The sequence below is a fragment of the Chenopodium album genome, chromosome 3 (genome assembly GCF_948465745.1).
Source record: "Chenopodium album chromosome 3, dcCheAlbu1.1, whole genome shotgun sequence".
NCBI lineage: Eukaryota > Viridiplantae > Streptophyta > Magnoliopsida > Caryophyllales > Amaranthaceae > Chenopodium > Chenopodium album.
The window spans coordinates 14,556,072-14,619,613 of record NC_137836.1 but is presented as its reverse complement, the minus strand read 5'-3'; the positions used below and the strand labels follow the sequence as shown (position 1 = coordinate 14,619,613).

The 63,542-nt window shown below is 36.1% G+C and overlaps 2 protein-coding genes and 1 long non-coding RNA gene across 4 annotated transcripts; 2 read left to right on the top strand and 1 right to left on the bottom strand.

Moving 5' to 3' along the window:
• Nucleotides 1-13,124: 13,124 nt before the first annotated feature.
• Nucleotides 13,125-17,071, top strand: LOC145611869 (uncharacterized). Of its 2 annotated transcripts, none has more exons than XR_014106480.1 (5): nt 13,125-13,561; nt 14,926-15,048; nt 15,179-15,751; nt 15,855-15,979; nt 16,669-17,071. It is a non-coding gene; the product is annotated as an uncharacterized LOC145611869 (long non-coding RNA). The 2 variants fall into 2 exon arrangements; XR_014106481.1 differs by having other exon boundaries at nt 13,133-13,561; nt 15,685-15,751; nt 16,669-17,070.
• Nucleotides 17,072-26,000: 8,929 nt separating this feature from the next.
• On the bottom strand, nt 26,001-29,138 carry LOC145624871 (uncharacterized). The gene is made up of 4 exons (XM_081677957.1): nt 28,607-29,138; nt 27,827-28,503; nt 27,551-27,721; nt 26,001-26,903 (listed from the first exon to the last, which is right to left on the bottom strand). Exons 1-4 carry the CDS (start codon nt 29,136-29,138, stop codon nt 26,001-26,003), a joined length of 2,283 nt encoding a protein of 760 aa, XP_081534083.1.
• Nucleotides 29,139-37,470: 8,332 nt separating this feature from the next.
• Nucleotides 37,471-40,771, top strand: LOC145611858 (pectin acetylesterase 9-like). Its single transcript, XM_081667242.1, has 11 exons — nt 37,471-37,790; nt 37,874-37,956; nt 38,460-38,589; nt 38,913-38,992; nt 39,104-39,190; nt 39,307-39,431; nt 39,532-39,649; nt 39,751-39,828; nt 39,944-40,049; nt 40,176-40,324; nt 40,547-40,771. The coding sequence occupies exons 1-11, from the start codon at nt 37,652-37,654 to the stop codon at nt 40,640-40,642; spliced, it is 1,191 nt and encodes a 396-aa protein (XP_081523368.1). The 5' UTR covers nt 37,471-37,651; the 3' UTR covers nt 40,643-40,771.
• Nucleotides 40,772-63,542: the final 22,771 nt, after the last annotated feature.

The window sequence follows — 63,542 nt, the reverse complement described above, 5'->3', positions numbered from 1 at the left end:
AAAGTAAAACACACGTTTAAGAGAATATTTTTCCAAAACAGATTTTCCAAAGAATAAGATAAAATCAAAACAGAAAATCTTTTCACAAAAGATATTTTAACTTAAAAGATATTTTAGAAAATTAACAAGTTAAAATATGGAAAATAAAATATTTATCATAAATAAATTTAAATCCACTTGAATCCTAAATTATCATAGTACTTAGCATAAATACAAGAAGCCTAAAATAAAGATAAAATACATTAGACTCCTTGAAACTCTGAGAAGCTTCGACTCTGAAGCTTCAGTTCCTCACTCAAGGAACTTGTCTTCGAAGCTTCAACTCTGGAGCTTCAGTTCCTCACTAAAGGAACACGACTTGTGATTGACTTCTTTATCCTCCCATAGCTGACTTTGATCTTATTCCATGAGCCCTTCTTACTCAAGAATTTCATAGCATAAACCTGTCATTAATCAAAGCTAAAAACGAAGGTTAAACTTATATAGGTTTGCTTAGGTTCTTTGAGTCATCATCAAAACTTAAGGTCAACAATATTCTCCCTTTTTGATGAATGACAAACCTAAGCAAACTCAGTAAAATAAAGAAGTGACAATCAGAAAAAAAAAAAAAAAAAAAAAAAAAAAAAAAAAAACAGAACTAAAGTTAGAAAAAAATGTACTAGAAATATCTACAACAAGGAACTAAGACTGATGATATACCTCAGCATGAAGATGGATGGAGAGCTTGTCAACAATTGAGTTTGCCTTTCTTTTCCCCCTTTTGGCTTTCATCAAAATTAATGCACATATATATCTAAACACAGCACCATTATAATGGTTTGTGTCCAAAGCACATAACAAAGCACATATAGGCAGAAGTAGTATGCAAATAGTCACAAAGCAAGCAAGCAACATCCATATAAACAAACTGATGTTCCTCCAGAACACCAACAAAAGAAAATACCCTGTTTAATTGTTTACAGACCAAAAGAAGCAAAATAAAACAAGTTCAATCCAGACCAAGTTCAAAAGATAGTTTTATAGATGAGACAGAAAGAAAATAGGATTAGGATTCAGGGGCTGAGGACTGGTGCTCTTCTCTTGTATCCTCAGCTGATACTTCTTCAATGACCAGATCCTCCAGCTTCTTCAACAATTCAGCTTGGCCTTGAGAGAGTTGAGGTGCTCTGCTGCATGGCTGTAGTTAACTCCTTGGAATCTTGAACCAGATCTCCTACCACCTTCTCAAGAGCTTCAATCCTCAAAACCAGGGAAGGATGAGCATCAAGAAGTAGCTTGACAGAGTCTTTGAGGGATTTCAATCCCAAGGTGGAACTGACAGAACTGAAGCCTGCAAATCCAGAACCTGCACCTGTTGGAATAGTACGGGTTACAATCTCTTGCACAAATGTGTCGTGTTCCCCCTGAACAAATGCTTTCTCCTCACTGAGATCAACAAAAGCTACTGGAGCCTCAACCTTCATCTTTGGCTTTATAGCCAACCTAGTACTCTTCCTCTTCCTTGTACTTGGAGCACTACTTTTCTTGCCCTTCTTTTCAGAACTTTCTTCTTTGCCTTTCATTTTTTCTTTCTTTTCTTCTTCTCCATCACTGTCCTCTCCTTCCATCCATTTATCCAACTCCTCCTCCTCAGTCATGATCTTAACTTCTTCCTTAGCTTTGTTAGGGGTTCGTTTTAGAAGAAATTGGGTAACACCATCAACAACATGAAGATTTATGCTTTCAAGGGTTTTAGGTTGAACAAAGTGGTTAGTTTGTAGTTTGAGATGTTCACAGTTCTCCATTGAAATACCAAAACTCTCTATGAGAGTGATGATCAGATTTGCATATCCCACTTTCAAATGGTTTGCAAGACAATGGGTGAGGTATTTTATTATGACGGAAGGAAAATTAATTTGTATCTTGTTTTCAAGGCAGTACATCAGCATAGCATCAAGGTGATTAGCCTCGTGCCTGTGCTAAGTTCTAGGAACAATGACTAAATGAACGAAAATAAACAGCAATTTCTGAATGGGTGAAAACAGGTTATGATTGGTTTGAACCTTAGACACCTTTCCACCAATTGATTCCACAATTTCTTTTATAGACACATCACCAACACTTAAATCAGTAACACCTTTAAAATACTCATCAAACCCCTCATTTGGAGTTCCAAAGATAGCACATAGATAATCAGCATCAAAACTAATTTTCTTATTTTTTACTCTAGACACACATACAACATCAATATTCTTGAAATTTGCACAGAATTCTTTCAAAGGAGCATGAGCAAGCACGTTATTGTAACTTTCACTAAACAATTGCACCCAATTTTGAGCCTCTAAAATTTCAAGTAATTCAGAGTACTTACTTACTTCACACCAAGGTAAATTGATGCAAAATCCATGAATGAAGCGATCAGAGCTTGCTTCGATTTTCTTAATTGATGGAGTCTTTTCCAATTGAATCTTTTCACCCAATTCCTCCCAGCCTTGATCCTCATGTTCCTCCAACTTTCATTTCTTTGATTCACTACGAGCTGCTGGCAAGTTCTTTGGTTTTTCAATAGAGGCTTTTGCTTGAGTTTCTTGCTCGATTTCCATGGGTGAATCCTTTTGTGGGGTAATTTGGGTTTTTGGTGAAATATCGATGGGTGAATAGGCTGAATCAGTAAAATGTGAGGTATATTTTACGGAGTGAGGAGGTGAGGAACAGTGTGTAGGGTTTGGCGTCATTTTATAGGGATGGGAATTTCAAGGGGTAAAAGAGTCGGTGGAAGAGTGTGGAAGGTTAATTGAATGGAGTAGGTGTCGATTGATGAAGGATAGAGAAATAAATTACTTTTATTTAGGTCAGATTATAATCTAATGTGATTTGACATGAAGGGTCTAGGTTAAGTGAAGATAACATTTGATCAGAAACTTTGAATTGAATTTGAAGAGTCTTGGGTATTTGAATAAAAAATTTTGATTTGAATTTTAAGGATAACTACTTGAAAATAATTCAAAATCAAAATAAGAAGATAAGATTTTTAAATGGATAAAATTAATTAACTTGCTAGCTAATTAATTCATACAAGGATAAAACAAAATATGATAGAATATTTCGGAGGAAATTGGAACAAATCAACATAGTTTGTTATCACATAGACATGCCTAATGCAATTTGATTTCTTCACATACAGCCACAATCCCATATGCAATGCCATACATTCTAATGCTCAAGAATATGTTTTCACATATTCAGATTGTGTAAGACATACATTGCATCCATGATTGACTTATACCTTGGGGGGGAACTTGAGGTCTTCTTAACTCAATTGTATCATACCAAGTTCCATGCGCATCTTTTCAAATTTATCCATGTTCAAAGGCTTAGTAAGAATGTCAGCAATGTGATTTTCAGTATCGCAAAAATCCAATTTAATTAAGCCTTTTTCAACATTATCCTTAAGAAAATGATGCCTTATGTGAATATGATTCACACGAGAATGATGAACTGGATCTTTTGAAATGCATATGGCACTTGTAATATCACAGTAAATAGGAATGCAATTATACTTCATACCATAATCTCTTAATTGTTGTTTTATCCAAAGTACTTGGGAACAACAAACTGCAGCAGCCACGTACTCAGCTTCAGCAGTTGATAAGGCCACTGTATTTTGTTTCTTGGAACCCCAAGAAACTAGACATGGTCCGAGGAACTGGACCATTCCGGAAGTACTTTTTCTGTTCACCAAATCTCCTGCATAGTCAGCTTATGCAAAACCTTTTAAATCAAAAGTATCACTTTTAGGATAGAAGAGACAAAGATAGTCAGTTCCTTTGAGGTATCTTAGAATCCTCTTAACTGCTGTAAGGTGAGACTCTTTAGGATTTGATTGAAACCTAGCACACAAGCCAACACTAAAAGCAATATCAGGTTTACTAGCAGTTAAATAAAGAAGGGATTCGATCATACCTTTATACTTGGTTTAATCTACACTAGTTCCTTGCAGATCTTCATCCAATCTTGTGCCAGTTCTCATTGGTGTATGGTTGGTTTTTGCTTGATCAAGGTTGTATTTTTTCAGAAGTTCCTTAACATATTTTTGTTGGTGAATTGCAATTCATTTTTCAGTTTGTTTGATTTGAAGTCCAAGGAAGAAGTTGAGTTCTCCTATCATACTCATCTCAAATTCACCACTCATTAAATTAGCAAAATACTTGCACAAGATTTCGTTTGTTGCTCCAAAGATAATATCATCAACATATATTTGAACAACTAATAAGTCAGTTCCTTCAGATTTCAAAAACAAGGTTTTATTAATTTTTCCTCTTTTAAAATCATTTTGAAGAAAGAACTTGGAGAGCCTTTCATACCAGGCTCTAGGTGCCTGCTTCAGCCCATAAAGAGCTTTACCAAGCTTAAAGATGGGATTAGGAAATTTGTTTCAAAACCAGGTGGCTGTTCCACAAAAACATTTTCTTCAAGAAAACCATTTAAGAAAGCACACTTGACATCCATTTGGTATAACTTAAAACCCATAAATGAAGCAAAAGCAATTAACATTCTAATAGCTTCTAATCTAGCAACAGGAGAAAAAGTTTCTCTAAAATCAATACCTTCTTGCTGATTATACCATTTCACAACAAGTTTGGCCCTGTTCCTCACAATGGTTCCATACTCATCCAGCTTGTTTCTGAAAACCCACTTGAGCCCTATTACCTTTTTGTTCTTGGGTTTCTCTTCAAGATGCCATACCCTGTTCCTTTCAAATTCATTGAGTTCATATTGCATGGAAATTATCCAGTCAGCATCTTTGAGAGCTTCTTCATGATTTCTTGGCTCAATTATGGATAGAAAGGCTTGGAAGGCACAGAAGTTCCTCATTTGTGATCTGGTTTGAGTTCCTATGCCAATGTCACTTATGATGAGATCAGTAGGATGAGAGCCTTGATATTTGAAGGGCTTTGGATGAAACTCTATGGCTGGAACTCCTATTTGAGGCACTTCTTCTTCTGCTTCCTCTAGTTCCTCTTCGTTGCCTGTTTCTTCATGACCTTGTTCCTCCTGAATTTTAGGTGGAGGAACTTCAGCATTTTCTTGATGATTTTGTTCAGGTTCAATTTTCTTTTCCTTGGGATGACTAGTTTCCTCTTCACCATCCTCCCTGTCTCTAACCATTTCAATTTCATAATCATTAGAGTCTTGTTCCTGCACATTCATAAACATATTAGATTCATCAAATATCACATGAATGCTTTCTTCGACACACATATTATTTTTATTGTAAACTCTGTAAGCCTTGCTATTTGATGCATAGCCAAGGAACACAGCTTCATCACTTCTTTCATCAAATTTTCCAATGTTCCTTTTACCATTATTATGGACAAAGCACCTGCATCCAAAAGCTCTAAAGTGAGAAATATTGGATTTTCTGCCCTTAAACAGTTCATATGGAGTTTTATTGATGATTAGTCTCATCATAACTCGATTTATAATATAGCATGTAGTATTGATAGCTTCAGCCCAGAAGTTCCTTGGAAGTCCACTAGCTATGAGCATTGTTCTTGCCATGTCTTCTAGGGTTCTGTTCTTCCTTTCCACAACCCCTTTTTGTTGAGGGGTTCTTGGGGCTGAGAAGTTATGATCCATGCCATTCTCTTTGCAGAACTCATCAAATCTTGTGTTTTCGAACTCAGTTCCATGATTTGACCGAATGTGGATAATTTGATTTCCACTAGTTTTCTGCACTTTCTAAGCGAATGACACAAATTCATAAAAGGTTTCATCCTTGCTAGACAGAAAAATCATCCAGATAAATCTAGAAAAATCATCAATTATAACTAGAACATATTTCTTTCCACTTCTACTTTGAACACGTATGGGACCACACAAATCCATGTGAATGAGTTCCAATGGTTTTGTGGTGCTCACCATGTTTTTACTTTTAAAAGATGACCTGACTTGCTTGCCTCTCACACATGCATCACATATATGTTGTATGAGGAACTTGACTGAGGGAAGCCCTATGACCAAGTTCCTCGCTCTAAGTTTATCCATGAGTGAGAAACTAGCATGTCCAAAACGCTTATTCCATAATAAAGGATCATCATTAATGGCACTCAGGCATGTAAGGTTGTTCCTTGGGACATAATTGAGATACACAGTATATGTGTTCCCTTTCTAGTTCCTTCAAGAACAACCCTTCTTGTTTTGTCATTAATGATGTTGCATGAATCAGAATTAAAACTCACAGAGTTTCCTTAATCACAAAATTGTGATATGCTCAGCAAATTATGCATCAGACCCTCGACCAAAAGTACATTTTCAATTGAATGGGAACTTGACCTTCCTACTTTTCCTTTTGCAATAACTTCACCTTTCTTGTTGTCTCCAAAGGTCACAGTTCCTTCAGAATAGGCCTCAAGTGAGAGAAATTCTGATTTGTCTCCTGTCATATGCTTTGAACAACCGTTGTCGAGGTACCACGTGTTGTTCCCCCTCACTAGGACCTGCAAAAGAACTCATTGATTAGTTTCAGGAACCCAGGTTTCCTTGGGTTCCTTGGACGTTGAAGCAATGTCAAATTTCCTAACCCAAACTTGCTTAACATTCTTACTAACAGATTGTTCCTTCTTATAACAAGTATTCACTAAGTGACCTGTTTTTCCACAAAAGGAACAAACTTTATAGCTAGGTAAATCAGCATATTTCTTTTTACCTTTATGCTCAGATTGAATGTATCCTAGTCCTTCAGTTCTTTTGGTTTGAGCATTCTCAATCCACTTAGGTATGCCAAGCTGACCAGTGCTTCTCTCTTTTTTGATTGCAAGTTCCTTTTCTAAATTTGCCTTTTCAATTCTTAACTCATCAAGATTGTGTTTTAATTTTTCAAAATCTTCATTAAATTTAGGCAATGATTCAGAAGAGGAACTTGACGATTTAAAGTCAGCACTGGCAAGCTTGTATTAAGTCAGTTCTACATTAACCATAATATTTTCATACTTGAGTTTTTCATTCATTTCTTTTAGAAGAAGATTCTTATCAAAAAGGTCAAAGAATCTGCCTTGAACATCAGTGCGCTGGTTTTCAATCCAGGTACTATGTTCCTTGCAGAATTTAAGAGCTTTTTCACACTCATTAAGCTTTTTAATATCAATTCTCCAATAATCTTCCATTTCTAAAATGAAATCAATAAGTACTTCTTTAGGAAGAGTTCTAAGGTGATTAGGATCAACAAATACCTCTTTAGCCAGTTCTTCATTGTAAGCCTTTTCATCACGTTTGGCCATTAGACAGAGATTGACTGTTTCTTCTTCAGGTTGTTCCTCCACATCTTCACTCTCAGAATCTCCCCAAGCAGCAATCATAGCTTTCCTAATGTCTGCTTTGTTGTAAGGAGTTTTGTTGCTCTTGTTTTGTTCCTTAGCCTTCCCTTTTCCTTTCTCAGTTTTCCACAGAGGGCATTCACGAATGAAATGATCTAGGGACCCACATTTGTGACATCCAGAATCAGCTTTTGAGGTAGAGGACTTTTTGGTGAAGTTCCTTGTTCTATTGTTTCGATTGAACATTCTTTTGAACCTCCTCACCAACATGGCATCCTCTTCTTCATCCACCTCAGATTCTTCTAGATCACCAGCTTTGAGAGCCAACCCTTTTCCTTTGGTTCCTTCACTACTGCTTGTTCCTAAGTGTAACTCATGAGTCATGAGGGAACCAACAAGTTGCTCAATGTTGAATTTTGTGAAGTCCTTAGTTTCCTGTAAAGTAGTCACCTTGGCTCTCCATCTTTCATCTTGAGGGAGGCTTCTTAGAACTTTACTAACTTGCTCATCAATAGGGATTTGCTTTCCAAGAGAAACAAGCTCATTAATAATGTTAGTAAACCTGATTAACATTTCCTAGATTGTTTCTTTAGATTGCATTTCAAAACGTTCATATTTAGACATAAGCAGATCAATTTTAGAGTGTTTCACCTCGTTAGTTCCTTCATGTGTTACTTGAAGTAAATCCCAAATTTCTTTAGCATTTTTGCAGCCCATAACACAATTGTGTTCATGGGGACCAAGACCACAATGAAGTAATTTAACAGCAAGTACATTAATTTCCATTTTTTCAAAATCTTCCTTATCAAATTCAGACATGGGTTTAGGTACTACCTCATTTTCACCAACGGTTTTGGTGATTTCGAAATCACCAACTTCAATAACTCTCCAAACTTGGTAGTTGTCAGCTTTGATAAAAATTTCCATCCTGTTTTTCTAATAGGTGTAGAACTTCCCATTGAACATATAAGGACGCTGCGTAGAGTAACCTTCTTCCAGTTTCTCGTGATTGTTCATGTTGCTTCCAGGAACTTAACTCGTCAGGGTTTCCTGATTTCTTCGAGGAACTAGCTCTAATACCAATTGTTGACTCGAATGAACAATACAAGAGGGGGGTGAATTGTATTGTAGAGGAACTAGGATAATTTTTGCGGAATTTATAAAGGAACTCAAACAAAAACTAAAAGTGCAAAGAGAGATTTTACGTGGAAAACTTCTTGGCCCTAATCAAGAAGAAAAACCACGAGCACAAGGGATTTTAAACTCAACTCTTAATAATAATAGGGCAAACAACCTATTACAAATTAAGACTCTAAACTCAAGTTCCTCAACGAACTTAAGCTCCCTTCAACTGATCCCTCAATCAGTCAATCTCTCTAACTCTCTCTTTCTCCTTGCATTGCTTCACTCAAATCAATAAAACACTCTTAGAGTTTCCCTAAACTCTATCCCAATACAACTCAAGATTAAACTCTAAATTGCTAAGTACAAAGACACTCAAGGACTCAAGTGGATTATGACTCTTTTTAAAGCTAAAAGACTGTAATGCTCAAGTATATTTTTCTCAATAGAAAACCGAAGCTATATATTTATAGGAAAATTAGGAAGTTGAAATAATCGTTGCCTCAATCACCACTCAACCACAACTCCCTTAAAACTAGGAAGTGTAAGGAGTGGGATCTTGGGCAGCAAGTAAATCGAAATACTAGGAAGTGGTTTTACTGCTTCCTAAATTATCTCAACTTATTTTGACAAAGTAAAACACACGTTTAAGAGAATATTATTCCTAAACAGATTTTCCAAAGAATAAGATAAAATCAAAACAGAAAATCTTTTCACAAAAGATATTTTAACTTAAAAGATATTTTCGAAAATTAACAAGTTAAAATATGGAAAATAAAATCTTTATCATAAATAAATTTAAATCCACTTGAATCCTAAATTATCATAGTACTTGGCATAAATACAAGAAGCCTAAAATAAAGATAAAATACATTAGATTCCTTGAAACTCTGAGAAGCTTCGACTCTGAAGCTTCAGTTCCTCACTCTAGGAACTTGTCTTCGAAGCTTCAACTCTGGAGCTTCAGTTCCTTACTAAAGGAACATGACTTGTGATTGACTTCTTTATCCTCCCATAGCTGACTTTGATCTTGTTCCATGCTCCCTTCTTACTCAAGAATTTCATAGCATAAAGCTGTCATTAATAATCAAAGCTAAAAACGAAGGTTAAACTTATATGGGTTTGCTTAGGTTCTTTGAGTCATCATCAAAACTTAAGGTCAACACTTTTCTATGGTCATAATTTATAGAATCGAAGATGGTGTGAACTGTGAAGAACTACCTTGATGTCCATATAAAAACTTCCTTTTATGAAAGTAAAAAAAAAAAAAAAAAAAAAAAAAAGAGGAAGTATAGTCTGTCAGTGTATTTTTGGTATGTATATTGGGAAGGAATTGAAATAAAACAAGGAGATTGAGTAATATAAAATGACATAATTTGTTATTTGATATACACGTAAGAAATGAATCCCTTGTACATGATTTGTCGATTTTCACTTAGAAGTGATTTATATGTTAATTTGTGTGCTTTAATTCACTAGATGAGTTAGCTACATATATCTTAATGAGGCAATAATTAATTGTAGCTACATATCATCGTAGAATATATTTTTAATTGGAACAGTGTTTATTCATATTCAACTCTTATAAAGTACAGATTACGCCAATGGCTTTACAGTTTTTTCTTCTTCCATACAAAAGTAAGAACAGAAAATAATGGCTTGAAATTGAAAGAACTTTATGAAAAAACTCAATGTGAATAGAAAGTTTGCTGGCTCCATGTGAACAGAAAATAATGGCTTGAAACTGAAAGAACTGTGTGAAAAACTCAATGTGAACTGTTTGACCTGATGAAAATATTATTATTATTTTTATTATTTTTGAAGCCGATAATAAAATAACCTGTGCCCATACTCCTTTAGCTATAACAAAGCTAATTTTAATAGTTGGGGTAGTTCATCCCAAGTCTCACATGGAAGAAATAAGGAAGAGAAGACTTCCTTACTCCCTCCGTTTTTAAATACTTGCTCCACTTTCCTTTTTCGGCCGTTTTTAAATACTTGCTTCATTTCCTTATTTGGAAAGCTTTTACAATATTTAATTCATTTCTACTACCTAGTGGACCCAACAAATATCATAGTTTATTCATTTCATATTCTCTCACCTCCAATTTCTCCACTACTTTTGCTTTTTACAATTTTTTTTTTATTTTTCCACCAACCCCACTACTTGCATATTTTATTACTTTCTCCAATTTCTCCTAAAACTCCGGACATGGAGAAATGGAGCAAATATTTAAAAACTGAGGGAGTATAAGTGAGTGCATACTCGAAATAGTATGAGGCCTTTTGGGAAGGTGCCCAAAACAAATCCGTGCGGGCTAGGCCCAAAGCAGACAATATAATATTAATGTGGGGTGAAGTGTGCGTGCGACCCGTTAAGATGGGTTACCCGGACCCAACAAGTGATATCAGAACCGGGACAATACGCGCGTGTGGGACGATTCCCTCAAATGTGTGATCTTGCGGTTGTGGTGCATTGCATCGAAAGTCCTTCTGATATTGTGGTCCTTGGTCTGAAGAAGAGGTTTGTTTGGGTAGTTCATCCCAAGTCCCATATGGAAGAAATAAGGAAGAGAGGACTTCCTTATAAGTAAGTGCATACTCCAAATAGTATGAGGCTTTTTGGGAAGGTGCCCAAAAACAAATCCGTGCGGGTTAGGCCCAAAGCGGACAATATCATACTAATATGGAGTGGAGTGTGCATGCGACCCGTTAATGAGGGTTACGCGGGCCCAACAAGGTGCAACACGTGGACTTCCCAGGAGGTCACCCATCCTAATACTACTCTCAAGCGGAAGCTCAACAAGATCTAGAAACTTGCCTTACGAACCATACCTGTAGAGTCCTCAACGATTGTCACACCCCAAAACCCAGAGTCTAGGATGATGACTATGACTCTAATGGAAACACTCTCAATTTTGTGGATTATTTTCTCTATGAAATTGTACGTATGTTGTCTACAACAGATGTCATATTTATAATATTAAGAGTCCTTATCACTTAAGATTTTAGGTGTAACCAACTCTCAACGGGATAAATATCATCTTATTTACTTGCCTAAAGTATAGATAATATCCCCTTAAGTGATATAGATCAAGTAAAAAATACTTGCTTAAAATAGGATAAACTTTGGAGGCCACTTAATCTCCAACATTAACAAAGATGTGGCCTGCCCCTCTAGCGCTCCGATATCCTGAGCTTATGAAAACTTATGTGTGCGCTTAATTAAATCAACGACATCTGTTTCTAATTCTTCAATGAAGAAAATGAGAAAGGAAGAAAACCATACCCAATCGCCACACTTAGCTTGATACTTTGCACTTTTGTGATGAGCTGCACCTATCACCACATGACCAAGTACAAAATCAGACATTGCAGACTGTGAGAAGGGCAATGACCCTATTAGGTAAACACACACATCTAGCCTTGTCTTGCCCATGAGTAGAGTAACATGTTTGCAGGACGAAGAGACTTGTCTTGCCCACCACATAGCCCAATATCAATCTCCTTACCTATAAAAATCCCAGACCGATAACTGATATTGACGACTGTGTCAGAACAATATTATGGATATGTTTAATGCCAACAATACCAGCACATAACACAACATGATCTTCATTGATATCTCCGACAAAAACAAGGGGACCCCCAACCGTAACATAGCACAGAATGATAAGTCTTATCGTTCATAGTCTGACGTAACCCTGAAATAACATACTATTGATTACGATCATTGTTATGTTATATTTATTCAATTTTGCAACTAGTTTAATTTCATTATAGAGAGTAATGGGTGAAACGCGAAACCTAGAACTATTTCTCATACTTGTCTCTTGTCTTTATTAGTATGCAACTTACTACCTCCGTTACATATTATTTGCAACGATTTGACATAAAGTAGAGAGGAAAAATGTCTAATCATTGCAAATAACATGTAACAGAGGTAGTATATTGTTTACAACTTAGTACTCCCTATGTTTTTTTTTTTTTTTTTTTTTTTTAATTTTTTTTTTATCATTTTCTCTCTTTTCCATGGTCCCCACTAAAATATTAAAAATATCTATCTTCTCTCATATACTTTCTCTTTCATGGTCCCCATCTTACTTTTACTATAATAATTTATTCACGCACTCACAATATTGTATCAATCAATAACTATATACTAAAAGACAGACCAACAATGACATGTGTCATCTCCTGGTGTGTCCTTAGTTTATTTTTTCTTTTTTTTTTGGAAAAAAAAAATATTTAAGAAACAAATTATATATAAAGTATTAATTTCCTATAAAGTGTAATAGAAGAATTTGATGGATCTTTCCGAAATAAAACATATAGACAAATATAAACTTAAGCCAAAAAAAATAAAAAAATATTTCTTAATATAATTTGTTATGGACAATTTTAAAAGTAAATACATATTATGTACTACAAAAGGAGTGTTTTTTCGACGCTACTATAAAAGGAGTGTTTTTTCGACGCTATAGCCTCGACGCTAGAGCAGGGGCGTCAGCAGGTAATTACAATATCCGCGTTTCCTCGACGCTTTTTACAGTCGAAAGTAACTTTAGACAACAAAAAGCGTCGAGAATACTAACATGTGGCCCGCACGTGAACTTAGTTAGCTGTACTGCACTCAAAAAACCGCCCAACATCACGAAAACCTACTTTCTTTTTTTTTTTCCTTCATTCGATTTGAATTCTTTACATTTTTACATAAATCTTTGTTAATTCTTAACTCTTAATAGATATAAATTGCTTCTTTTATTTTTTGTGTGATTTTAATTGATACTTGCAAGTTGCAATTACCCAATTTTACTCGTTGTAAACCCTAGGTTATAGATCTTGTTGAATTTCTATTTCTACAATCGTTTCTCTTAGTTTCTGGATATTTTCTTACACATTAGTGATTTATTTGATTGTTAATTTCATTTGTTAGATCTATTTCATTACGGCATGTAAAACTTGACATTGATTTTGTTATTCCATTCTTTCAGAGTTATTGGTTGGACCAAAGTAGAGTTTGGCCCTCAAATAGAAGAAGAAGGGGTTTTTGAAACCAAAGATCACCTTCTCATTATATTCAAGGAAAATGGTGGGCAGTAGAATCGCCAGGTCTATAACAACAGGGGCGAAAATCGCTGAATGTATGTCTCTTTGCAATTTGTGGTTTATAAAATTGATATGAAACTTTGATTTCTATTTTGTTTCTTTGATGTGAATTATTATTAGTGATTTCTCAACTTAGCTGAGATGAATTCATTTTTCAAGGTATGAAAAGTTCTTGGTGTTAGTTTTTTTTTTTTTTTTTTCAATTGCAGATTTATTTCAGATATAGTATTAGTTTCTAAAGGCTTCAAAAAAAAAATAGTATTAGTTTCTAAAATACTCAGCTTCATTATTTTGGTTATATTGATTTGCATTAATTTTGTTCAAATATTACTTTTGTTTTAACTGAACTAACACTTCATATAGCACTTGTTACCTCTGTTGTTGTGGTGCCTGGTTTAAGTAAGCTCTGCGTGTTTATCTATTTGATCCTAAAATGCCCCATAGTGCATAATCTCTCTCTATTTGATGCTAGTATGATATTAAATTGAAGACCTTGTATTACCAAATCCTACATATCTTACTTGACTTTCGTGCATCTCTTTACAAATTGAGGTATCACTTGTGAATATCTTATGAAGATAATGATTATTTAATCCTTAATGTTGTCTAAATTATATTGCTACTTTTGGTCAACTCAAGCTAAGTTTCTATATATCAGTCTCTAGATACAAGATATGATTGCATTTTTATATTTGTTTTCTTAGCATGTCTGAATATGACTACTATTAGTTGCTTAGTTATAGTCTAGTTGGACTTCTCTACCCTTAAACATGGATGATATATTTATTTAACTTTTCTTTTTTTTCCATGTCAATTATTTATTTCTTTTTTCTATGACAACTTACTTTCTATTGTTAACTTGCTATATATCTTTATTAAGGAGTATAAAAAAAAAAAGGGAGAACAAGATTGTTTTTGTTATGCTTATTCTAGAAAGTATGCTTGTGCTGCTAGCTAGCTTAGCTTCTTATAACCTTATAATAGTCACATTAGTTTGGAAGACCTCTGTACTTGGCTTTTGTCAGTCTCCCACTATTAGTGGTTGCCTAAAATTATTCATTACAATAATCCTGATGAAATTTACCATCCTGTTAGTACTTGCTTTGCTGTATTGTTTAGGTATTTGATACATAGACAATCGATATTTCAAGGTTTTTTCATGTATACAAAGTTTTAATATGTTTCACTGTGCTTCTATTTTATCTCAAACTTGAAAGTTTAGCTTTTTGTTCTGCATTTGAAGCATGATTATGATGAGTTTAGAGTTGTTTGATAGCCTCTTTTTGATAAATTTATAATTTTGTTTATTCCTTTTGGTTGCGTATGTAATATGGTTCTTTAGGTAAAAGTCAACATTCTTTGATCTTTTTCTCTTTTGTAAATTATATCTCTGGCTCAGGTGGCTCTCACACTATGGTCTATGGTCTTGACATGGACATGTGGCCAAACATTCATCGTCGAAAGAAATACCTTTAAGAAGCTTAAGGTGTAGTCATTGGTTGTACCACGCTAAAAGATACATGTAAGTTTTTTACCTGCCACTTTACAGAATACATGTCAGTTTTGTGTATTTACAAAAAATGAAAGTTCTAAACCCCCTACAAAATTATGTCAAAAATGAAAAAATATTTGACTTTTCCTATGCTTTCTAGCTTGTAGCATCTTTTACAATGGCAACGAGCTGCTATCAACAAGTTAATCAAATAAGCTGTTATCAAATGGATAAAAATTCAGATCAACTTGCACTTAAATAGTCTCTAAGTGCTAAGCACTGCACCAATTTTGGTGTATGGTGTTCAGTGGGGTGCTACAATGAACTATATATACTTTTGATTATATAGTTATCAACAACTACATTTTAGTGTTCATTTTTTTTATCTTCCTATGTAAATTTCAGCTCTTGGATATTTAGAGTGTATGCAATTGTGCTCTCATACCTTTTCTTTTAATACCTGGCTTATTTAAACTTTTGTGATGATTATTGTAAACCTTTATTGGTATCATATTGTTTGTGGTTCTGATTATATTTGTTTGAGCTTGCTTAATCTTCATCACTTGAATTACTTTTATTATTTCTTGTATATTGTCTTTTTTTCAATGGCTTGCTTATGCTGTAAACTGCCTTTTTCTTTTTCCTTGGGTGCTTCCTCTCTGCAAGGAGCCAGACAACTTTGTGATTAGATTTCCTAGTTCTTAATCATCTTATCATGGAGGTTTCAATGTTGGTAAGCAATTACGGTAGAATATACATGATTAAACTGTAGTTTTTTTTTATATATATATTATGTTGATTAAAGAACAAAAATATTGAGTCATTTGATATTTCAGGCTTGAACTGTGTTGAGGCTGTTAATTTTGCTCCTACTCATTGAGGGTTTGGATCAGAACTCTATCAACTGTATCATAAGCCTGCTGTACTTTCTCATGAGGAGCTGCTTTGCATGGCTGTTAAGGTTGGCTGACTTAAATGAACTCTATAAATTATTTTTCCCAATTAAGATTTTAGTGTGGTATGGTCTGTATAGTGGACCACTCACTAGGTTTATTTTTTATTTATTTTTATTTTAAATTTTTATTGTTTGGAACATCTTGTTACTTCAAGAGGGTCCTTTTGTTGACTATTTTGTTTTCAACAATATAGGAGTATATGAAGGCTGAGTTTTGTGTAATTAAGTCAGTATTTGTCTTTTTTTTTTTTCCCCTTTTGATAAGTTTTTTTCTTGTCAAGAGCAGTATACCTTTGCCACCTACAATCCATGTTTCGCTGTGTTTGTTTATTGGTTAATAATTGGCGGAATTTCTTTACAAACATATTTCTCATAGCTATATGGGGCCTGTCATTTCTGAGAACATGATTGCTGATAATTCTGTGTATATACTAAAGAATGTGACACTGGTGCTTGTGTTTGGCATAGAAGTGTTTAATTTTCCGACATGATGAGAGAAAATATGTTCTTGGTATTAAATAATATATGTCAGATTGTTGAGGATCTTATACACATCCTTGAGTTGAAATGAAGAGTCGGGGGTGATCTTAAGATGCCAATTTTTTCTTTCCACTTTTATTAACTTCTGCTTGTTAGCCCTGTTGTGTGTGGATGTGTTTTCCTGGTTCTTTTAATTATTTTGGTGATATGAACAGATTATTTGTGATGCTAAAGTAGCACCTTACATGAATAAGGAGTTACTGAGGGTCTTTACAAAAGAGAAGAATGGGATGGAGCAGCTTTGGAAAAAGGGCCTTGTCAAAACATCTGTTATGTACTAGTTGAAGAACCTGGATTGGTTGTTTGTCTTGCAGCACTGGGAACGCCTTTGTGAATGTAATCCAAGGAGAAGCCGCCTCCGATATCGCCACTCTCTTGCGGAATTAATTAAATGAACTGTTAGTCATAACAAAGAATGTAATATCATAATTCATAACTAATTTCTTAGAAACATTGTTGTGCTAGGTAGTTTTGCTCTTGTATGAATATTTGAGTCTTAGGGAAGATACTAATTAATTTATATACAATGAAATGAGATTTTTTTTAAAAAATTATTTTGGAATTTTTTTGTAGCACAATGATATTTATAAGATGTCTTCAACAACCTGCCCTAATATTCTATAAGGAATTGTCGAAGCATTTCATTATATAGAACATTTTTTAATGACAAGGTCGCTAAAAAGCGTCGCTAACTTGGAAAATATATACAAGTTGATAAATTATATACTAGGCGTTAAGGACAGTAAAAAGTGTCGACAACTCTATAATCAGAGACATGAAAAAGCGTCGCGAACTTTTAGAAGCTGTGCGAAATATCCAAATCTAGACGCTTAGTATAAAAATTTGGACACAAATAAGCGTCGAGATTCTCGACGCTTTTTGGTGTCCTACAAATTTCTCGACTCACGTTTTTTCGACGCTTTTTCAAAGAGTCGAGAAAAAATATTTCGACGCTTTTTTACGTCGAAAATAGGCCTTAAAAGCGTCGAAAATGCACGGAAATTCTAGTGATATATATATATATATATAGGGGAGGCTCTCGTGAGAATTTTTCTTATGTGAGAATTTTTTTTTTATGTGAGAACACTCTTTATGTTCTAAATTTTTACTTGTATGTTCTAAATTTTAAATATGATGTTCTAAACTTTTCCTTAGGTGTTCTAAATTAAATCAAATGTTCTAATTTAGTATTCACATGTTCTAAACCATAAATTAGTTAAGTTTAATATCATAAACTTTAAATAACCTGTTACAAAATTTTAACTTATATGTTCTAAATTTTAAAATGTGTGTTCTAAGATTTTTAATTATATGTTCCAGATTTTAAAGCGTATGTTCTATATTTTTACTCATATGTTCTAAATTTTTTACTCACACTTTCTATATTCTATATTTGTTTGTTCTAAATTTTTATTCACATGTTCATAATCTTAAATCAAATGTTCTAAATTTTACTCATATGTTTAAAATTTCATAAAGCAGATTTTATAAATTTTTAATCACTTGTTCTAATTCTTAAATCAAATGTTCTAAACATATTACTCACTTAGATGTTCTAAATTATTACTCAGATGTTCTAAATTTTAATTTCAGACGCATGTTCTAAATTTTTACTCGTATGTTCTAAATTTAAAATCAGTTCTCATATAAGTATGAATTCTCACATATGAACCTATTCTCACCGGATCCCTCCCCTATATATATATATATATATATATATATATATATATATATATATATATATATATATATAAAATGTAATAGAAGCTACATACAAACTTAAATAATGAAATGCGAATATCAAATCATCAAATGATGTTGTGTGTTTCGTTAAATAATTTATGATTAGAATTTCAATCAATTATTACTTTATGGATCGGATACTTCAATAATAATACTTGCCAAGAGTGACACATGTTGATTATTCTTAGTGTGTGTAATTTTTCCTTCCATTTTTTTTTTTGTTGATTTTCAACATTCAATTGATATGAATATAGCATATGAAAGTAAAAAATATAATAAAGGTTAATTTTAAAATTAACCATTGAAAATTATCGTACATGGCACGGGACCCAACCTAGTTACTATCCTAAAAGTTTGTGCAATCCAAAGTGATGAAAATAATAATAAAAAAGGAGGGAGTTGTACTTTTCAATTGTTTTCCATCGTTTGTATAATACTACCTCCATTACACATTATTTGCAACGATTAGACATTTTTTCCTCTCTACTCTATGTGAAATCGTTGCAAATAAGGTGTAACGGAGTTACTAATTTTATTTCTTAATTTGGTAATTGTTCAGTTCTCATTGTGGATACGATTAGTAATTGATAAGTACACCTGTGGTATATTTAGGCCTACCAGTAATTGGGCCCGCATTCAATTTTTGCCATTATCGTTGATTAATAATGGTAATAACCCTATTCTTTTTATTAAACAATTGTTAATGATGATGGTTTAATTAAATCATTTTCCAATCTAAAAAACACTCTTACTCCTTACCAAACATGCCCTTATATTCTTTTTACACAACTGCCAGTGTTTGTTGATACCCATTCAAATGCATGTGAGGTTTTCTTGAATTTGTTAATATACTCGTTGCTATTTGCAAGGTGAGTCTGGGTGCATAGCACTTATGGGCGAGTTATGTAAATAGGAGGGTAAGGAAGTAATTTCCCCTGATTCAATTTTTGCTTCTTGGAAAAAGTTGGCTCTTTAGTGGTACATTATAATGTACCATTATGTATGTATAATGTACCACTAAAGTATAATTTGTCTGAATAGTATGTTTTGTGGACTATTACAAGTGTAGTGGTACTTTTTACCATCATATAAGTTTCAACTTCTAGAAAAAACTGACTCTCTAATGGTACCATTATGCATGTATAATGTACCAATAAAGTATAAGTTATCTTAACAAAACTTTTTAATTGCAAAATTGCCATCATATATGCGCTAAAATCAATAGGCACTATGCGCCAAGACTTAACCATCACTCTTCTGCTAAGACAATATCATTATAATATTTACAATGTAATACGGAGTATAATAATTGAATATTTCCAGTTTATAAATACAAATTTGGATACTTGAGTCAAACATGTTCTATTCATTCTTTTAATATGCTGCTGTCGTTCTTTTTAAAATACAAACATTATTTTTTAAGGAAGATTGTTAAGCATCCTATGATCGTTAAGCTAAGGTTCTTTGTTTATTTAAACACAGTTGTAGAGCTCATATACATCTACCAACAGCCAAAAAAATTATAGAAAACCATACTTCTTTATCTTCATCTTTTAATTTCTCTGCTCTTTCTCATTCAAAACTCAATTGAAAAATTGATGTTGCTACTGCACTCACTGTTGCTCAAACGTTGTTTGCAACATTACAGTGTGCAGAAGTGCAAAACCTATGCTCTACCTGCAAGTATGAATCTGAGCTTGAGAAGTTGCTCAAAACTGTCAAAACGATCAAGAAATTCCTTGTGGATGCCGACTCCAAGTGCCAGGAGCTCACAAATGAAGGCCAAAACTGGGTCGAGAACCTCAAGGATGCCGTCTATGATGCTGATGATTTAATGGATGAATTCAATACTGTTAGGCCATATAATATGTATAGCTAATGGGCCGTTGTTATGTTACGAGCCCTAATCTCTCTAGGTTGTATATATATACTTGTGCATACGCTAATACGAAGACACTCTATTCTCTCTAATCTCTCTATTATTGACATGGTATCGGAGCCAATAACATTCTACTACCTAAACCTCTAAATTTTTTTTCCCTAATTTCTGAAATCAATTACTAATTCCTAAATTTGATTAAATCATCTGTCTGGTTCGAATTTAGGGTGAATTGCTCAATTTGATTTCTCTGGTTTTTGGTTGCTTCGTGGTGTGCGCTACATCCCTTAATCCACTATTCTTTAATCCCTTAATCTACTGCTTCTACTATCCCTTAATCCCTTAATCTACTGCTTCTCTCAATCTACTATTTTATTGTTGTGGTGTGGTGTGATTACCTAGTTGTGTGGGGCTTCTATTATTCTTTTCTAAATTGCTACTACTCTACATTGTCGAATTGCTACATTGCTTTCTTGCTGAATTTCTGAAATTTTCTTTTCAATTGTTCTTCTGAATTTCTACTCTACATTGTCGCCTTTCTACACTGCTATAACATGGTGAATGCTAAGTCACAACTATTTTGTACCCATTGCAATCGATCGGGTCATGATTATGGTGCTTGTTTTCTTGTCCACGGGCTACCCGATTGGTGGCTGGACAAATATGGGAACAAAGGTCGTTCTTCAACTTCGCTGGCCGTGACTACTACTTATAATTCGCCCCCTGTCACTTCTGTTCTTGCTCACACTACGGCAGACACTATCTCTTCTCATACCACTATTTCTCTATCTTGGATAATTGACACGGGAGCCTCACATCATGTAACGGGTGACGAGTCTTCATTATTTGATACTCAATCCATTTTACCATGCCCCGTTGGTCTTCCCGATGGTGCTCAAGCCTTTGCAACAAAGGAGGGTCGTGTTTTCTTGGCGGATGGCATTATTCTTGAACATGTTCTATTTGTTCCTAAATTACATTGCAATTTGATTTCGGTGTCTAAGTTGATTGATGACTCTAATTGCTTTGTCCGATTCACTAATTCTCTTTGTGCTATACAGGATCAATCCTCGGGGAGCTTAATTGAGGCGGTGAACGGATAGATGGACTATATTATTTCCGGCGTCTCCCAAAAGTATGTGCACTCACGGGTCCGGAGATTTCTACATTTGAGTTGTGGCATCGTCGTTTGGGGCATCCGTCGGAGAAAATTGTCAAATTGCTTCCTGCTATTCGAGGTACTACTGGTACTAAGTGTTTACATGAAGCTTGTGAAATTTGTCCTCTTGCTAAACAAACCCGAGACAGTTTTCCTGATAGTGATAGTCGTGCTAGCCGTATTCTTGAAATGATACATTGTGATTTGTGGGGACCATATAAAACGACTTCTACTTGTGGTGCTCATTATTTCTTGACGATTGTTGATGATTTTTCCCGTGGTGTTTGGGTCTATTTATTGAATGACAAAACTGAAGTTTATTCTTCTTTTTGCTCTTTCTTTGCTATGGTTAAATGTCAATTTGATCTCAATGTTAAATGTGTGCGGAGTGACAATGGCACGGAATTTAAACCCATGATCCCATATTTTACTGAAAATGGCATTCTTTTCCAAACCTCTTGTGTTGGCACACCTCAACAAAATGGTCGGGTAGAGCGTAAACACCAACATGTATTGAATGTGAGTCGTGCTTTGATGTTTCAAGGCAATTTGCCGATTACTTTTTGGGGTGAGTGTGTCCTTGGGGCGGTTTATTTGATTAATCGTACTCCTTCTACCTTGCTAGCCAATAAAACCCCATATGAATTTCTCTTTGGCAAAGAACCTGATTTAGATGCTTTGAGGGTGTTTGGTTGTCTCTGTTTTGCTCATAATCAAAAGGCTAAAGGTGACAAATTTGCACCTAGGAGTAGAAGGTGCGTTTTCTTGGGATATCCTCATGGGAAAAAGGGTTGGAAGGTGTATGATTTAGAGACGGGTGAAATTTTTGTGTCACGTGATGTTAAGTTTCATGAAACTGAATTCCCATTTATGCTCAATGAAGACTCGAATGATTCTCATGTTGGTACCGAAAGGGTGTCTAATGTTGATGGTGGGATCGATTTTGATTTTTTGGATGATCTTGAGCATGTGCTCGCGCTTGGTGAAACCTCTATTCGGCATGACACTAATGACAACAGCCCCGAGCATTATTTTGCCCCTGCTACAGCTGCCTCGGGGTCTGTTGTCTCTGGTATGGCTGCTGCCAGCAGCAGCTCGGGGTCTGCTGGCAGTGAGGTCCGCACCCCAACCGCGGCTGCCAGTGCAGACCGTAGTCACCCCGCGGACAATTCTGCCGAGGGCAGCACGGGGGGCAGCCCTTTGGCTACTCCGGACTCTTCACCTCTTGATTTAGGACGTGGTCAGCGTCCTAGGCATCCTCCGAATTGGCACAAGGATTATGTCGCACATGCTATCTCTAGTCCATTTATCTCCTCCAGTTCATCGCCTACTCCATGCTCCTCAGGTACTCCCTATCCTTTAGCACATTTTGTGAATTGTGATAAATTTTCTATGCGACATCGTGTTTTTATTGCAGCTGTGGATACTATGGTAGAGCCACGTAATTTCAAAGAGGCTATGAAAGATGTAGGGTGGAGAGAGGCAATGCAAAAAGAAATTTATGCGTTAGAAAATAATCAAACATGGGTAATGGAGAAATTACCTCCGGGAAAGAAAGCTCTTGGGTGTTGTTGGGTTTACAAGGTTAAGCTCAATTCTGATGGCTCTATTGAGAGGTTGAAGGCTCGTCTCGTTATTTTTGGTAACCATCAGGTCGAGGGTATTGATTATAACGAGACATTTGCTCCCGTTGCTATAATGGTTACTGTTCGTGCTTTTCTTGCGGTAGCTTCTGCGAAAAATTGGGAATTACACCAAATGGATGTTTATAATGCCTTTCTTCACGGTGATCTTGATGAGGAGGTTTATATGAAGCCTCCACCTGGTTTTCATGGTTCTCAATCTGGGTTGGTTTGTCGTCTTCAAAAGTCCTTGTATGGGTTACGGCAAGCACCTCATTGTTGGTTTTCTAAGCTGGCCTCTTCTCTGAAAAGGTACGGTTTTATACAATCGTACTCTGACTACTCTCTTTTTACTCTGCAATCTGGAGCTATTCAACTTAGTGTTCTGATATATGTTGATGATTTAATAGTGTCTGGTAATGATTCCTCTGCAATTTCATCATTCAAATCATATCTAAGTGACTGTTTTCATATGAAAGATTTGGGTGTGTTGAAATACTTTCTTGGTATTGAGGTTGCACGTAGTCCGGAGGGCATATTTTTATGTCAACGGAAATATACTCTTGACATTATTGCAGAGTCTGGTTTGCTAGGGGCCCGTCTTGCAGGTACGCCTATTGAGCAGAATCATACTCTGGCTAAATCGGAGTCTCCTCTTATTTCTGATCCTGATGTGTATCGTCATCTTGTGGGTCGTTTGATCTATTTATCTTTCACGAGACCTGATTTGGCTTATGCGGTTCATATCTTGTCTCAATTTATGCAACAACCGCGTCAAGATCATTGGGAAACCGCTCTTCGTACGGTGCGTTACTTAAAAGGATGTCCGGGTCAGGGAATCCTTTTGAGTTCTGATTGTGATCTTCATATTACAGGTTGGTGTGACTCGGATTGGGCTAGTTGTCCTCTAACGAGACGATCTATTTCTGGTTGGTTGGTGTTTCTGGGTGCTTCCCCTATATCTTGGAAGACTAAGAAGCAGGACACTGTGGCTAAGTCTTCTGCAGAGGCCGAATTTTGTTCAATGTCTAAAACCACTGATGAGTTGAAGTGGTTGAAGGCTCTCCTTCAGAGTTTGGGAGTCTCGCATCCCCGCGCAATGAGTTTGTTTTGTGATAGTCAATCTGCATTGTATATTGCGCGGAATCCGGTCTTCCATGAGTGTACTAAACACATTGAGGTTGACTGCTATTATGTCCGTGATGCGATTCAGGATGGTATCATTAGTCCGTCGTATGTGAAAACGACGGATCAACTTGCGGATATTTTCACTAAGGCATTGAACAAACAACAATTTTTGTATCTTCTTGGCAAGTTGGGCATTTGTGATTTGCATGCTCCAACTTGAGGGGGGGTGTTAGGCCATATAATATGTATAGCTAATGGGCCGTTGTTATGTTACGAGCCCTAATCTCTCTAGGTTGTATATATATACTTGTGCATACGCTAATACGAAGACACTCTATTCTCTCTAATCTCTCTATTATTGACAAATACTGTGAAATATCAATCAAGAATACTTTGGCTTGCCTTGATTCACGGCTCTTGGCCTCAATATATAAAACAATACAAGATAAACATGGAAAGAATCTTTAGAATATTATCTAACCTATCTTTGCCAAGTAAATATCCTAACCATATTAAATCAAATAATATCAAATCTTTCTAATATATCCTAACACCCCCCTCAAGTTGGGCATGGTGAGGATCGAAAATGCCCAACTTGGACAATAGAAAATGAAACTGTCGCTTGCCAATAGCCTTCGTAAATATATCCGCCAACTGTGTATCTGTAGGCACATATGACGGAGCAATAATGCCTTCTGTGATGGCATCTCTCACAAAATGACAGTCAACCTCGATGTGTTTGGTTCTTTCGTGAAAAACCGGGTTTTTTGCACTATGTAGAGCGGAATGACTATCACAAAATAATGGAATAGCTTTGGGATGATGCACTCCCAAGCTATATAACAAACCTTTCAACCACTTCAATTCCAGGTTGCTGAGGTCATAGAACGATACTCAGCCTCTGAAGATGATGTAGAGACCGTTGGCTGCTTCTTCGTCTTCCATGAAATAGGCGAATGGCCTAAAAACACTAGCCAACCTGTCACTGAGCGCCGAGTGAGTGGACAAGCAGCCCAATTTCAGTCACACCACCCTTTAAGAGCCAAATCACTGTCTGCTCGAAGTAAAATCCCTTGCCCGGGAGTACCTTTCAAGTACCGTACTACCCGCAAGGCCGTGTCCCAATGCTCTATACGCGGATGCTGCATGAATTGAGATAAGATGTGCACGGAATAAGTAAGATCTGGTCGTGTCACATTGAGATAGACCAACCGGCCAACAAGACGACGGTATGGCTCTGGATCCGCAAGTAAATCACCTGTCACGTGACCCAACCTGTGATGTTGCTGCATCGGAAAATCACTAGGCTTTGCACCTGTCAAGCCTGCTTCTGAGATTATCTATAACGTATATTTACGTTGACACAAAAATAAACGTGTCGCACTCCGAGCAACCTCGATGCCAAGAAAATATTTCAAGGGCCCCAGATCTTTCATTTTAAAACAATCACCCAAATATGAATTAAAAAGCCAATAATGCAGCGGAATTATTTCCAGAAATAATCAGATCATCAACATATATCAACACATTGATCAGAACCCTCCCTTTAAAAAATGAAAACAGAGAATAATCAGAGTAGGATTGATGAAACCCATACCCTTTCAGAGCTGTAGTAAGCTTCACATACCAACAACGAGGAGCTTGCTTCAAGCCATATAGTGACTTTTTCAAACGACACACCAACTTGGGATTGTTGCTTTCGAACCCAGGGGGAAACCTCATGTACACCTCTTAATCAAGATCACCATGTAAAAATGCATTTTGCACATCCATTTGATGTAATTCCCAATTCTTGCATGCAGCTATGGCTAAGAAAGCTCGAATAGTTGTCATCTTTGCAACGGGAGCAAAAGTCTCATTGTAGTCGATGCCCTCGGTTTGATGATTGCCAAAAATCACCAATCTTGATTTTAATCGTTCAATATCACCATTGGACAAGTGTTTGGTCTTATAGACCTATTGGCTACCAAGTGCACGTTTTCCAGGGGGCAATTCCTCCAATATCCAAGTCCCATTATCTTCTAAGGCTTGGATTTCTTCTTGCATTGATGTCCTCCAACCATCATGTCTCATTGCTTCCTTGTATGATTTCGGATCATTACCCGATATAATAGCTGCAAAAAAATGACGATACTTGACAGAAAAATTATCATAATTAATATAGTGTGCTATAGGATACAGGGTACCTGATTTATGCTGCGGAATTGGTGTAGACGTAGATGGACTTTCAGCAACAATAGTATGAGTCACATAATCTCTTAGAAGAACCAAAGGAGTCTTAACCCGCAAACCCCTTCCCAAGTAAGCAGTACTCGCGACCGACTGCTGGCTGCCTTGCTGCACCGTACTGTCTGGCAATGGCTGCGGTGACTGGCTCTGCTGCCTTGGCAGTACGGGCTGCTGTGGGAAGTCATGCTGCTGTGCATCGAAGGAACCAGCCCCCACATTTTCTTGCGTGGCAGAGGAGGCCGTAGCCTGGTCGCGGCTCACCCTATCTTCCCGCGGCCAGGTTGCGGAGTCTGCTGCCTCCCCTTGCAGCGTATGCTCTTGCGTGGCAGGGGAGTCTACTGTACCTCGTGGATGCCCGTTCTTAAGTGGAGCCATAACCCCTGTGCTTGCACTTTCCACAAAATCATCATCTATTACACTATCATCATACATGGGAACAGCTCTCTCGGGCTCAATATTTACCACATTCGCATCATGAAATGGGTAAACGTTTTCAAAAAAATTCACGTCCCGGGACACCAAAAATTCTCGCTTCTTAAGATCATACAAGGACCACCCTTTCTTGCCAAACGGATACCCCAAGAACACACACTTTCGAGTGCGACTCTCAAACTTATCCCCCTTTGTTTTCTGATTGTGAGCAAACCACAAGCAACCAAAAGTACGGATGACATTATATGAAGGAGGATAGCCAAATAAAATCTCAAAGGGTGTTTTATTTTGTAACAATGGGGTTGGAGTACGGTTAATTAAATAATGTACGGCGGCAAGAACACATACACTCTCCCCAAAAATAAATCGGTAAATGAGCTTGAAAGCGTAAGGCCCGGGCTACATTTAAGATGTGTTTGTGTTTGCGCTCAACTCTACAATTTTGTTGTGGTGTCCCAACACAAGAAGTGTGAAATAAAATACCAGTAGCGGAAAAATACTCACGTAAGCAATTAAATTCCGTACCATTATCACTTTGCACAATTTGTATATTTTGAGAAAATTGATGATCAACCATGGCAATAAAACTCATAAAAACACGAAAAACTTTTGTTTTATCATCCAATAAATAAACCCAAACGACACGAGAATAATCATCAACTATAGTTAAAAAATAGCGATCTCCACAAGACGAAGGATGTCTATAGGAACCCCACAAATCACAATGTACTTTCTCAAAAATGCGACTTGCTCTATTATCACTAATTGAAAACTTGTCCCTAGGATGCTTAGCCTTAAAACAGACCTCACACTTTTTATTTAAACTACCAATTAAAACCAACTACAGGAGGAAGTAGCTTTACTACATTTTCTGAAGGATACCCCATCCTTTTGTGCCATAGCTCGAATGAAGGGGTTGTGTCATTCACAGAAACGTGTTGAACTGAATCCGCTTCTCCAAAATAATAAAGTCCATCTTGCCTAACACCCGTTCCAATCAGCATCCCCGTTTGGTCCTGTATAACACACAAAGAAGAATTAAAATTTACATCACAATTTAAATCTTTAATTAATTGGGAAACCGAAAGAAAATTGCAACTCAATTGCGGAACATATAACACATTTTTAAGAGTAATGGAGGTCGACAATATAATCGACCCTTCCTTCTTTGCAACCACCGTTCCACCGTTGGGAAGACCAACAGGAATTTGCATAATCTCAGTTACATCAAATAACCAAGTCTCATCTCCAGTCACATGATGTGTTACGCCGGTATTAATAATCCACTTTTTGGTATTAAACTTACCATTCAACCTGTTGTCAGGGACCTTTGCATTACCAAAGAATCCCGCAATTGCTTTCCATTGGTCAGGGGTGAAAATCTGATTTGAAGATGTCGACTCCGAGGCACCACTAGCATTGCTCGAAGCCCCTATGTTGTGGCTACTTGCGGCATTGGCCTTCGCATAGCCACGCCCCCTGCCATATGCATTCCCCCTTCCACGACCAGCACCATCGGTCTTGGGGCGATCAAACCATCCCTCCGGGTACCCATAGAGTTCATAGCAGCCACTACTTTCACGGCCACGCTTCTTGCAATGGGAGCACACCAGTTTACTCCAACAGTTCGAGGCATCATGACCGGGTCTCTGACACTTGGAGAAAACAAAACTGTTGCTGCTGCTGCTTCCACGCCCACGGCTCGTACCCGAATTTGCCTTGAGAGCAAATCCCACTGCTTCTGGTGCTTTCTCTTCGAGAATGACTTTTGCTAGGCGTACACGCTCATCTTGAATTGCTAGTTGATATGCGCGATCAATCGTAGGCATAATACTTAGAGTATAATCCCATTAAAAATTCATGGAGTTTAGCCGTTTCTCGTCGTTGAGCGTGTAACTCACCAACATTGCACTTTGAACAGTAGGAGCATGTTATTATTGGTTCATGATGATAGAGTTCTTCCCATAATGCATTAAATTGATCATAGTATGTGGAAATAGACATCGATTTTGTTTGTTTGCACCGCGCAATCGAGGATTTTAATTGATGAATACGTGGACCATTAACCAAAGAAAAACGTTGTTGGAGATGATCCCATAGCTTCTTGGCTTCTCGATATTTAGTTAAAGTGGACTTAACCTCCGGATCAATGGTGTTGGTTATCCACGAAACCGACATGGGATTAATAGTGTTCCAATCCGATTGTGTATAGGGAGAAATCGGACCTGTTATTGTGCCATCTAAAAACTCATATTTCCGCCTTGCTTCCAAAGCCATACGAATGTCTGCTGCCCAATCGTCATAGTTGTCACCCTTTAGGCGAGTTGGGGTTATAAAGTCCCCTGGTCGATCTTGCGATCCTAGGTAGAACGGTGAGTTTGGTTCAATTTTTAATGGTGGTGGAGGTGGCGGCGGTGGTGTTTCACCCACCATTGTTATAGATTATTTTAGGAAAAATTAAAATTCTGGCTGTGATACCATGTGAAATATCAATCAAGAATACTTTGGCTTGCCTTCATTCACGGCTCTTGGCCTCAATATATAAAACAATACAAGATAAACATGGCAATAATCTTTAGAATATTATCTAGCCTATCTTTTCCAAGTAAATATCCTAACCAAATTAAATCAAATAATATCAAATCTTTCTAATATATCCTAACAAATACCATTGCTCAACGCTTGAATAGAATGCCTGGCGGCAAGATTTCCAAGAAGGTACGCCGTTTCTTCTCCCCTGATAACCAACTGATATTTAGTACTAAAATATCAAGTGAGATTAAGAAACTTAGAGAAAAGATGGATTGTACGGCTAAAAACCATAATGATTTTGGGTTTAGTAAGTTGTATAAGCCTGTCAAGAGTAGAGAGAAAACATGTTCTTATGTGTTTGAACATGATATTATTGGGAGAGATGCTGACAAGGAGATCATTGTGGATTTGTTGTTAAAAGATGACTTGGAGAAAAATATTTCATTTGTGACTATTGTGGGGATTGGGGGCTGGGAAAAACTTCTCTTGCACAACTCGTGTATAATGATTGTAGGATCAAAGAGGCGTTTCAAGGAAATATGTACTGGGTTTGTGTGTCTAAGAATTTTAGCACGAAAGATATCCTAGGTAAGATGATTAGTAGGGAGGGGCTTGAATTCGAGGATCTATATTTGGAAATTCGAAATAAGATAGAATGGAAAAGGTTCTTGCTTGTTTTAGATGACGTATGGTCTGAGAATGGTAGAAAGTGGGCTGAGTTGAAAAACTTCTTGATCCTAGGGGGAAGGGGAAGTAGGATTTTGGTGACTAGTCGCTCCAAAAAGGTAGCAGATTGTATTGGAAACTATCCAATTCATGTGTTACATGGTCTTCAAGAAAATATCACTTGGAGAAAGGGAAGATGAAGCTGTCATTGGTCTAGTTGAGATAGGAAAAGAAATAATGAAAAACTGTGTCAATGTGGCTCTCTCCTTAAGGGTGGTTGCAAGTTTGTTGTATAATCAAGATATAGCAACTTGGCAGTCATTCAAAAGTATTGATTTGGCTAAATTACGTGATGATGACGACGATATAATGCCAACATTGATGTTTAGTTATTATCATCTTTCTCCAGAGCTAAAAAGCTGCTTTAGCTATTGCTCTTCCCTGAGGACTACGTCATATGGAAATCGGAGTTAATTTGTCTCTGGATGGCACAAGGATATCTTGTTCCAAGTTCTAAAAATGAGAGCATGGAAGATGTCGGTGAAAAATATGTAGCAATTCTATTACATAGATGTTTTTTCCAAGACATTAAGCGTAATGAATTTGATGAAAATTATTCATTTAAAATGCATGATCTCATACACAACCTTGCTAGAAAAGTAGCAAAAGAGTCTGCAATGTTCACAGATTGTAGGAATGATATAGAAGAGAGAGTTTGCCATCTAGTAATCAATAGTAATGAAGGTCTGACTACCTAGTTTCGCTCAAGTAATTATCCAGGTAAAAGTTTGTGTACTAGCTTGAGCTTTCGTGAATTGACAAATAGTGATGTAGATGCTATAATTTCAAATTGTAATCAATTAAGGGTATTTGACTTGAGATATTCTCCCACTAAAACATTACCAGATAAATTTGGTAAATTATTACACTTGAGGTACCTTGATCTGTCAAATAATGATAACTTAGAGATGCTCCCTAAATCAATCTTCAAGCTTCACAATCTACAAACTTTAAAACTATCAAATTGCCTATATCTAAAGGAGTTGCTTGAGGACTTAAGCAAACTAGTAAATCTTAGAGTGTTGGACATAGAAGAGTGTTATGGGTTGACTCGTATGCCAGCAGGGATGGATAAATTAATACATCTTCACACACTATCGTTATTTATATTGTACACGGATGATGGACTAAGGCATCTTAAAATAGGCAATCTCATAGCCTTGATTGCTCTTTTTGATAGCCTCACAGGTTTTATCGCTGTTTGTCATGAAACTCGTGATGGAAACAGAACCAATGTGTCAAACTCAGATTATATGGCTGCCAACCCAAAGTCTTTAAAATTGAAGTGTTATTTAGTTTCTTATGACAAAGGAGGTCATGAGTCATTGCTGGAGAGCCTTTTATTCAATAACCAATTTCACGAGATTAGGGTGGAGAACTATGGTGGTACCCTATTGCCAAGTTGGGCACAAAGGCTTGTGAGCATCGAGTTGAAAAAATGTGATGAGTTGCGATGTCTCCCATTATCACTGAGTCAACTTCGTCATCTCAAACATCTAAAACTTGATGATTTGAAGAATGTAGAGTACATAGAGTGTGATGCACCATCATCATCAACTTTATTCTTTCACTCTCTTGAAAAGTTAGAGCTATATAAGATGCAAAGATTAAAGGGATTGTGGATAGAGGAACCTGTTTTCATTCCGTCATTTTCTCAACTCCGAGTTCTGTGCATTTTCGAGTGCAAGGGATTGACATACTTTCCTCTATGTCCACGCGTAAAAGAACTAGAATTTTACAAAGTCCGTGAAGCTGTCAATAATAGAGAGTTTAGAGAGAATAGAATCGTATGTCTCGTATTAGTGTATAAACACATATATATACAACCTATTAAATTAGGGCTCGTAATATGTACACGGCCCAATAGCTATACACAAATTATGGCCTAACACCCCCCCCCTCAAGTTGGAGCATGCAAATCACAAATGCCCAACTTGCCAAGTAAATACAAAAATTGTGTTTTACTCAAAGCTTTAGTGAAAATATCCGCTAGTTGATCTGTCGTTTTAACATACGAAGGACTAATAATACCATCTTGAATCGCATCGCGGACATAATAGCAATCAACCTCAATGTGCTTAGTACGCTCATGGAAGACCGGATTCCGCGCAATATATAACGCAGATTGACTATCACAGAACAAACTCATTGCGCGCGGATGCGCAACCCCCAGACTCAAAAGTAATGCCTTCAACCACTTCAACTCATCGGTAGTTTTAGACATAGAACGAAATTCGGCCTCCGCAGAAGACTTAGCCACAGTGTCTTGTTTCTTAGTTTTCCAAGAGATAGGGGAAGCACCAAGAAACACTAACCAACCAGAAATAGAACGTCTCGTCAAAGGACAACTAGCCCAATCCGAGTCACACCAACCTGTAATATGCAGATCACAATCAGAGCTCAAAAGGATACCCTGGCCCGGACATCCTTTCAAGTAACGCACTGTACGAAGAGCGGCATCCCAATGATCCTGACGCGGTTGCTGCATAAATTGAGACAAGATATGAACCGCATAAGCCAAATCAGGTCTCGTGAAAGATAAATAGATCAATCGGCCCACAAGTCGACGATACATTTCAGGATCAGAAATAAGAGGAGACTCCGACTTAGCCAGAGTATGATTCTGCTCAATAGGAGTACCTGTAGGACGGCCCCCTAGCAAACCAGACTCAGCAATAATATCAAGAGTATATTTCCGTTGACACAAAAATAAACCCTCCGGGCTACGTGCAACCTCAATGCTAAGAAAATATTTCAACACACCCAAATCTTTCATATGAAAACAGTCACTCAGATAAGATTTGAATGATGAAATTGCAAAGGAATCATTACCAGATACTATCAAATCATCCACATACACCAGAACACTGAGTTGGATAGAACTAGATTGCAGAGTAAAAAGAGAGTAATCAGAGTACGATTGTATAAAACCGTACCTTTTCAGAGAAGAGGCCAATTTAGAGAACCAACAACGTGGTGCTTGACGTAACCCATACAAGGACTTTTGAAGTCGTAAAACCAAACCAGGGTGAGAACCATGAAAACCAGGGGGAGGCTTCATATAAACTTCCTCATCAAGATCACCGTGGAGAAAGGCATTGTGGACATCCATTTGATGCAATTCCCAATTTTTTGCAGAAGCCACCGCAAGAAAAGCACGAACAGTTACCATCTTCGCCACAGGGGCAAAAGTCTCGTTATAGTCGATACCCTCAACCTGATGATTACCAAATATAACGAGACGTGCCTTCAATCTCTCAAGACTACCATCAGAATTAAGCTTGGCCTTGTACACCCATCGGCATCCCAAGGCTTTCTTTCCCGGAGGCAATTTGGCCATCACCCAAGTTTCATTATTTTCAAGAGCATTAATTTCATTTTGCATGGCTTTTCTCCAACCCTGATGTTTCATTGCCTCATTAAAATTCCGGGGCTCAGTGATAGTATCAACAGCTGCAATAAAAACACGGTGTCGCACAGAAAATTTATCACAATTCACAAAATGTGCTAAAGGATAGGGAGTACCTGAGGAGCATGGAGTAGACGATGAACGAGATGAGATAGATGGACTAGAGATAGAATGTGCAACATAATCCTTATGCCAACCCGGGGCATGACGAGAGCGTTGAGCACGATCCAAGGTAGAAGAAGAGGAGTCCGGAGTGGCCCCCGTGCCACCATCCGGACTGTCAACCGTGGCAGCGGCAGAGGGCACCGCAGGAGGGCTGCGGACAGCAGGGTGTGGGGAATGCTCCGGGCTGCTGCCATGAGGTGGGTGATCCAGGGAAAGCTCACCAAGCTCGAGCACTTGCTCCAGATCATCCAAGAAATCATCATCGACCACATTATCAATATTAGACAACCGTTCGGCATTCTCATGAGAAGCATTTGGCTCAACATTATCCTTAAATGGGAACTCATTTTCATGAAATTTAACATCTCGTGACACAAAAATATCACCCGTCTCCAAGTCATACACCTTCCAACCCTTCTTGCCATGAGGATAACCCACAAATACACACTTCCGACTTCGAGGTGCAAATTTGTCACCCTTAGCCTTTTGGTTATGAGCAAAGCAAAGACAACCAAACACCCGTAACTCATCAAAATTGGGTTCTTTGTGAAAAAGGATTTCAAAAGGGGTTTTATTAGCAAGTAAGAGGGATGGAGTGCGGTTAATTAAATAAACCGCACCAAGGACACACTCTCCCCAAAAAGAAATCGGCAAATTGCCTTGGAACATTAAAGCACGACTCACATTTAGGATATGTTGGTGTTTACGCTCTACCCTCCCATTTTGTTGTGGTGTACCAACACAAGAAGTTTGAAAGAGTATGCCATGTGTATCAAAATAAGGAAGCATGGGTTTGAATTCCGTACCATTATCACTCCGCACACATTTCACAGAAACATCAAATTGACATTTAATCATAGCGAAGAAAGAGCAAAAAGAAGAATAAACTTCGGTTTTGTCATTCAATAAATAGACCCAAACACCTCTAGAATAATCATCAACAATCGTCAAAAAATAATGAGCACCACAAGACGAAGGTGTCTTATACGGCCCCCACAGATCACAATGAATCATTTCAAAAATACGACTAGCTCTACTATCACTATCAGGAAAACTATCCCTTGTTTGTTTAGCTTGCGGACAAACAGTACAAGCTTTATTTAATGATTTACTACTAGAACTACTACTAATAGCAGGCACTAACTTGACTATTTTGTCTGACGGATGCCCCATACGACGATGCCACAACTCGAAAGAACCCTTGTCCGTCACCGCACATACTTTAGGAACATGCCGGAAATAGTATAGTCCATCTATCCGTTCACCGGCTCCAATCAGGCTCCCCGAGAGTTGGTCCTGTATAGCACATAAAGAGTCAGTGAATTGGACAAAACAATGTGAGTCATCAATCATCTTAGAAACCGATATTAAATTGCAAGTTAATTTGGGAACAAATAAAACATGCTGTAGAATGATTCCATCAGCCAAAAATACTCGGCCCTCAGTCATAGCCGTAGCATGAGACCCATCCGGGAGACCCACGGGACAAGGAGAAATAGAGTGTACATCCACCAAACAAGAAGCATCACCGGTAACATGATGAGAAGCTCCGGTGTCCACTATCCAAGACAAAGAAAAAGACTCACCCGTCATTTTGTCCTGTTGTTGTTTATTAACCATGTTCAATAACATTCGAACATGCTCGGGTTGTAGCTCGGAAAGTGTAGCAAGAGTATCATGAGGAGGCATAGAAGGGCTGCCCACGGTATTAGCAACAACCATGGAGCTGCTGAAATCCGTGGCAGCAGGGGAAGCACAGAGAACAGAGGAGGCAGGGGAGGAAACCACTGCATTGGCTCGAGCAGGGGAAAAAATAGCATAAGAAGAGGCACGAGCAGCAGCAACAGTAGATGAGGCACGAGCAGCAGCAGGTACAAACGAGGACCCCTGCTGACCCCCCCTTTCTTACCGTATTTTTCGACCCACCACTCGGGGTAACCATGAAGCATAAAACACCCCGAGTTGTCATGACCAGCACGTTTACAATGTGAGCAGAAAAGCTTTGATTTGTCGACACGAAACGGTGATTGGGAAGGCCTTCGATCAGGGGGTAGAGCAAAAACATGAGCATCGGTCGTGGAAGTTTTGGTGGCAGCAATGGCGCGAGAATGCTCCTCCTGAAGCAAGGCCTGATAGGCACGGTCAACAGAGGGAGGGAGCTGCTGGGAGAGAAGGTTGGTACGCACCAGAGCATACTTCTCATCGTCGATGCCGATTAAAAATTGGTGCAAGCGTTCTTCCTCCCTATCCAATTCAAATTGGGCAGCCAAATTGCATTCACACTTACCACATTCACAACCACGCGGTGGCTTCAAGCGATTAAGATCATCATACAAACCCATGAGAGTTGCATAATACTCCTCAACAGACATCGATTTCGATTGTTTACAATCAATTATTGCGGCACGCAATTGTTGAAGCCTAGGACCACTCGCCACACAAAATCGTTTTGCCAAGTAATCCCACAACTTCTGTGCTTCTTCAAAGTAAGGGATCGATGCAGCAAGTTTCGGTTCCGTTGCCCGCAAAACCCACGACACCAACATGGAATTCACGGTTTCCCAGTCAAGCAATTTTTTCTTCTCACTCGGCTTGGAGATGGTACCATCAACAAAGCCAAACTTTCTTCTAGATTTCAAGGACAGAGTAATCGCACGAGACCATGCTAAATAATTGTCACCCTTCAAGATGACATGAGAAATCAGATTTCCGGGTTGATCACCCGAACCTAGGTAAAAAGGGGATGTAGGATCAATTTTTGAGTCGTGCTCCATTGTTCAACAGAAATCAGAGTATAGAGTAATTCAATAGAGATGATTAGAGAATAGAGATTAGTGAAAAAAATTAGGATTTTTAGGGTTTAGATTGAATTTAGCTCCGATACCATGTCAATAATAGAGAGTTTAGAGAGAATAGAATCGTATGTCTCGTATTAGTGTATAAACACATATATATACAACCTATTAAATTAGGGCTCGTAATATGTACACGGCCCAATAGCTATACACAAATTATGGCCTAACAGAAGCACTGACATTTTGTATTGGAGGAGGTGGTGTTCAAAACATTCCAATCTCTTTGAAGGAGTTGTCAATAGATAATTCTTGCGTTTTCAATTCCCTATTTACAGAGTTTGTGGGAAATATATATTGAAGATTTGGGAACAACTAGAGAGGGATTCAAAAGCTGCGCCGCCTCATCTGTTCGTGACCTGACGATCAGGAAGTGTAGGGGATTGGAGAATCTGGGAATAACATGGAAATCTCTTCACTCTCTTACTTCCTTGAAATTTTCATTCTACAAAGAGGTAAAACTACCAAAGGAGATTCAGTACTTGACCTCACTTCAATCTCTCACTCTTTTTCGCTGTGATATCAAATCGCTGCCAGATGAAATGTGCCACCTCACCTCCCTCACGACCCTGAAAGTTATAGGTTCCAGCCCTGAGCTCAAGGATAGATGCAAGAAACCAGACGGGGAAGACTGGCCCAAAATATGCCACATCCCGGATCTGTCAATACTTTGACGTCTACCACCATTAATATACTACGCTTTCAAGGTAACATGATGTTTATTTCTTTTTTATTTATTTAATACTGTCTTTCTGGAATAACCCTCTATTTTCCTATGTACGTTTTTCTATTGTATTTGGAACATTCGTAGGTAACTTTGTCAGAATTTTTTTTTTAAATGGTCGACCTTGTAAATAAGGTCTTTTTATAATATGGTCCTTTGACCGGATTCTTGTCATTGATTTTTCTAGTCCAAATCAAACCAAACGCTCAATGACAAAATTGAATTTTCTAGTCCAAACCAAACCCTCCTCCAAATTAATTGACTTGTAATTCAACTAAGTCAACTAAGTCAACCGTACTCATACATCAACCCATATCTTGGGCTAGAAACTTAAATTTGGAATTTGAATTGGCGCAGCACAGCATTTTCCTCCTATCTTTCCATCTTCCTATCCCCGATCTTGGACATTTATAATGCTCCTCAACTTATATATATATAGGCATATATAGCTTGCTCTAGTTCATGCATTGAGCGGATCAACTTTTCTCCTTGTAACATAACTTTAAGCACTAGAAATTTGTTTTTGTACGTAAAAAAAATGATGGTTTTCAGGCTAAGTGTGGCTGTATTGCTCCTGCTAACATTCGCACCGCGGTGTACTTACTCACAAGTACCTGATCAACTTTTGGTGGGCATTACAATGGTGAAAAATACCACTGCAAATGGTCTTGGAGCATGTAAGTCTTAATTTTCAAACAATAATGTACACTACTTAAAACTATGTTACTACCCTTACATGCAATTAATTATTTGGTTGCAGATTGCTTGGACGGGAGTTTACCTGCATATCGTTTCAGCCAAGGATTCGGTTCTGGTGCAAGTAACTGGCTTTTGCATTTTGAGGTGATTTCTAGAATATCGGAATTTTGTTAATTTCTACATTAGTAATTAAGTGTTAGTGATTTTAGTAATACATTATGAGTGATTTAAAAAGCTCGGTCAGTAGGTTTCCTGCTGCCAGTCCCAAACCTAGATAAAGGAGGACAATTGCGATAGGTCAGTGATAGCCAGTTTAAAACTTTGTCAAGAAGATTTTGAGTGATTAAAAACCAAAAATAGGTCATTCTATGAAAGGTGATTTTATTAGTACGGCAATGCATAACTTTGGGTTGAAAAGCTTTACTTGAATTTTCTATATCAAGAAAAATTAAAATAGCCTTGATTAGTTGTACTCCGTAGCGGAGGGTTGAGACTTTTATTTAGAGATAGAGGCTGGAATTAGTAACAGTAGTGACCCTAAAATAAATTGTTTTTTTTATAAAAAAATTAGTTTATTGGTGAATCCTAGCTAGCTTTGAGAATGGAGATCGATCGATCACTTGATGTATATCATGATGATTTGGTAGGGTGGTGGATGGTGCAATGATGTTCAGTCATGCTTGGCGAGGACGAAAACTGATGTTGGATCCTCAAACTACATGGAAAATGTGGAAGTCTTTTCTGGGATCCTAAGCAACAATATATCCCTCAACCCAGGTTCATAATTACTCCCTACTTCTTTATTTTGTGTTTGGTATCGTTGTCTGTTTGGGATCCAAATTTGTCATGTAATTCTTCTTCAATTCATATTCATGCAATGATGATCATAATGCAGTTATAATTGATCAGCCAAGTTCTTGCTTTGCCATCTTAGTAACTAGAATGACATGTTTTATGTGAAAAAATAACCTGAAGCATAGGACTTGTGTAACTTAAAAGCCAAAAATGATGTGAAAGTAATTTAATGTTACACATATTAAGTTTTTTTTTTTTTTTTCGCGATTTTTAGTTCATAATGCTTCATGTAATGTCAATAACAGACTTCTACAATTGGAATCGCGTTGTGCTTAAATACTGTGATGGAGCTTCCTTTGCTGGCGATTCCAAGTTTGACAATGGGGTAAATATGTTTCAGTCATATCTCTCTTTAGATCATTTTCTGTACAGTTCTCAACGGTTATAGGAAATTATTTTTTGTTCTTCCTAATCTGTACATGTTAACATTGGGCAGACCTCATTGCTTTACTTCAGAGGGCAAAAAATTTGGCAGGCAATAATTTCTGATCTTCTTCCAAAAGGGTTGGCACATGCAGAGAAGGTAGATAGATTACTGAGATAAAATAAAAACTATGATTAACTGTAAAAAACTTCTTAGCATGTTGCGAAAATGATTGGCATATGACATCTACGCATACTCTGATCTGCACTCTGCAGGCTTTGCTCTCTGGCTGCTCAGCAGGGGGTTTAGCAGTGTTTCTGCATTGTGACAACTTCTCCAATTATCTACCAGAAAATTCTACTGTCAAATGTATCAGTGATGCCGGTTTTTTCTTGGACGTGTAAGTCATCTTATATTCTCATGTCCTGCATATTATATCCTTCTTTTCCCCTGCCATATTTTTTCAGATTTCAGTTCATTATCATCCATCCATATTACAGAAATGATGTAGCCAAGAACGACACTATTATATCCTTTTACCATGACGTCGTTTCTCTTCAAGGAGTAGAAAAGAATCTGAACCAAAACTGTACCAGTTCTCAAACCAATCCTAAGCAAGTATGATTCTGCAAACTGCTTGAAGTATTCACATAATAATTATTTAATTTGCTTTTACATTTATAAGGTTCTAATTTGACATGTCTCATTTTTCTTATCAGTGCTTCTTTCCACAATATTTCTTGAGTTACATCAAGACTCCACTTTTTGTCTTAAACTCTGCATATGATACATGGCAGGTACTTTACACCTCTTAACTTCTGTGTAACTGTAATTTCATAAATTCATTGAACTTATCTTATTAGAGAAAGTTACGAAGTACTCGTATAAGATATTGATTATATACTCTGGCAGTTGGATAACATCTTGGTACCATCTTCGGCTGATCCTGGGGGAAGATGGATTAATTGCAAAAACAATGTATCAGGTTGCACTGATAGTCAAATTCAGATACTACAAGGTTTAATATATTTCCTTACTAGAGTACCATTTTTCAATCCTTATACTTTCAGTTAATGAAACTACGATGCAAAAATCAACTTAATTAATTATGCACTCACATAACATTTTGGAATATGTTTTACAGATTTTCGACTAGACATGCTCAAGGCTTCAAACTCTTTTTATAAATATTCAACAAACGGAGGAATGTATATAAATTCATGCTTTGCACATTGCCAAAGTAACCACCAGAAAACTTGGTTCGCCGTTGACTCCTCTAGAGTCCAAAACAAGGTACTTGGATAGTCTTTTCTTCATGTTTTTTTTCTAACAAATGAATCCTGATACACAGCAGCATTGTTGATTGTTGAGATTGTAGATAATGCTATATGTATGTACTCCCTTTTTTTTGCTAAATACATTAGTATGTGATTTTGCATGTTTAATTTGCATTTGTTGGGATTTCTGCAGTATCCTTGAAGAACTACTACTAATAATACTCTGTGTATTCTGCAGACCATTGCAGAAGCTGTTGGTGATTGGTATTTCCAACGAAACGTGACAAAGTTGATTGATTGTCCATATCCTTGTAATTCTTCCTGTCATTATTAATTTATTATGGTGTACCAGCATATATAGACGTCAATTTTTATTTGGCAAATTGTCATAAGATTTGGAGAAAATTTATTGATGAAGATTAATGAGCTTGTAAGATTTATAAACTTTATCAAGGAATTCTGATGTGTGGGTTTGGAATTGTAAAAAAACAGGGAAAAAACTAGGAAAGCATTCTTCGAGTTTTTATTCTTTAAAAGCGCTTCAATACATCATAATCACTTACTCCAGCAAATAAATCTCTCACAGTTGATTGATCATACTATTCCGCAACTCATTTTAAACATATAACAGTTATATTCAAGCATATACTCTTTCTTGCTAAATCAACACATGCTGCACTAATTTACAAAAATATTGAAACAACGAAAAGAAAGCACAAGAATCATTACTAGTCCCAAGAATCACCCTTTTTGCCATATGTTCTTATCTCATAAATCATGGCCTATAAAAGGAATTGTTGAAACTCTCCCTAATATCTGATTGATGGAATCGATGAATCCATTCTTTCCAGGCCATTCTAAACTCTTATTAGAATAGGTCTCTATTTCTATTGAAACATGAGGGTTCATCCACCCCAAATTTCCTATTGTACACAAAAAGTGAGATTACATTACTCAGGAGATCTATTGAAACTTCTGAGGGTTAATCCACCCCAAACTTCTAGCCTTTTATACAGTACATCAATAACACAACAAAATGACAATAATCAATCAAGGCATCAATATCAATGGAAAAACCCCAACGAACAAGCAATAATCTAGCACCACAAATTCAGTCTGAAAGTCTAAGAAAATAGGCTTTGAGGGTTCGAAACATTGATCTTCAATGTTGCAAAAAATGTTAGGCCCGGATCACCCACCTTGACGGGTCGCACGCACACTTCACTCCACGTTAGTATGATATTGTCCGCTTTGGGCCTAGCCCGCACAGATTTATTTTTGGGCACCTTTCCAAAAGGCCTCAAACTATTTGGAGTGTGCTTTAACTTATAAGGAGCTTCTTACTTCTTTAATCTCTCCATGTGGGACTTGGGATGAACACCCCAACAAACCTCCCTCAGACCAAGGACCACATAACTCATGGTCTCCCCTCCACCGAAATTATCTTGCACCACCGCTATCACCACGGGACACGCCGCTTGAGCCACAATATCAGGAGGACTTTCGACACAAGGCACCAAAATCGCGGGGTCACACATTTGAGGGAACCGTCCCACACACAACGCCCGTATTGTCCCAGCCGAACCGTCGGCTCTGATACCACTTGTTAGGCCCGGATCACCCACCTTGATGGGTCGCACGCACACTCCACTCCACGTTAGTATGATATTGTCCGCTTTGGGCCTAGCCCGCACGGATTTGTTTTTGGGCACCTTTCCAAAAGGCCTCAAACTATTTGGAGTGTGCTTTAACTTATAAGGAGCTTCTCACTTCTTTAATCTCTCCATGTGGGACTTGGGATGAACACCCCAACAAAAAAATAACCACTGTGCTAAAGACCAACATCAGTAGTTATCGCAAAATATATTATTAAACAATTTTTTCAAAAAAAATCTGTGAGTCCATTGAACCCTTCTTGTATCCGCCCTATGACTAGAGGTGCTAATTTGGATGTTTGGAACGGGTCTAATGAGGTCGGATCAGATCAGGTCAATTTTAAAATTTGAGTCACATATCAAATTATTGTATATACGTAAGTCGAAATCTAAATCGAATATTTTTTTCCGGTCGAGTCGGGTCAGGTATGCTTTTGACACCTCTACCTATCCATCTCAACATACACGACTCTACTACTTAAATTATTCTGACCCAAATAAATCATTTGAAAATTCACAAATGCAAATGCAATAATATTATTATATCAACTAGTTTTGTGCCCCGTGCGATGCCCGATTTGTTTATTAAAGATAAATTTTTAATCTATATGTCAAATTTTTAGATATATCATTGATACAAAATTAATTAGGAATTGAGGTGCTTTTATGACAATTTGTTATATTTTATCATAAATTTTATAACAACATTTTAATTCAATTTGTACCTTTGAAATATTGGTATTTTATAGAAAATAAAACACTAAGCTAACAATTTTATCCTAAAATTATATCCCAATAGAATTTTAAATTAACTTTTTAATCTTATGAAATCTAAAACTATCCAACGCGGCGCGCCACTTGGCGAAAAGTTAAAGCGTCAAGTGTCGATGCTTCGTGACCTGGCTAAAAGTTTAGCTTTATATATTAGTTATATTTTAGCTTTATATATTAGTTATATGATATGAATTTTTAAAATAATAATCTAATAATTTTTGTAAATAAAATTATAATTCAATTTGTACATCTGAAACATTGGTATTTATCGAAAATAAAACTCTAAACTAACAATTTTATCTTAAAATTATATCCAAATAGAATTCTAAACTAACTTTTTTTTATCTTATAATGCCTATTTAAATATATCCAATGTGGCACGACACTTGGCGAAAAGTTAGAACGCCAAGTCGCTGCCTCGTGACCTGGCTAAAAGTTTAGCTTTATATATTAGTTTTATAATTTTAACCAATATTTATTCAATATCTACCCCATGATTAATTCCTTGTAGTACTTCATGATTTCATATTAAAATCACATAGAATGTATCATGTAAATTTCTAAGAAGCCTGAGATTAGTCAAAACTAATGTTATTAGAATATTCAATTAAAGACTAGCTCACACGGTGTAACCTGACCTGTAGAATAGTCACCGAGTAGTTAAGACCCAACACCAAAATAATTATTAAAATCAACATTATTGTATGAAGGTGTGCGGAAATTATGTTTTTGTACCACTTTTTGTATTTTATTACTGACTAGTTATTTGCCCGGGCGATATCCCGGGTCATATATATATATATATATATATATATATATATATATATTGGCTTATTTGTCATTGAGAGCTTAAGTGGTGGTGTTTTTTTTTTTTATTTATTTTTTAGTTATTTTTTATTTTATTTTAAAAATAAATATAAAATAAAATAAAATAATAGCTTAAGTAATTTGTTGCTTGTATGAGCTGATTTGATTATAAAAATAATTAATTTACATTAAAATCACAAAAATATGATAAATCAAATCATTATAAATTTAATGTCAAAATATATACTACTCCATAATGCACAAAAATCTTTTACTCTATGATTACAATTTTATGAGTTAATGCACAAAATAAAAATGGAGTAATTTTTAATTTCTTATGAACTTTATTATTGTGTAATTATTAAGGAGTTACATTCCAAGGGAAATTGTCATGCATATGAAGAGTTCATCAATTAAACTTAACAAATACATGGAAGTTAATGCATGGAGTTTTTCAATAATTAATGTTATGGTATTATTTGGCGATACATTATATGCTAAATGACAAAATTGGTGACACATGGCAAAACATCATGTCTTGCCATGAGTTTTAATAATATATATTGATATTGATGGCAAGACAAGTATTCTTATTATTTATTCTATCTACAACCCTTTTAAAAGCCACAACAAGTGTTACTATTTCAAATTAATAGTGTAATGACGCTTTTACCCTTCGCTCTTTACTGAATTACTTTAATGTCCTTTTTCCTTTAAAAAATGGGGGGGGGGGGGAATATCATCCTCTTTTTTTTTTTTTTTTTTTTTTTTTTCTCGTTGACTTTTATGTTCTTTTAAATACTATCTTCTTTGTTGTTGTTGTTGTATTTGACTTTGTGTTATGGGTGTATTTTACAGGTTCAGTAGCTCTTCTGATTTGTGTGTAGATGGTGTCATCTATGGAGATCGTGTGGCTCTTTTACGTGCTCAATTGGAAAGCTTAGAAGAGCTAGGATGTATGTTATAATGCTCTATAGGTTGGATTCGATTATGTAAAAAAATTAGAGATGTTGGTTGATTGAAAGTTTTTTTTAGATTAGTTGCTATCTAATTCCGTTGTATTGTGTGGGGTATAGATTAATCAAATTGTTGTGTTTGTTATGGTAGAGATAGTTAGTTACAGATGTTCTGGTTTTATTAATTAAGCATAGTGATTAATTAACATTGATGATAGATACATGTTCTACTAATTAGCACCATAATGCTAATATCGTTGGCATTATATAGCGTGTTGATCACGTACGGGGGTTTATCACTACTAAAATTTAGCCAAATTGCGACCGCCTTTGGCGGTCGTTGAAAATAGCAAAAACGGTCGCAGAACTTAATTGCGATCGTCAACGGTCGTAGAACTTAATTGCGACCGTCAACGGTCGTAGAACTTAATTGCGACCGTCAACGGTCGTAATGTGGTGGTCGTTATTCATATGGTCGCAAAAAAAAATAATTACGACCGTTTGACGGTCGCAAATTTTTTTGCGACCGTTTTTATATTTTCAATGACCGCTTGGACGACGGTCGCAAATATATATAATTGCGACCGGCATACGAAGCGGTCGCAAATCTGGAAATTAGCGACCGCTTAAGGCCGTCGCAAAGAGTTTAAAAAAAACAAAAAAAAAAGAAAAAGCCGCACCCACTATCCTGTGAATGCAGCCTGCCTCATCACCTTTACCCACCCTAAAACACCTTTACCCACCTTAAAACACCACCAGCCACCTTGAAAATATCACCCAACCACCACAATCTCCATCCCTTTGCCGTGAAAACCCCAACCCTTTGCCGTAAAAACCCCAATCGGCCACAACAAAAGCCACCCTCAATAAAATTTATGAAAATAAAACCCAATTAAACCAACTAAAATTAACGAAAAACAAATCTAAAAATAACAAAAATAAAAAAAATTTCACTTTAAATATCAAACCCAAAAATTAATGAAAATTAAACCACGAAATTAAACCAAAATTACTCGAAAATCAAACCCAAAAATCAACAAAATCAAACCCACTAAAACAAACTAGGCCAAAAACAAACAACAAAAATCAAACAAAACAACCAAAAACGAAACAAAAATTAACCAAAAACTAAACGAAAATTACCCGAAAATCAGACCCAAAAATCAACAAAAACAAAATCAAACCCACTAAAACAAACCAGGCCAAAAACAAACAACAAAAATCAAACAAAACAACCAAAAAAGAAATGAAAATCAACCAAAAATTAAACGAAAATAACCAAAAACGAAACAAAAAATAAATCAAAAACATGAAAACATACCTCAAACTTTGAATTTCACCTCAAATTTGGTTTAATAAGGCCAAATTCGACCATAAAAAGTCTCTATCTAGACTTTTCATGGTCGAATTCCACCTTAAAAGCCATTAAATGTACTTATTGAGAAAAACGAACCCGAACTCGCCAATAAAACCGCCGCTGTCATACTCCTTTAAGGAGGATGAGAGCCAGTGAAGATTGTGGCGGAGGAAAGATGGTGGCGAAAACCGGTGAAGAGAAGAGAGGAAACAGAGAGGAGAGAGATAAGAGGAAGTAAATCAGAGATTCAGAGGAAAGAAAAAAAAGAGAGTAGAGGAAAGAGAAAGAGGAGCGGCGTGAGGTTAGTTAATTAGGGTTGGGGTGAGATGGGTGTACTTTTATACCCGATTTTTTTTACATAAAAAAAAAAGCTTTTTGCGACCGTCTTTGACGGTCGCAAATAATGACATTTACGACCGTTGTCTCTTTGACGGTCGCAGATTATGAAATTTACGACCGTCTTTGTGACGGTCGCAGATTATAACATTTACGATCGTCTTTGACGGTCACAAACAATTTACTTTAATTTAAAATTATTTTTAATTGTTCAAACATCGTAGCGACCGTCTAAAAGGATAAAAACGGTCGCAAATTTGCGACTGTTGTCAAAGCAGTCGTAAGATTGCGACTGCATAAAAAACGGTCGCAAATTTCATATTTTGTGACCAATTTTCAGACGGTCGTAGAAAAACGGTCGCAATTTAGCCGAATTTTAGTAGTGTATTAAGGAGTAATTACCATCATAGCAATTTAATCTAGCAATTTTAACAATCAGAGTTTGGCAATTTAGTTTCTATTTATTTATATCTTTGTAAAAGTCATAAAGAACTGTTATTTATCGAATTCATAATCAAATTTTAGGGTGTTTGAGATTTTTATTTTAGACTATCCAATTTTTAGTGTGTACTAGGGAAATTGGATTAGTTAGATGTGTGGGATATCCTTTTGTTTGGATTTATATTTGTCTAGCTTGGTTTTTTCACAGAGAAGTGGTGGGTAATGTAGGGAATATTTCAAGCATTACCCCAAACTTGAACCCCACTGTGATCATACACTAAAGTACGGTGGCGTCCAAAGGGAAGGAAGCTAGAGCAAAAGAGTCGCCAACAAGTTTTAGGAACTTGTAAACTGTTCACAGGGTGAAGGTTACACCCCTTAACGATCCAAGAGATCGTTAACTCTAATAGGTCTGGAACCAAGACAGGAAGTTCGGGGATGAAGGTATAAATCCAACCTAAAAGAGATTGAACCTGCCCTAATAATAAGCCTCTACTTTATTCTTCTCGTATTCATGTGCACTTTCTGACTAACATGCAAACATTAGGTTTACCCTAAACCTGTTTAGTCTATGTTGGTTGAATATTAATGCACAAACAAAACTATTATTGGCGATCACTTGAATTATAATCATATTAACCCTAAAAAAGATTATTAATTATTTTATTAAGCGTGATTACAAGTACAAATTCCCTTTAAACATGTATAAAAGGCGTGATCAAGAAATAACAATAAATATTATAACCAAGAAACAAAATAATAATTATAACAATAATAATGATAATTATGACAATTATAAAAATAACAATCATAATTAAAATAATCATGTTAAAGCATAATAATAGCAAATTCCTAGGCATGATACTAACAAGATTAATAACAAACCCTAGCATGTCACTAAACATCAAAGATCAAAGCTTTAACCCTAACATGATACTAACATGTTATTAGGAAAGAAAGTAGAAAGCATCACAGAAATCATACTTGATATTAGGAATATATTGTTGTCACCCTAAACATCATACTAAGAAAAGCATCATAACATTATACTAGGAATCAATATAACAACCTAAACATGATTTCTATATCATAATATCAATGAAACAATTAAAGCACTTACTTGGTTGCCTCGTACCCCTTTCTAATAACAAAATACATGCGTTACTAACTTCAAGGAAAATAATAAATTAAAACAATTAAATTAAATAACTATTATGAAAGTTTAGACTAGATTTGGGACCAAACCCTCGAAAATATCAAACCTTTCATGTCTAGGGCGAAAGCTACTTCGAATTACGCTTGGTGTGTCTAGTGCTAATGTGTGAGGAATTGTGTTTGTAAAAGGCTAGGATAGAAAGAGGAAGAGAGAATCAAGAAATTCTTAATGAGAGTTGATGATTGAAAATGGAGGTTTTAAGAGGCTATTTATAATGAAAATCAGCGGGAATATGATAAAAAAGAATCAGAGTTTCGAAAAGAATAAAACACGACGCTGTCGCCAAACACGCCCCTGTTGACAAACGATGGAGCCTATCGCCTAGCGACAGACGTGTCGCCGCGACGCCAGGCCTGTCGCTAGGCGACAGACTGTAGTGCAGCGCTGCAGTCAGTTTTTTCCACGCTTTTTCAAATTTTGATAAAATTTAAATGTACGAAGGGTAAAACTGTAATTTCCTTAAAAACACTTCTTTTATTCTAAATAAAACTCTTAAAACTCAATTATCAATGCTAATCAAATTAGGATTCAAAAGAACCTTCTAGACGATCCTAGAAGACTATAATCAATCCTAATTGCATTAGGAATGATAAATCATAATAGGCCCTTCCCTAGATCATTGGGCCGCATACCAAAATCAAACCGGACCCAGTTTAGTAATTTGGCCATAACTTCCTCATTATTCATCGAAATTGGGCTTATAATATATCGTTGGAAAGCTCTTTTCAAACCCGATCCAACTACACCATTATTGGACCCTTGACTTGGACCAAACTAAACTGGATTGGCTATTTTCATAAAATAGGTTTTCAAAACAGAGAGAAAGAAAAGAATTAAAAACTAACCGCAACACTAGACTTTCCATACTTTCACTTCATTCGATTATGATTCGACGTGAAAGGTACTCATCAATGGGTTTGGTTTTGGGGAGACACAAATGGGTGTCTACAGGTAGTAATTTTTTTTAGGGATTTTGTATATATATATTATTGAGAAAAAAGGGTGGAAATTAGGTGGATTTTATTTTTTAAATATGTTATTTTTTAAGACCAGGATACCTTTTTATTAAAATGATTTTTATTAATCCAAAAAAAAAAGGGAGAGGGAGGAAATGGAAGGTAGTGGGGGAAGTCAGTGAAGTTGCTTGCTTATGGTGATATGGTCTTCCTTGTTTTGGGGGGTCAAGTTATGTGTTACTATTTTGGTCATTTGACCATCTAAACATGGCTTTGAATATGTACTATGGTCTTTTGTGTTAGTTTTATAAGATTATTACTTATTAATTTACTTCAGTATATAGGAGTTTAGCTAGCTCTTTTTCCCCTTTTTCTTTTTTTTTCTTTTTTTTTTTTTTTGGGAGTCAAGTTTCTGGGTGCTTGCATATATATAGGGCAGCCTTGTTTTTAGAAAAAATTTGTTCTTTGTGTTTTGGATATTAATGTACTGTAATTTGCTTTCACTCAAACTTGACTGAAAAGATATACAGCAAAACCTTAGTTCTAGCCAAGCATTAATCAGCTAACTTAGCTATTGTGAATTACTTGGAACTATATTCTTCTTGATGTACTCTTTGCTTAACCAACAACCATTATATGGACTCTGTCATACAAGAGCTTCCAAGTATTCGCTATACCAGAAATTTGATTATCCATGACATCGAATATTCCTATGCATTATAGGAGTATGACAAGGACATAGCATAATACACTACTCTTCTCTAGTTATGGATATTTTGTGTTTGTTTTTGTTGTTTGATTGTGATTGATGGTGTTTTTTTTGTATTGATATGTGCTTTGTTTATGTTATGTTTATTAAAGAGAAGGTCCTATTGATGGTATATGTTTTTCTTGTGCTTATTTTATTTGTCTATGGTGCTTATATTATTGTAGTTACTCATAGCTTGACCAAAATATGCTTATATGGTATGGAGATACATGCATTGTGATGTGTTTGTTTGTGTTGTTGTTTGGTTTATATTAGTAGCATGTTCTGTGTGCGTTTGCTTGGTTTGGGAGTGACTTCTATGTGCTTTGTTCTGTAATGTGGTGAGCAGAATAGGTGGTCATTATATTGAATCTTCATATGTGACTTAGTTATTGCCTTTAGTTGTAAAGAGGGTGTATTTGGTGTGTTTTAAGGGAGGGCTTGGAGGAGGGATGAGAAAGTAGAGGAATAGGAAGCTGTGTTTAGAGTTTAGGACTCATGATGTAGAGTGATGGATACATTGCCTAAGTTATAGTTTACAATTGTAGGTATTTGTATGCTGATGTATGGTTATGTAAATCCTTCTAACAATAGGATATATAGTTATAGCTATGATAGATGATTAATTGGATGATAGACTTAATGAGAGAGCTACTCATCAACACTATACTAATTTTTAAGATGATAAAAAGAATTATTGCTCTTTCTGTACAAAAATAAGTTATTTGTAATGTGTAGTCTAGAAGCTAATTGCTGCTACTAGGAAAATGGTTCTTTTGATTTGCATATGTGGGCTATATTGTAATGGTTGCTGTTACGAAATTAAATTAAGAATTTCCCCTATTTACTGGTGATGGATTTACCACCCATACAAGTAGTGATGCCTTTTGTCCTCTCTTGAAGCAGATTACAAGTTATTTGGACTTTCCTAATCTAGATTACCAATTTGGTGATGAACTTGGAAGCATTACTTGTGTAGCTATTAAGACAGATTGTGGTCCCATCGCTTCTATTTATATTGGTGGGTATACTAAGAGTATAGAAGAGTCTTGTGAGGTGGCTGCTAGAAAGGTTGTCTATGATCTTATGAAGAAATATGACATAGTTGTTGAGGATGTGACATATTTAAGGAAGCAAATGTATGAGCGCTGTGGTCAGTTGTTTTGGTTTAAGAAAGAGGAGCTTGAGCGTATTGAGAGGAAAGAGCCCAAAATCAATATATATGAAGATGTTCCTACTGATCTTAGAAGCAAACATAAGAACATAGTTGTTAAGTTTGTTTTTATTCTAAGAGCTATCTTTAGAGCTGTTGATATAAGGTGTACTCCGATTGAGACTATTGAGCATTCTACCAAGCAGTACACTTCATGGTTCACTATTACGCCTCATCGAGATGGCATAGGATTTCGATGCTTGTTTAGTGATTATGGCTCAACAGTGCCTGAAGCTAAGCAGAGCCTTGCTAGAAAGGCTGTTGACTACCTCACTAATGTCTTTAATCTTGTCATAGTTGATGCTAATTATAAGGTAACAACGGATAGGTTTGATGCTATCTTATGTACCTTGGAAAGGGAGAGCTATATAAGTGTGAAGGAGCGTGTGCTTGGAATTAAAGAACAGCTTGAACCCTCTACAGTCCTTGTCGAGCAAGATTGTCTTACTCCTCTTGGACAAGAGTTTCAGGTGCTTGTATCTATTCCACTAGTTCTGCCTCCTAAGAAGCGTCTTATACGCCACATTTATGCAGAGACATCTCCTGTTGCTGGTGCTGATTGTGAGATGCACTCAGTGTTTCTAGTGCCAGAGGATTTTGATGGCTATTTCAAGCGTGCAAAGTTTGTTAAGGATTAGCTGGTTTAAGTGCAGGGCTAGAAATAATGGATGGTGCATGTGTGTTGTCTGGCTTATTTTGCTTGGTTATTAGGTTATATTACTTTAGTAGACTATGGTATTTGATATGTGTAAGAATTAATCATGTATCACCCTCTGTTAGGAGTAACAACAATCAATTTAGGTTTAGGTATATAGTTAGCTATGTAATGTAATGACTTTTATAATTACCTCGCTTGTATGGATTATGCATCTAAGTTTAACTATATATTGAATTATATAATACAGTTAGTTCTATCTTCATATGGATTTGGTAAACGATTTTCCTTTATAAAATATATGTCATGTTATTTTACAATGTATTTACAAGATTTCTTAAGTTAGTGTTGATTGCTTTATTATTGATTTGTTTAGTAAGTAAAGAGGTTGTTTTGTTATAGTCATCTATTTCATGGGATTTCTTAAAAGTGGCTGCACTAAACAATTATTGTTTTGAGTAGATGAAATCAGTAAATTAAGTCAGATATGAGTAAGTGTTGTAATATGTCTTTAATTTACTACAATGATATTGTAATGTGATTTATAACCTCTATTTGAAAAAATGGTGTTGTAGATCGATTTTTACGAGAACCATCATCTTCTGGTGGGTACAACACTAAACGTCTAAGGAATTTACAGACTGAAACCCAGAGTGAAATAGAAAGGTATAGCATGGATATGCAATTAAGATGAGTAGTTTTTTGGTCCGGCTTTTAAATGTTTACGGCTGTTTAGGTAGCAATGGGAATCACTACGTTGTGTGAAATTGAATAACTCTCTATAGGTTCTATATTGATCTAGGACTATGTAAACAAGGTATGCAGCATCATAAATAGCTTTCTCTGAATAATGAGTTGTGTAAAGTGAGTGATCTAAGCTATTCACAAGTAAAAGACATGATTCGTCGAATCATATGAATTACTTTTTCTAGGATTCTCACACAGCCTACTGCTAAGCGTGCAAAGATACCGCATACCAAGCATCCTATCACAAGTAATTAGAGTTAATATCAGTTTTATAGTCTTGCCTAAATATTTGCCTTTCAAATTCATGAGTACATATATGAATATTTCTAAATATGGTATGGTAAGTAGAGGTCCCTAATGCCGTGATTGGCCACAAACTGCTTGTAGAGGCCTACCAGCTTCCCCAGCCTACTCAGTGTTGCAAGTGTGGGTCGCTTAAGTTTGCCTTTGAGACACTACATTTCTGCTGCTGTGATGGTGAGGTTAAGACTGCAACAAGTGATTACCCTCCTGAGTTGGTGAGGCTTTTCACCTCTATGGATGAAGATGCAAAGCACTTTAGAAGATATATACGATTGTATAACAACATGTTTGCTTTCACATCATTGGGTGGCAAAACGGATGCCAAGAAAAAAAAGGGAATCTATAATTTTAAGTTGCATGACCAAATTTATCATAACCTTTCAGGTTTAATTCTTGGGGATGAGGGGCCAAAATATATGCAGCTTTATTTCTATGATGGTCAGGTGCAAACTGAAAAACGTCTGCGTTGTTTTCCAGAACTAAGGGAAGATGTCTTTGCTGTTCTTATGAGAGTCACCGAGTTAATTCCCTATGCTAGATTCTTTCAATCATTGTAGACACCTAAAAATGTCTCCCCAAAACCAAACCCGGTGATGAACACCTTTCACCACCATTATTGGTCAAGTTGAATATTTAATCTTTGGAGTGCTTAAATCCATGTTCTATCCAATATATTTCACGAACCAATCCAATTTCTAGCTCATTTCCCTAAACCATAACCTATTTTACAATTTCGTGTCCACATCGCAAAACGGAGAGAAACTGATTTTATGTATATATAATTTTAATCCAATTATTATTTTTTTGGATAGGCCTTGAAATAAGCTTTCCAACCATATATCATAAGCCCAATTCCGAGCTATAACGAAAAAGATATGAGCAAAACACTAAACTCGACCCAAAACCGACACCCTTCCACTAAAACGGCCATATCATAATATCTACAAATTATTTTGACCTGATTCTAATTGGGTTGGAAATTGGATTTGATAAGCATTCCAATTATATATTATATGCCTTATTCCGACTTACGGATCAAAAGTTATGATGATTTTAAAAACGGTTAAAAAACTGGAATCACCGCGCACATTGCAAAAGCACCGTATCACGGGAGTGTGCCCCGTTTGACGGTCCCTGGTGCCATGACACGATACTGTACATCATGTCACGGTGCCATTTTTGAAGCCTTTTCTCGTCAAATTCCACCGTGGTACGGTAGATGTTGCCGTGACACGGTACCTGCTACTGTGACACGGTATTTCTCACCGTGTCACGATGATTTTTCCGTGTAATTTCCGCGTTTTCCCATACCGTGACACGGTGTACTGTACATTGCAAAGGTGGACACTGCCGTGTCACGGAATTTTCTCGTGACTTTTCCGCGTAAACCCTTCACGCGTTTTCACTTCCAGTAGGTCAAATATTTCCCGTGTCACTCCAGTTGTCCACCGCGTCACGGGATTTTTCCCCGTCTGACGGTGCCTGGCACTGTGTCACGGTGTTAATTTTTAGGGTTTTTATCTTTTTAGGGTTCCGCGTGTTCACTCTACTCAATTTCCCTATAAATAAGACCCTCATTTCTACAGTTCGGGGCATCAAATCATTCTCTCTTCCTCTCTTTTACACCAAAAATCATTCTTCTTTCTCTCTCCCGTATTCTAAGCCTTAAACCTATATTCCTAATACCATTTTTCCCTTAAGCACTCCAAGGAGTCCATACTTATCCCGAGGTTCCGTGCTTAAACCAAGGCGTGAAAGGTACACATAACTGAGGGTTTGGACCAAATCAACTCTACTTTTAATTTAGTTTAATTTAATTTTCATTTGCTTTATTTTTTTTATTGAAGTTACTAACAATTTATTCATGATGTAGCAATTTAAAGGAACGCGCGGAATGTGAGTAATTAATTCATTTAATTACTCTTATTTTATTTTCTTATTGCTAATATCATGATTAGGTTATTTTATATTTGATTTGACTAAAACTATTATTCTTGAATTGCTTCCAATATTAATCTTTATTTTATTATATATTGATCACCGTATTGCATGTTTAAAGAGAATATGTAATTGAAAATCACGCCTAATAAGATAATTTGGACAACCGATTTAGGTTCCTTTTTAATCTTGTTATTTAATCAAGTGATCACAATATTTTAGAATTATGTGGTGCATTAATATTCAACCAATATAGCATAATATAGTTTGGAGCAAATTGAATCTTTGTTTGCATGCCTTTGAGATCGCAAGAATCACTTTTCACTATAAGAATCGAGTTGAGGCCAATACGGGCGAATGTGACTCCATGACTCACTTCGTACCATCATCCCCGATCCTCCTTTCGTGGTTCGAACCATATGGAGTTCGTAATCTCATGGATTATGAATGGGGTGTAACCTTCACGGGTCAATCATTGTTGCCTATCGTTGTCCCTTATCGTGGTTGCCTTTTTATGATCCGTGAACGGTTTACAAGTTCCTTAAAAATTTGTTGGCGGATCCCTTTGCTTTGTCCCTAATCGTTGTCCCTAATCGTAATGTCAATTCCCACTTCCTATGAGTGCCAAACATATTCACACATGCTTTAACGTAGGCGCACTTCGAGCGACGCCTACAATCATTAAAAGACATTTTAATTACTGAATCTATAGAGATTATGTTGAATAAGACAACAATGCCAGATCAGCGTGTTTACAATGCTCCTTCCACTGATGAAGTTGTTGTCATCTGGCCAGAGAACACTTCTTCAAGTGAGTCAGAAAGTCTTCACATTCTGGTTATAGGGGAAAAAAAATTCATCTCATAGGATTATGCATTATTATGGATTCTACGATCCATTGCAATATCCACTGCTTTTCCGTATGGTGACTATGGTTGGACTCAGGGTCTTAAAAAATGTCTAAGTGTGGAGCACAACAGCTGCAGACTCAACCAGATCCTGTCTCTTCATGCATTGTACATTCCACTGAGGATTTGTTGGAAGAGGAGGCTAGACGTAAGTGCCTTCTGCAACTGATGCCTTTTATAAGAATACTAGATGTTTGCCTTTTATAGGAATACTATATGTTAAGTAAGAGATGAATCACCTTAAGTCAATGAAAGGTCGTTACATGAAATGCAACACTTGAAGGTATATAATGAGATTATATATTCCTTATCTTGTTTATTGCTGTTTTGTGTATAGGTGCCAATAGAGGTTCATCAAAATCTGATAGGCAGCTTTCATCTAGGGAATATTATGCGTACAAGCTTCAGTGTCGTCCTAATAATATGCTACTTAGAGCAGGGAGGTGATTCCAACATTATATTGTCGATATGTATGTTAAGGTAGAAAATACACGTTTGGATTTTTTTTTCGTAAAAATCAGCAAACCATAAGAGCTGATCATTGTCAAGGAATACTTGATACTATTGAATCTGGAGAAAATTGTGCGGAAAATGTTGGTCGTAGAGTGATCTTACCTCCAACATTTATTGGTGGTCCTCGGGATCTAAAAAAGAGAAATCTAAACACTATGTCATTAGTTCAGAGATTTGGGAAGCCAGATTTATTTGTGACAATCATGTAATGCTAATTGGTGTGAGATTAAGCAACAACTTCCTGTAGTAGAAGAGGCACAAAATAGACCGGATATTGTTGCAAGAGTCTTTAGAGCAAAAGTGCTTGCTTTGAAACACTTGATTAAGAAAAAAGGTGTTTGGAGAAGTAGCTGCACCAATCTATGTTATTGAGTTTCAAAAAAGGGGCTTACCTCATGCCCATTTTCTCATTATTTTAAAGTTAGACTAAAAGATCAGATGCCCTGCTGACTCCTGTTAGCAATAGTTATCTTAGGAAAACTGTGCTCAAGCATATGATGCACAGTCCTTGTGGTCACCTCAATCTAGAGTGTCCTTGTAAGAAACACAAAGAGAGCCCGGGTCATTGCAAGTATGGTTATCCTAAGAAATTCTCTGATGAAATAAGAAATAACTCATATGGGTATCCAATGTATCGAAGACATAATTCAGGAGAGATTGTCACCGTTCGAAAAACTCCTATGGATAATAGATGGGTGATTCCATATAATCCCTATTTATTATCCTACTTTGATTGCCATTTAAATGTTGAGGTCTTCTCTACAATATCAGTAGTTAAGTACCTATATAAGTATGTTTATATGGGGCATGATAAGATATTCTTTAATGTTGTGCAGTCTGGAGATGACATACCTGTTCATGGTGAAATACAGCAGTATCAGTCTGGTAGATGGGTTTCTCCCTGTGAAGTTGCTTGGCGGTTATTTGGTTTTGATCTGTATGAGATGCATCTTCTGATTTTTCCTCTTCCTATACATCTACCTAACCCACAGACTATTAGTGTCAGGCCTCATGAGCGGTTAACATCAGTGGTGTCAGATGATAAGCGTTCAAGAACTTGCCTAACATAATTTTTCCAGATGAATGTTAAGCTAGGTTCTGGAGCAACTTGGTTGTATAATGAGTTTTGTGAACATTATGTATGGGATGCATCATCTAAGCGCTGAAAGAAAAGATAGATAAAAAATATTTGCGTTTGAAGATTGGCATTTGTTGGGCCATCTGAAGGTGAGAGATATATTTTGAGGTTGTTGCTGCACAATGTTAAGGGTCCTAATGTAGGGAATTATAGGTACTACGCAGCGGAAATAAACATGAATCATATTCATACAGTACCTAATCCCAAGATCTAATGCATAACACATAAAGAACATATAATCATACCTTTGAAGTGTGATTCCACGTGCGATCGAGCAAGAACAATAGGAGATAAAGAACCTCAAGCGTGATTCCTCTACTTGGTCCACGGGCACAGATTAAGACCTCCACTAATGCTAGTTAGTTACAATTGAACCCTTCAATTGACCTTCTATGGAGAAGTGCGAGCAACGAACCACCACAAACCACCACGAACCACCACACGCGCCACCAAGGGTGGCCGGCTGTGAGTCCAAAGGGGAAGGAGAGGGAGCCGTGAATTAGAGAGGGAATAAGGGTTTTGGGATTGGTTGCCTTAATGTGAAAATTCACTGTGTGTGAATTATGACTGCTTAATTTGCAACCCTAGGCATGGATCTTATTTATAGATCTCATCTCTAAATAAGAGCCCATGTCAAGAGCCCAAAACTTAATTCCAATCTAACTATGCTAGCCCAATCCATTTCATGATTAGTTAATTGCTCATGAGGCCCATTAATGGGCCTCTAACTTGCTTAACCCAATACCCTTGTGTGTGACCTCATAGGATCCATTCTAGCGGGCTTTGGACCATTTGACTAGCCCAAAGATCATCTCTCATAGTCTAGCAACAGATGATGACACCCCAAGAGAACGAACTTATTATCTCCATAATAGTGATCCTTGATATATCTAGTAATTGCACTTATCGAAGACATAACTCCTTCAATCTCCCACTTGTCTGAGACAAGTGCGCAATATTCAAATTCCTTAAGTCAATGTGTGTCGATTTGATAATATGATTGCATCTCATGTCGTGATCATATTAGTCTACAAATCTTTTCTTGAAAACTGAGTGAGAATTACAAAACAAATGGTTACTATGTAATCCATTTGAGCACGGCCATGCATTTTCTGAATTCTCCCTCTTCAAGGGGCCAAGACACATTCCTAATTAAATAGGTAGACTCTATCCAATCTTGTGGCAACCAAAGCTCCCCCTCAACTTCTGAAATAACCGGGAAACACCCTTTATAATCTCCAGTTACGGGCAGACGTTTGAGTGTACCACAGCCATAACATCCATTGAATGAAATCAATGTTCCACTCATGTCAAAGGAATCCACTAATATATTCGGAAGCTCTATACTTGAACTTCAAAGTAGGTCTATAGTTCGATCATGCATCATTCATGCATATCCATGTGATTGACCGAGCCTCACTATGCTCCTATAGCCCATGAAACTGCGCTATCCAATCAATCTTACATGCTAGTCCATTATTAGAAATCATTTATGTCCAATTTAATGATTCTGAACTAGGAACTTAAATAATATATGAATTTAGTTCACATGTGGGGTTTCATTCACCAGGTCATCAACCTGATGAGCCTATCAATTCATAATTATTTTGGACATTTTATTTAATCTTGAAACCACGATTAAATAAGATTGAAACTTTGTTTCAATTGATAAACATAATTCTGCAAATGAATGTATTACACATGTAACTTGTTTTTCCCCAAAAACAAATACAACTTCTAATTACATCATTTGCCTCAATCCAATTTCATTAGCATGTTTCTCATGCTTTGGAAATGGAAGGGGTTTACTAAGTAGAGTTCATGAGACATTCTCATAAACATGAATTTTGCAATTTCTAAATCTTATAATCATTTTCATCTCCATACACTAAGAATCTTCCTTCGTCCTTTCACAAGGAACTTAGAAATTTCTAATTTGTATTCCAACGTTACATTGGATTTCGACTGAAATCTATCATCACTTGTTCTTAAAACATGTGAATCAAATAGACGATTATAGTCCATTACATGCATGATGCATCCTTTGCAAACTGCATAAGGATCATCACTCAAGACCTTAATTTCATCAAACTTTCTCAAAGTATTGAATCATTAAGCAATGTGCCATGTTACATGGAAGTGAAACTCCTTTCAATATAACGTTGAACTTTATAAGAATCTTATCAATATAAGTTTCTTAACCAAACTCAAACATCCTTCGAGATCTATCACTATAGATCTTGAATCCCAAATTTACTCATCATCCTCTTTAAGGTTTTTCATACAAAATGCACTACCCACCTCTTGACTCTTCAAGCAATGAATAATTTGCTCTTTATACTAGACCAAGAAGACTTCATAGCTTCCATTAAACATCTTGTACACACAAGACCTTTTCTTCATTTTATGAGAACATCGAACGATTTGATTTACTCACAAAATTAAGAGCACTAACTCCATGATGCTATGCATCCCTAGGATTATTGGATCTTAACTTTTGATTGTATCATATACAAATATTCTTTCATGAACAATTTCAAGAAAGCATTTTGAAATCCATCTACAAAATTTCATAAGGTAGAAATCACTAAAATATCTTTGATAGATCTTTGCAACATGACTAATATAAAGTTTTCATCGTAGTCATAGTCATACTATGAATTAGTTGAATCCTTTAATAAGTCTTCGCTTTAGTTAGAAAACATTTTTATTTCTTGTCCTTTTTGCTTATAATGGGTGTCACCCAATTAGGCAAATTATTCAAGTGTCATACACTTGCTTACAGACTTAGAATCTATTTCAGATTTCCTGGTTTTTAAACCACTTGGAGTTATAACTTGTCAAATCATCTTTGTTACTTGCATAATCATTATGTTCCAAAACGAATGTTTTAGAACTCTTAATCAATATAAAATCATATTTCTTTGACTAAGTTTAACATATGCTAGTCATCATTATAGGTTTTGATGCAACAATTGAAACTTATACAACAACTTTGTTTAGTTTCAATGAGAAACAACAATTGAGGATGTGCACTTGGAATGTACTACCTTCGACACATGGTTATTATTCCCATTACACTTAATGAGACCATGCGTTGTCACTTGTAACATGAGGTGAATCATGCTCATATTGTTGCTTTGATTTGATTACTTCTCAAATTTCTTCAAGATTTTCGAAATCACTTTTCTTAAACTCTTTCAAGGCTCTCGAACTTTTCGAGATTCTTATACTCCCACTTGCCTTTTTTAGGAGGCACTTTTAGCATAGGGTGAACCAATCATGGTTTGAACCATGTTTGTTTGTTGCTTTTCTTAAACTCTTTTGAGATTTATACTACTCCCACTTGACCTTTTGGAACAATTTCCATAAGGGCATCTACTTGAGCAACAAATATTTTGTGCTAAGTATGATTTGTGTAGTAGTACCCCGTGCTCTGTGTAGGAATTGATCGTGCATTAAACTCTTTAATACAATATTTATTCCTTGCTTTGTAGAAAGACTTTATGAGAACTCTTCTTATCCATATCATATATGGAGTCTTTGCTACACTTGATTTGACATATATAGTTTGTTTAGTTTTGAAGCTTATCTTAAAAGTATATCCCTTGAACAATGGTTGGAAGATAGGTAATTTTCATCCATTATCAAAATATATCTTATATAGATTGATAGCTCCCTTCATAAACACTTCACAAGGTTTTCTTTCGGAGTATGTTGTAAAACGATTTCACAACTCTTGGATGTTCATCAAGGTCTTAGCTTAAATTCTTATTATTACGATCATATCACAATACTTTGAATGTGTTGCCAAGTAAATGTCTTGACTCAAATTTTCACAATACAATCATATTGTAATGCAATTATTATCTTGTCAAGTTGATACTGAACTTCATACTGAACATTTTGAACTTTTCAAAAAATTTCACTCTTATGCTTCAACTAAGCACATGTGATCATATCACAAATGAAGTTTCATTGTCCGTCTCTAGCCTTTGAACCTTTGGTTTTCTTACATCGATATGTATTCGACCTTGAGTTCTCATCATCATTTCTCTAAATGGTGACTTTGTCAATACTTTCAAATTAGAATGATATTTACATATATCAATGGATTCATAATCCAATGATATTGAAAGTCCACCCCTTTGGATCTTTCGCATGCAATGTTCATTTTTCATTCGAATTAATTGACATATTAGAGACAATTTATATATAGAAATGGTTTAATAATTTCTATCATATAGAACTTTGAACCTATTTAGCAATCTCAAAACACATTATGACTCAATGAAGCATAGAATAACATTTATTCCACGTTTTTTAATCTTCGATGCATAGTCATTACTAACATTGAATGGTGTTTTGATAATGGCAAGAATAAATAACATTTATTTAATTCTAGCCAATAACAAGGTAAGGTGAAATATAGGTTCTACTTGTAAAGTTGCAACTTTTGCTTCCAGACTCGTAGATTCTACTTGTGAAGTAGCAACATTTGCTTCTAAACTTGTAGATTTATTTCTCCTTTAGCCATACTTCTTCATTTAGTTCAACCTCATTCTCAATGAGAGAGAACTAAACAAGACATCATATGTCAAAGAAGTATCAATGTGCTAAATCAATTTCTATAATATACTTCTTGAATTGGAACATTTCCATTCTTTTACCTTCCAACTATATGAGGTAGTTTCTAATCAATTGGAATTGGTCCATTTAATTTGAAACATTTGTTGTTCATAACAACTTTTAGCATGTAAGTAGTTCTAGGTTTGAGAAGTAGCAACTTGTGGCCCATAACTTCTTAATGCAATCCTCATATATTCCTAAACCTTTCCCATTTGAGCCACTTAGAACACTTCTCTTAGGTTCAAAATGATGCTTTGCTTAACTACTTTAAGCACATTTCATGATTTTGCTAAGTCTATTCAATCATCATTCATATTAGAGTTTAATCAACTATTTAACTCTTATATAAAGTGGATGAAGAATAGCGTCATTTGATCAACTTTTGATCATAGAGATTTCCAATCACTTTCTTATATTCAATCATATTGAACATAAGAGATGTTATTGGACTTTTATACTTGTCTTTTAGAGGGTTTGTACCTCCCATCTCATTATATCCCTTGAAACGCTTTTCAAAATGAAGATGTGTTGGTATTTACTCAAACATTTTGAATAAAACCAACCTTAGACATGTGACATGAATTTCTAAAACTTGCCTTTTAGAACCATCTTAGCAAAATTGGAATATAGGTTTATGGTTTTTCTTTTAATCTTTTGAGAACGTTTCTCAACTTTATTTTCAATCGAGGAAATTATATATAATAATAAAATTAGAACGACATGTTACTCGTAAGTAAACGCAAAATTCAATTATGTTTAATAAAAATTTAAAGTACCATAAGCGATTATAAAACTGGTAACTTTAAAACATTCATTCAATTTAATTGATCCCTATTGAATAGAATGATTCCAAGATCCTTTATTTGTGCAATAATTGACCGGACTTTGGCCCTACCATCAACTATTACATTTTCAAGGTGAGTAAACTCTTTACTGATTACAACTCTTTGTAATTCTTGGTTGAATAATTAACCATCACATGTTTAATTATTACCCTTAGCTTCAAGGTTCTAAACTCTTTAGGTAACCTTGTTGAGTATAACCAATCAAAAATGTAAAATTTGTTTTACCCCCACTCCCCTAAGATATAATATGACACCCTGCTTTGGCATGACCCATCATAAATATCAAAGGTTTCATCGGGTTTTTGATTGGAAAAGCTACCTCAATATTACTGGGACCTAGATTTATTATGTTGTGATTAAATAGTGAACTCTAGCGCATCATCACAAAACATCAATTAAATCTTACATGCATAATAAACTGAATGCATAAACAAGACATAGCATGGCCCCTAATCCTAAGAAACTAATAAAGCAAAAAACTCCCACTTGAACCTTCATGGATCTCATCCACCTTGCTCCTTTGGGCCTTCACTTCATGGGCTTCTTGGATTAACTGCAACCTGTAATTTTACTCTATTCTATCTACTACTTAAATAAAATGAAATAAAATTACAAAAATACTTTATCGGTACGTAGACCGTACTAAGATTACAAAAATACATCACGATGTGCAGACCGTATTTAGTAATCTACTAGGCCATACTAGTCATTATATAGCAGTAAATAATATCATATATTATAAAGTGCCACATAATAAATCACTCATCATGCTTTCCTAAACTACAACATCGAATGTTCACAATTAAGGAAACATGACACCAAAATATCTCATATTTTAATTAATGCAATTAGATAATATCATATATTATTCATGACCATAAATAAAATATCATATATTCTAAATTAGTCATGAGATAGAATCAAATCTTATTTTAATCTTAAAAAATAAATCATATTTATCCTCAAAGATTATCCTAACAAAGTTAGGAAATTCTATCCTAATTACTAGCCAATCACAAAATTTTAAATCAATTATATCCAAAATTAATTATGGGATAATCACATTATTTAAATCAATTATTATCCTTTTGGAATATGC

What these genes read in the sequence shown, in the direction of transcription:
- LOC145624871 (XM_081677957.1), bottom strand. Translation starts at nt 29,138, where the DNA reads ATGGTGGGTGAAACACCACCGCCGCCACCTCCACCACCATTAAAAATT. An exon ending in CCTCCATTACTCTTAAAAAT is followed by an intron (nt 27,722 to 27,826) that starts GTGTTATATGTT and finishes TGTGTTATACAG; the next exon opens with GACCAAACGGGGATGCTGAT. An exon ending in TAGTAAAGCTACTTCCTCCT is followed by an intron (nt 26,904 to 27,550) that starts GTAGTTGGTTTT and finishes GCTCACAATCAG; the next exon opens with AAAACAAAGGGGGATAAGTT.
- LOC145611858 (XM_081667242.1), top strand. Translation starts at nt 37,652, where the DNA reads ATGATGGTTTTCAGGCTAAGTGTGGCTGTATTGCTCCTGCTAACATTC. An exon ending in ATTCCAAGTTTGACAATGGG is followed by an intron (nt 38,993 to 39,103) that starts GTAAATATGTTT and finishes AACATTGGGCAG; the next exon opens with ACCTCATTGCTTTACTTCAG. An exon ending in CTGCATATGATACATGGCAG is followed by an intron (nt 39,829 to 39,943) that starts GTACTTTACACC and finishes ATACTCTGGCAG; the next exon opens with TTGGATAACATCTTGGTACC.